The sequence below is a fragment of the Rana temporaria genome, chromosome 1 (genome assembly GCF_905171775.1).
Source record: "Rana temporaria chromosome 1, aRanTem1.1, whole genome shotgun sequence".
Taxonomy (NCBI): Eukaryota; Metazoa; Chordata; class Amphibia; order Anura; family Ranidae; genus Rana; species Rana temporaria.
This window is the reverse complement of record NC_053489.1, coordinates 539,594,546-539,666,634: the sequence shown is the minus strand read 5'-3', so window position 1 is coordinate 539,666,634 and position 72,089 is coordinate 539,594,546. Positions and strand designations below refer to the sequence as shown.

The following is a 72,089-nucleotide window of genomic DNA, read 5'->3' as shown; positions in this document are numbered from 1 at the left end:
AGCCGCGCCTTCACTTCAGAGTGTTCTGTGATAGGCGGCACACAAATCTTCCCAGCAGCGCCTCTGTTCTGTTTCCACCTATCACGGACGTCTTCTCATCTCGTCCGAGGATGAGAAGGCATCTGTGATAGGAGGAACACAGAACAGAGGCGCTGCTGGGAAGATTTTTGTTCCTCCTATCACAGAACACTCTGAAGAGAAGGCGCGGCTTTGAAATCATTCACGCTCGCGCTCGCCGTATGGAGACTGTCACCGCTGGGGAAAAAAAAGTGAGTACTGAGACCGTACCCGGCGTATAAGACGACCCCCGACTTTGGATGCATTTTTTTGCATCCAGAAAGTCGTCTTATACGCCGGAAAATACGGGTAGTAAAAACTCCAAATTCAGTATCTCAAAAAATGTGAATATTACATAGACCAATAAAACAGAGGATTTAAAAAAAAGCAACGTTGGTTTACTGAAAAGTATGTCCATGTATAGTATGCACACAATACTTGGTTGGGCTCCTTTTGCATAAATTACTGCATCAATGTGGCGTGATATGGAGGCGATCAGCCTGCGGCACTGCTGAGGTGTTTTGTAAGCCCAGGTTGCTTTGATAGCGGCCTTCAGCTCGTATGCATTGTTGGGTCTGGTGTCTCTCATCTTCCTCTTGACACTACCCCACAGATTCTTTATGGGGTTTAGGTAAGGCAAGTTTTCTGGCAAATCAAGCACAGTGATAACATTATTATTAAACAAGGTATTGGTACTTTTGGCAGTGTGAGCAGGTGCCAAGTACTGTTGGAAAATGAAATCAGCATCTCCATAAAGCTGGTCAGCAGAGGGGAGCATGGGGTGCTCTAGAATTTCCTTGTAAAGAGCTATGATGACTTTGGACTTGATTAAACACTATGGACCAACACCAGCAGATGACATGACTCCCCAAATCATCACTGACTGTGGAAACTTCACACTGGATCTCATGTAACTTGGATTATGTGCCTCTCCACTCTTCCTCCAGACTCTGGGACCTTGATTTTCAAATGAAATGCAAAATTTACCTTCATCTGAAAAGAGGAATTTGGACCACTGAGCAACAGTCCAGTCCTTTTTCTCCATAACCCAAAATAAGATGCTTCTGACATTGTCTCTGGTTCAGGAGGGGCTTGACACAAGGAATGTGACAGTTGTACATCATATCCTGGATACCTCTGTGGTGGCTCTTGATAGACTGACACCAGTCGTAGTCCACTCCTTGTGAATCTCCCCCAAATTCTTAAATGGCCCTTGCTTCACAGTCCTCTCAAGGCTGTGATTATCCCTGTTGCTTGTGCACCCTTTTATACCACACTTTTTCCTTCCACTCAACCTTCCATTAATATGCTTGGATACAGCACTCTGTGAACAGCCAGCTTCTTTAGCCATGACCTTTTGTGACTTACCCTCCGTGTGGAGGGTGTCAATGACTGTCATTCTGCTTTAGGGTGGGACGGAAGTTGTTAAAGTCAAAGGGGCTGATTTATTAAAGGCCAATAGATTTATCATTTTGCAAAGGAAGTTCCAATTTGCAGGGGCGTTATCCCCAAAACTTAGTGAATGTGGTGACATTTTACTTTGCAACGAATACCCAATTATGTGCAAGAAAAATAAAAAACAGCATTGGTGGAAGTAAGAGAAGCTTCAGATCATTCACTAGGCTCTGGGGAAGAGTCTATTTGCCTTTAGTAAATCCACCCCAAAAAATGAAAGTGTATGCAAAGCCAAAACCTTTTGTTTTCGTTTTGGATAGAGATTGGAAGGATTAGAACCCATATCAAATTTTTTGGGCTGTCTGGGTCCCTGATTGGTAGATTCACCCTCTCTGTTTGTCTTAAATTTTAGCATTTTCATGAGAGCAAGAGGTAAGAGCTAATTTTCCAATGGGCACACCCTGTACAGTGACATATGTACAGGAGGGGAGTTCCCTTTACGTTGTAAAAACTGTGTCTTGCTCAATTTCTGTCACATCCGAAGGACAGGAAGTGAAGAAAAATCTGCCCAAAGGGACTCAGACAGCAAAATATAAAGTGTTCAAAATTCTTAGGGGCATAGTTACAAAGAAGTGACTTTTGCCAGACATTGGCTGGTGGTGATTTAATCAATGTAATTTAAAACACATGCACCAGAAAGATTCACCTTCGCCTGTGAATGTTTGGTAAATATGCCCTTAAAGTGGAAGTCCATACAAAAACTTAAATTCCTGAATCTATAGACACCACGGATCTAACACTAACCTCTCTATCCATCCATTTTGGAAGTCGATCTGACCCACTCCGACTGGATCCCACGCTGAGCTGTCAGTTGTGGCTTCACTGTAGACCTGGATGCAGAGGAGATGGACGACAAAGGACGCCCCATAGTAACTCTATGGGTGACATCACTTCCCATTAATTTCACAGCGGATGTCAGCCGTGTCCTCTGCAAAGCTTCCGCCACTGGAGATCCTGTCAGTGCAGGTCAGAGTGGCTACCAAAAAGGTATGCATATTCATTTATTCTTTACAGGGATAGAGAGAGAAGTTAGTGTTAGATCCATGGTGTCTATAGATGCAGGGATTTTAGTTTTTGCGTGTGCTTCCACTTTAATATGTGCATCTATAGGCTCCTATATATGACAGTCTTAGCCAGGCATATGCAATTAGCGGACCTCCAGCTGTTGCAGAACTACAAGTCCAATGAGGCATAGCAAGACTCTGACAGCCACAAGCATGACACCCAGAGGCAGGGGCATGATGGGACTTGTAGTTTTGCAACAGCTGGAGGTCCGCTAATTGCATATCCCTGGTCTAAGCAAATCCCATATGCAATTATTCCCATCTTGACTAAGTAATGCATAAATGCTGCAGCAAGAAGGGTGGACTTTAATCCCAAGCTTTCACACATAGGCAGTCATGGCGGTATGAGGTTGTGCTTCCAGCACACTGACAGATCGGTCACTGATGACTCTTAGTCAAGGCATTTACCTGGGAGCCTGTGGGATGCACTCCTAATCATGTGACTGCTGTAAAAGTCAGTCACAATGGTCGCAATAAAATCTGAAGCTGCACTGCCTCCCGGGCATTAGACCACACTGGGAATTGGTGTTAACAGGTTAATATGTGATGCACAAGTAAATACAAAAACATCACAGGGAGAAACAGCAGCAATGACTGGTCTTTATTAAAGGAAGCTCTGGCGCGGAGGCAAAGTTTCACACTGGATCACTGCATAGATCTAGAAGAAATACACAAAGTACGCCCAGATTAAAGAAAGAATACACTAGTCCTTGTCAAAATATTTTATTGATTGGATCAACAAGTAAATACAAGCAGTTGTAAAAAAATAATACAACAGTAAGCAAACCATGTTTAACATAAATGGTAGAATTTTAAGGTCCACTAAGTAGCTACTGTTAGGTAGGTTATTTGACCATTACAGAAAAGAAAAGTAAATTTATCGGTGTATAACACGCACAGGCGCATAACACGCACAGGCGCATAACACGCACCCTAACTTTAAGAGGGAAGTTTCAGGAAAAAAACTTTCCACAGCCCCCTGCGTATAATATGCAGGCACAGTTTACCCTCTATTTTCAGGGTAAAAAAGTGAGTGTTATTTATATGCCAATAAATACAGTAGTTTATATTACTAAGAATAATTACCTACGATTGAAATAATACTACCATATATAATAGCCCTCAAAATTTCCACTCGCCTACTAGCATTTGGCGAGTGGATTTAAGCTGGGGGCGAGTGATGACAGGGCTGCACGACCAATGTCCCTTCAATCTGTGCCTACACTTAGAGCCCTGATGCGATTGGCGGCCGAAGAGGAAAGGTGCATGCTCGGGAAAAGTAGTCTGGTGAGCCACGCACAGGCAGAGCAGTACACAGGTGCTCTACTTACAATTCTCATTAAGCCATGGGACCTAACAGTATGACCTCTCTGAGCCTGCCCCCCTCCCCCTGACCAATGTAGCTGGAGAGCAGAGAGCAGGGAGCAGGAAGTAATGAGTCAGGTGGAGGATTGCGAAAATTACCACTCCGGGTGTCTCATGTAGGCAGTGCAGCGCTCACTGAAAGTTGCCCTGACATGAGAGTGGCAGCCTTCCAGTTTGTGCAGTTTTCTTCTCCTTGTGCTCTATGTAAGTGTCCAGCAGTTTAGCCTGAGCACTGTGAGCAGACTGGTGTCAATGTGTGCTGTGCGGTGTCAATGTGTGCGCTGTGCTATGGTGTCAATGGCTGTGCAGTTGTGTGGATCTCGGCGCTGGATTGTACTCCCTCCCACTGTGCTGCAGCTCCTCTCCTCACTGCCAGCCTGAATAAAAGTGGGAAGTGGGGACATGCAAGCGTGGAGTCGCACACACAGGCTCCTGATGATGAGATGAATAGGAGAGGGAGAGAGAGGATGGATGGATGGGAGTTGCAGAGGAGACAGCAAGAGAATGGGGAAGAGATCCAGTTCTAGTGCCCTGTCCCTCTGGTCTGCCCCCAGTGCCCTGTCCCTCTGGTCTGCACCCAGTGCCCTGTCCCTCTGGTCTGTCCCCAGTGCCCTGTCCCATTTTGTTAAAGTTGTTTTTGGTAATATTTAATTGTGTAACTTGATTCTGCATAAAACATTTAACAGTGTCATTCCATGAGATAATCTACGAGGGCGTTTTTAGGGGCGCAATTAGGCGTGGAGCAGTGTATGAATTAGGTGGGGCAACTGGTGGCGAGTAACTCTTGAGGCCTGGCTAGTAGCTCGGGGCTTGACATTTTGAGCCCTGATATAGAGTATTAACTTGGACAAGAGCTGTTAAAATTTGTTAAATAGAATAATACTTCATTACTGTTCAGTAAAAGAATAAAAAATAGAGCTGAAGAGAAAAAAAAAGAAAAAGAAAAGAACACACAGAAAAGGGAGATACAAGAAAAGGAAGAATAGAATAGTGAGGAGAATAGAGAAGAAAGTGCAGGAGACCACTGGATTAGCTCAGATCATATGGCTTCCTGTCTGAGGGTGTAAAAAGCATTATAGTATTCACAACAGAAAGTAGGGTAGCACCAAGGCTCTGAAAGTTTGGGTTTGGGATTGCAAATCACTTTTATCTGAGTAGGGTTGTCAGCTACCATGGCATGAGAATTGTGTTATCACCTAGTGGTGATAAGTGGTATTTGATCCAAGGATTCCAGGTTTTTTCGAAAGCTGGAATTTGATCTATTTCTATTGCTAGCATTAGACATGAAAACGTTTAGTCTGGATTCAGTCTCGGGTACCTCTAGGTCGGGGGACCTCCATGCCTTTGCGATTGTTTGCTTAGCCGCCGTGAGGTGTCGGGTAAGGAGTTTAAATTGTCTATAAGTAATACAGTCCGGTTTTAGATTGAGCAAGGCTGTGGCTGGGTCACGTTGCACATTGAGATTAAACATTCTGGAGGCAACTCCAAATATTGTCTTTCAATATATCTGTGCCAATAGGCAGGACCACCATATGTGCAAGTTGGTGCCCGGGTCAAGGCTGCCTCGAAAACATTGCACCATTTGGTTTGGTGTAAATTTGGCCAACCTGGAAGGGACGGGGTACCAAGGAGTTAAAACCTTATAGTTGGTTTCTACCGCCAGGATATTTGGAGAGGAAGATTTCGCTGCGGACCAAATTTTAGACCAGTCAGCCATATCAAATGTTCTATCCTGGTCTTCCTCCCATTTACGGGCATATGGGGGTTTATCAAGACCAGGGTAAGTTGAAATATGGGAGTATAAAGAAGATATCATACCTCTTGAGTGGGGATCCTTCAGACAGGCTGATTCAAAGTGTGTGGTATGTGATGGGGAGGTAGTAGTACTTAGTAATGGTGCGTAGAAATTTTTGATCTGGAGATATCTAAAGAGTTTGGAATTTGGTAAATTATAGGTGTCGCGAAGGGTAGGAAATGTGAGGAAGAATGTAGAAGATGTTAGGTTACTAAGCCGTGTAATGTTCAGAGAGGTCCAAACCTTGAATGATTTGGGAAAGACCCATGCTGGGTAGATCGAGTTTTTTTTGGAGAATGATAATAAAGGGTTGTGGGGAGATTGTAGTTGATGTTTGAATTTGAGTTTGTCCCATAAAGATAGAAAATATTTGGTGATGGGGTTACGCAAGGTTTTGCGTTCCTTGGGGAGAAGCCTTAACAAATTGGAGATGGAGAGTTGGTCACATTCTGCGGCTTCTATTATAACCCATAAGGGTATTTCATGAGTAGCATGATGTTTAGAAAGACTGGCAATGTGTGCAGCTCTATAATAATTTGCAAAGTTCAGAAAACCAAGACCTCCTCTAAGTTTTGGTAAATGTAACGTTTGAAGTGAAATACAGGGTTTAGTGGAGCCCCACACAAAGGTTGTTGTCCTTTTTTGAAGTAATCTAAGGTAATAAGACAGGATTACAATTGGCAAAACTCTAAATAAGTAAAGTAGTTTTGATAGAATTGTCATTCTGATTGTATTCATTTTGCCAATCCATGAGATTGGTAGATGTGTCCATTGCTGTATACGTTTTGTAATTTGTTTTAGAATTGGGGGGTTATTTACTGCAAAAAGGTCGGAATAGGAGGCTGTTAGGTAAATTCCTAAGTAGGGAATTGACCTCTCAACCCAAATGAATGGGATTGAATGTTTAACCGAATCTTAAGCCACGTACACACGACCGTTTTTCATGATGAGAAAAATGCAATTTTTTTTTTTTGGTCATTAAAAACGATCGTGTGTAGGCTCCAGAGCATTTTCCTCTGCGAAAAAAATGGGCATTAAAAATTTAGAACCTGATCTATTTTTTCTCGTCATTTTTCACGTTGTCGTTTTTCTCGATCCAGGTCAAAAAGTGGGGACCAAAGCCCCATTTTTGCAATGTATATCGTAGGTAAGGCCATGATACAGAATCAAAAGCCTTTTTTAAATCAAGAGATAGAAAACAGGAGGGTATATGCTGAGCTTTAGCTATTTGTGCTAGTAATTATCGCCCGCTTGGAGTGTTGGCATGAAACCCACTTGATCTTTGTGGGTGAGTTTCCTTATTATAGTTTTTAATCTTTTGTCTAAGATTTTAGCTAGAATTTTGATATCTAAATTTAAAAGCGAGATTGGGCGGTAATTTGTACATAAAGTGTCATCAGAGGGAAGTTTGGGGATCATGCAAACAATGGCTGTTAATGTTTTTTGACTACGGACTTTCCTTCCAGCAGTACGTTAAAGGCTTCTGCGAAGGTTCTATAATATAAAGCGGAGTATCCATCCGGACCCGGTCTTTTATTTATTTAGCTTTGGGTTTTTGATGACATTGGTGACATCCTCTGGTGTCATTTTTCCCTCTAAGACATTCTTTCGGTTAAGGGAGAGTTCTGGTAGATTAATGTCAGAGAAGAAAGCGTCTGCTAATTTTGGATCGAAGTTAGTGGGTGAAGTATATAGCGAGGTTAAGTGGGAATGAAATCTCTGGACTATTTTGATAGGGTTACTCGTAAAAAAATCTTTTGACAATTTTAAACTAATAGGTTTAAATGGTTTGCTTAAAGAGTTAAGTGTGCGTGCTAGGTAGGATGCCGATTTATTGGAATTCATGAAATAATTATGTTATGAACGTTTATAAGATTTTTCAACTGCTTCGGTCAGAAATAAGTCATATGCGACACAAGATTTGTCTAAGCGAGATTTTGTTAGTGGTGATGGATTGTCTTGATGGGATAAAAAGGCGGCATTAAACTCAGGGTATTAATATCGGGGCTGGTATTGAGTAATTGATAATCTTTTATGGCTTGTTCAATGGTTTGACGGTAAGATGGGTGCTTGAGTAAAATGTCTGGGAGATTCCAAGTAGTGTCATGGCCTTTGGGTAGTGCTGATTTAATACAAAAATATATAAAAAAAAAATACGCCGATACGTATTCTTCTATGTATTTTTTGTAAAAAAAAATCGCAATAAGCGTTTATTGATTGGTTTGCGCAAAAGTTATAGCATTTACAAAATAGGGGATAGTTTTATGGCATTTTTATTAATATTTTTTTTACAAGAAATGGCGGTGATTTTTATCGGTACTGCGACATTATGGCGGACGCTTAGGACACTTTTGACACATTTTTGGAACCATTGGCATTTTTATAGCGATCAGTGCTATAAAAATGTATTTATTACTATAAAAATGCCACTGGCAGGGAAGGGGTTAACACTAGGGGGCAAGCAAGGGGTTAAGTATGTTCCCTGGGTGTGTTCTAACTGAAGGGGGGTGGACTGACTTGGGGAAATGACTGATCGCTGTTCATACATTGTATGAACAGACGGTCAGGCATTTCTCCACCTGACAGGACCGGGAGCTGTGTGTTTACACACACAGCTCCCGGTTCTCGCTCTGTAATGAGCGATCGCGAGTGGCCGGTGGTGACCGCGCCCGGCGGCTGGTCGGCAAACGGTTAATGTGCTTATCCTAGAGTTTAGCTTTAATGTGAATTGCATTAAGGAGGCCTATTTATTTTAATGGCCTGCCTAACACACCACAACAGACCAAAAATCCTCCGGCAGCAATTTGGAAGCCTGTTAAAGCCTATGGCTCTAATCGAAATGCCTATTAGAGCCTATGGCTCTAATCAGGCGCTTCCAAAAACACCCGCGCCACTGTAATTCAGATGCCCGGTGCCCAACAAGGAGCCGGACACCTAAATAGGGGGCGGCAGCGGCAACAATAGATAGATTCATGCAATGCATCTATTGATGATAGACAGTTGCAGGAAAGAGGGGGTGGCGTTCCTGTGCCCTTTATGGACACACCGCCACTGGAATAATGTATGGTGGGGTTGACTTTCTAAAGCTGGAGAGTGCGAAATCTGGAAAAGATGTGCGTGGTAGCCAATCAGCTTTTAACTTCAGCTTGTTCAGTTACGTTTTGACTAGGGATGAGCTTCCAGTTCGAGTCAAACTCATGTTCGACTCGAACATTGCCTGTTCGCCTGTTCGGCGAATAACAAACAATTTGGGGTGTTCGCGGCAAATTTCGAAAAGCCATGGAACAACCTGTTAAAGTCTACAGGAGAAATCTAAAGTGCTAATTTTAAAGGCTAATATGCAAGTTATTGTCCTAAAAAGTGTTTGGGGACCTAAGTCCTGCCCCAGGGGACATGTATCAATGCAAAAAAAGTTTTAAAAACTGCCATTTTTCCGGGAGCAGTGAATTTAATAATGCTTAAAGTGAAACAATAAAAGTGAAATATTCCTTTAAATTTCGTACCTAAGGGGGGGGGGGGTGTAAAGTAAGCATGTGAAATAGCGCACTTTTCCTGTACTTAGAACTGTCTCTGCACAAAGTGTAATTTCTGAAAGAAAAAAAGTCATTTAAAACTGACTTGCGGCTATAATGAATTGTTGGCTCCCGGCAATTCAGAGAGAATTCATTCATAAGAAAAAAAAAAAAAAAGCGTGGGGTCCCCCCAAATTCAATTACCAGGCCCTTCAGGTCTGGTATGGATATTAAGGGGACCCCCGCCGTCAATTTTAAAAAAAATTGACGTGGGGTTCTCCCCAAATATCCATTCCAGACCCTTCAGGTCTGGTGTGGATTTTAAGGGGAACTCCACCCCAAATTTAAAAAAAAAAAGGCATATAGTTCTCCCAAAAATCCACACCAGACCCCTTTATCCGAGCACGTAACCTGGCCGGCCGCAGAAAATAGGGGGGGACAGAGAGCCCCTCCCTGAACCGTACCAGGCCACATACCCTCAACATGGGGAGGATGTCCCCATGTTGATGGGGACAAGGTCCTCATCCCCACAGCCCTTGCCCGGTGGTTGTGGGGGTCTGCGGGCGGGGGGGCTTATCAGAATCTGGAAGAACCCTTTAACAAAGGGGACCCCCAGATCCTGGCCCCCCCTATGTGAATTGGTAATGGGGAACATTGTACCCCTACCATTTCAACAAAGGAAGTGTAAATAGTTGTAATAAAACACACATACACACACCGTGGAAAAAAGTCCTTTATTAAAAAGAAAATAAATAAATTCAGCGGTGGTAATCCACTCTCGATCCCGGATCCCCGCTCCAACGTTGTCGGTATCCAGTGACGGGTGATCTCCTCTCCGGTCCAGCGATGAGAAGATCATCCGGGATCCAGAGCGCAGTGACATTTCTTATATAGGTGACGCACCCTCTGCTACGTCACTGGGGAAGCCCAGGCTTCCCCCTTGCGTCAGAGGGGGCGGGGTCACATAACGTGTGGCCCCGCCTCAACAATATAAGAAATGTCACTAGCTTCAGCAGCGTCATTCGCCAGGCTGTCTCCAGTGGAGACAGGTGGCCGGCCATGCTGCGCTCTGGATCCCGGACGATCTTCTCATTGCTGGACCGGAGAGGAGATCACCCGTCGCTGATTACCAACAACTTTGGAGCGGGGAGCCGGGACCGAGAGTGGATTACCACTGCTGGATTATTATTTTTTTTTAATAAAGGACTTTTTTCCACGGTGTGTGTGTTTTTTTACAACTATTTACACTTCCTTCGTGAAATGGTAGGGGTACAATGTACCCCATTTCCAACTCACATAGGGGGGGGCATGATCTGGGGGTCCCCTTTGTTAAAGGAGCCTTCCCGATTCTGATAAGCCCCCCGCCCGCAGACCACTACAACCACCAGGCAAGGGTTGTGGGGATGAGGCCCTTGTCCCCATCAACATGGGGACATCCTCCCCATGTTGAGGGCATGTGGCCTGGTATGGTTCAGGAGGGGGGGCGCTCTCTGTCCCCCCTCTTTTCTGCGGCCGGCTAGGTTATGTGCTCGGATAAGGGGTCTGGTGTGGATTTTTGGGGGAACTCCACGCCATTTTTTTAAAATTTGGGGTGGAGTTCCCCTTAAAATCCATAACAGACCTGAAGGGCCTGGCAATTGAATTTGGGGGGACCTCGCGCTTTTTTTTTTGTTATGAATGAATTCTCTCTGAATTGCCGGGAGCTGATAATACATTATAGCCGCAAGTCAGTTTTAAATGACTTTTTTTCTTTCAGTAATGACACTTTGTGCAGAGACAGTTCTAAGTACGGGAAACATGCGATATTTCACATGCTGACTTTACACCCCCCCCAGGTATGAAATTTAAAGGAATATTTCACTTTTATTGTTTCACTTTAAGCATTATTAAAATCACTGCTCCCGAAAAAACGGACGTTTCTAAAACTTTTTTTTGCATTGATACATGTCCCCTGGGACAGGACCCAGGTCCCCAAACACTTTTTATGACAATAACTTACATATTAGCCTTTAAAATTAGCACTTTAGATTTCAAATGTTCGAGTCCCATAGACTTTAACGGGGGTTCTAAAGTTCAAACAAACGTTTGGTGTGTTCGGCTCATCCCTAGTTTTGACAAACAAACTGGATGCTGATTGGTTTCTATTCAGAGCTGCGCCAGATTTTGCACTCTCCAGTTGTCATATTTTCTACAGACCACATAGAAAAAATTGTTTGGTGAGCTTGTCTGCTGGTAATACAGAAAGTGCAGAAAATAGCAAGTTTATTAATAAGATTTAGTACAAACAGGGGGACAGAAACAGACAATGCTATTAAAAATAATAAGCATTTAATAAGCAACAATTCAGATGTCAAGTTACATTTATTATAGACGAGAGGGAATAACAGACAAAGCTATTAAAAATGATAAGCACTTCATAGGCAACAAATCAGATGTCAAATTACATTTTAATGTTGTTTCAATTTGAAGATGCAAACTGTTGGAAAGCATGTAAATCAGCCTACAGGTAGAATTGTATGTGGTTGTGCTGTTTTTTCTATGGTGCTTCACTTTCATTTGTGATACTTACACATGCCCCTATTAAAAAACTGCCAGTCAACCTCAGTATGATAATTAAAAAATTACACATTTTAGTTTTTTGCAGACTATAGATTATTTGATAAACAACTTTTTTTTTTTCTTACTTCTAAACAAGCAATTGCTTCCATAGAAGATGTCTTTCCTTCTACTTGTTAAGAATGTCATATTTAGAACAATGGGTCTGTAGTCTGCTGTACAAAGTGCTGCCATCCCAGCAAAAATGACTAGCTGACAAAAGCAATCTCACACATTCGATAAAGGATGACTGTGTGTAAAATGAATCATATCCTAGATTATAGAGAATATAGTCTCAGAAAGAAACACCTCTATCTGGAACATCTTTGTAAATAACTCAGAAATGCAACTCTAAAGTTATTTATATTGATTTTTCATGGGCAGGCTCCTGATAACATCCATGTGTTTTGCAGGTTCATAATGTTCTGCTTCAAAGGCTAGACAAGACCTTTTAACAAATAAGAATATTTATTTTTCTGGTAGACCTGCTGATTTAATGGTCATTGACTGAAAAATGCACATTTGTCTAGCCAAGTCATATAAAATTAATAAGTCTACATAATTTTAACATGTGTTTTGCCTTATAATTTATTTAATTTCCTTGTTGAATTTTTTCTCACCATTAGTGCTGGGCTGCTTTGGCCAATGTAGTCAGGGTGCAAGGGCAAGGCAAATAGCCTTATGTCCTTGGCTTAAGTTCACACCAACATCTGGTGTTGTTGGGCATTGAGAAAAAAATAGGACTTAAAGGTGGCTTACCAAATTTCACAAAATACTACCAGGCAGCACATTTAGCCCACCTGCCTAAATACCATGCATCTGTTAAAATCCCCCTTTGGATAGCATTGGAATCTGTAGACTGTTATCCACTTTCAGTTGCTCTAGCTTTCCCCCTCTGACCACTGGAACTTCTCTAACCCTGTAACACTTTTCATTTCGTGACCCTATGGGATGGATTGAAGTCCAGATATGGTCTTCAATCACTTCACAATCCGCTGTTATCCTTTTTGCACAACCCTGCCTTCTACCCAGCTTGGACCTCTCCCACTTTCTTCCAGGCCTGGTCCTCTGCCAGTCTTATCGGGGCCCACAACCTCATGACCCCCACTTCCCCAGTACTGAGCTCTTCAGATACCTTTAGATTAAACATTTCTTCACACCCTTCTACAATTGAATTCATCCCTCTCCCCCTCAACCAGCTTTGAACATACCTGTAGATGTGTCCCCCGTGCACTTTTGACACTCAACTATTAAGACCTCTGTCTGATACCACTCCCTCATATATTGCCAAATGGGAGAGAGATCTCAGACTTCGTTTGGAGCATGATGATCTGCCTGCAATTTGGTCACCCACTAGGTCCTTATCTCAAAATGTGGTCACTATGGAAGCTAACTAACCTTTTGAGAGGTTACCTGGTCCCTGCCAGGATTGCAAAATACCTTCTTGTGTACTCCCTCCCCTGTTTTTGTGGCTGTATTAGACCAGGTACTCATTACAATATCTGGTGTGACTACCCAGTAGTTTGTACTTTTTGGGCTGAAATCTATCACATAATATCTACATATTGTCATATTTTGATACTCAGCTGACAGATGATCCAACAATAGCCTTGCTCAATACTGACAATTCCAGCTTATCCAGCAGGTTACAATCACAGCATAGCAGATGATTGCTAAGTCTTGAAAGTCCCCTCACCTTCGCACTCTAGAAACCAAAAACAGGTTAAACAGGGCCATGATCCACGCTAAAATAGAGGCGGTATACCTAGACAGAGTTTATAAATGTGAATGGCCTCCCCTCCAATTTTGATAAATCCCTTTTACTCCCATGATGTCCTACCTTTATACATTGGTCTGGAATGCCACTGTGGCACAATACGGTTCCCTTCCCTCCCTGGGACTTCCTAGTCCTCTCCTCTTTCTCACTTCTCTTCTTCTTCCCTCTTCTTTCTTACCTTTTTTCCCTTGCTTCTATCTACTTAACCCACTGTCACTGCTATATTGATGCAGTCAGTTGATATTAGATGCCTTTTTTTCTCTAGTCCTCTGTTACATGGACAAATCCTTCAGATGTCCTATTGTGCTATTAGTTCTTCTTCTCTTTCTTTACTCTCTACTGAGGTCTTGACATTGTGCCCTTAACTTAAATACCTACTCTAAAACCAACAGGGCCTATGTATGTAGGTTTGACATCCTACTTCTTTTTATATAACATCTCTACACTGCTAACTATTGACATTTCAGTATACTGTATATTGTTGCCACATACATCTATTGCAGTAACTTGTCCCATGTGCCCCTGAGTTGGCTCTTAGTTAAAGGGTCACTAAAGGAATTATTTTTTTTGCTGAAATTACTGTTTATTGGGTATAGAGACATAAAAGTTAACTGATTCCTTTTAAAAATGATTAAAAATTGAATTTAATCTATCATATAATGTGCCTCTAGTTTCACTTTCGTTTTAAAGGTACATACATGAAGTTCCGTGTGAGAGGTGAGTCGGGAAGACACACAGAACAAAAACAAACAAATCCAGGGCAGTGTTTTGTTTTTAAAATGAATCTGATTGGTTCTGAGGAGTTTTAGACACACAGTAATGACAGCTTAGACCACCGTGAAAATCTCCCAGTACCATGGTTATAAGGAAACAGGCAACCAGGAAGTGTGAAGATCACAGCAGAATTACAGCAACTTCAAAGCAAAAACGAACAATAAGGACATGAAACCAGTACTGCAGTAAGGTAAGGGAAGCTATTTAGCTAAAAAAAAAAATTCCTTTAGTGACCCTTTAAGCCTTCTCTGTTAGGCAATGCCTATTCCTTACTTTTCTTTTTAGGTTCTGATACCTTTGTATGCATTACTTGTTTTCTAAACTTCTGTCAATAAAAGGTTTGAAAAAGAGAAAAAAAAGGACATATAGCATTTTTGATGCACTGCAGTGCACTTCAGCACATGGTAAAAACATTAGTAATAAATAAAAAAAAACACAGTGAAAGAAAAAAGATGCATACTAACACTTTTATGGTTCGTGACACTTAAATTAGTGGAGGGGACGATTTCGTCAATATCTGCAGATGAGGTTGGTGATGTAGATGGGGGCGATGTTGTGAATGGCATTGTATGTTTTGGTTAGCATTTTGAATTTTACACAGTGGGGTAGGGAAAGCCAGTGAAGGGCTTGGCAGAGAGGAGCAGCAGTCATGGACCGGTTAGTGAGATGTATTAGTCTAGCAGCAGAATTCATAATAGACTGAAGAGGGGATAGCCTGCGTAAGGGTAGGCCAATGTATATATTACTAAAAAAATTATAATCTGGTAAGAGGTTGATATGATAAGAGGGTCCCCTTTACAACTCTGGTACAAACACCCTTGGAGTGGAGTACAGGTAATGAGAGAACCCAGAGTGGCATGACTGCAAGGTACTTGCATAGGTAGATGAAAAGAAGACCATCGTAAATCAGCGGAGACATCTGAAATTAGGAACTAGCCGAGGTCAATAACAGAAAAACAGAGCAGAGAAAAGTCCAAGGGCAAGCTGGGTCAGCAAAGGTAAATAGATCCAAGGAACAGGCTTGGGTAAAAGTTGCAGGGTAACAGCTGGAGACCATTCAGCAACTTTCTAATTCAGCTCTGTCCCTTAAATAGGATGTCTGGAAATAGGTGTGCATGCCTGTGCACCTGCACACCCAGATATGGATAAGCATCTGCATGTGAATAAGCCTGCTTGCATAAACATCCATGCTCGTGCAATACAATTTGCAGTAGAAGATTGAAAGAGTAGTACTAATCTCTCCACAGGCTTCCAATGTTGTTATCCTATCCTGGCGACAGGCCGGTACTTGGGGGTTGCTGACTGGGGTTTTTTCGGCTAGGAATTCTGGGAGGACCCAGATGGCTTACAGGTTTAACAATAATAAAAAAAATACTGACATAATCAGACCGCCAGTTAGGTTAAGATGTATGTAATGGCAAAAAAAAAAAAAAAAAAATGCCAATACATGAACATTCCCCCATGTTGTATCCTTATAAAACCCCTTAAAGTACACAGATCCCCTGTTGCCTGAAATGCACTGAGCGTTTGTTAAAGGGGATGACAACTTACATCATTTTGTGGACTGAGTGGCGTCAGACCTGCCCAGTGTCTTCTGCTAAACTACTCAACCACTCACATGCTCAGATCTCTCAGATAAAAACTAGGAGGGATCTTTGAGATCACACAAGAGTTGTGCAGAGAAAACAGGACAGCTCTGAGTTTTTCCTTCTTGGTTACCAAATTCCCTATATTTTATGAATAAAGAGGGGAATGTGGTGTGGGGATCCCTGGTGGCTGTTATGACTGCCATCCAGCACAAGCCTTATGGGTGACCTTTCTTGGTTATTTGGTTTCATTGAGCTAGACCTATGCTCCTTCACCTTACTGAGATGCATGCCTGCATTCACAAATCTAAAATACATTGTTTTTGATAGTTCTACATGTAGCGCCCTGCTCCTGATGACCAGGCGCTATGTTAAATTTAATGGGTGTCTGAGCTGATAATTGGCTCAGACTTTGATGATTGATACAAAATCAGCCTCTGTTCTGGCTGTGCTTGGAGGGGTTTTCCCACTGTTGCATGTAGGTGGCGATACCACCACCGGCCAATGTTGGAATTCAGGCAGGCTACGGTGCATTGGGTGTTTTTTCCCGGGAGCAGTCCAGTGGGAGTGGTCTCTCCGCTGGGCATGCTGGGGAAGGATACTTAAGGGATAGATGCCATGTTGTGAGAGGCTCTGCCTCCAGGCCCTCCTGGCTCGAGGTCCGTGATGGTCGTTTAGCCTCGGGGCCTTGTTGGCCCGAGGCTGTACTTCTACCAAGTAGGCCTAGCCATTCTGACTGGGGCCTATGATTTCAAGTGATCCTGAGCTGTCCGTCTCACAAGAGGAAGCTACTTAGTGGAGAAAACCAGGGGAGGACCTGCCCAGGATGGGACCAAGCGGAAGGCTGATGTCTCGGGATAGGCCTGGTGACTCTATTAAGGGATGATCTACAATCCATGTTACCCTACAGTTTCGCCGGGTCGGCTTAAAGGCTCTTAAACTGTATGGCTGGAAGTTTGGGTACCAAATCCTGTGGCAGAGGATTCCGGACTGTTCTCTTTTGCTTGCAACCAGTCTATGGCAGAGACTGTTACTGATCATTGTTCGTGCATCATTCCGGCTGCTAGGCCAGGTGAGAGGGGCCTATCCGGGTGAGCAATACCCATTTGAGAGGAAGTGGTGAGTGACCTTTTTGGGACTTAAAAGTTTTTCCCAGTGATCTGTACTATGCTCCTGAACCTTCCCCTGCTCCTCCATATTTCTACTTTCTTGCAAGTTATGAGAACAGCTAATGGTTACAACTTGTGTGGACATTGGAGTTCTTTACAGACTTTCTTCCCCTAGACAACGAATGTTGAGGTAACGTGCAAGGCCCAAATCTAATCCAGCAGCTCCTACGGGGGTAGTGCTACATATAGATTCCTGATGAAGCACCCTAAAGCCAATTCTCATTATCTCTTACTATCTTAGCTGATCCTTTGTGCAGCTAGGCACCATTTTCCTGCAGTCCATACTGATAAAGAAGGTGTAAACCTATGAAACATGTTGAAGATTCACATACTCTTACCCCAGGGTTGGAACAGTCAATCATACAATGTAAAATAATTTATCTTTAGATCACTAACAAGCCTGTATATCGGAACTCTGGGGTATCTGGGTACAATGTGGTAATTATGTAAAAAAATTAGATGTTATCCCAGGGCTGATACATTCGTTATGTTGTTCACATCACATCTTTTTAAACATTTTTTTATTATGTATAACAGAATTCTATAAGAAAAAGGGGGGGGGGGGGACCACCCGAAGGTGTTTGGGACTTTAAATGAGAATACCTCTGTGATGTATCTCCATCCTTGTGTCTTGGACTTTATATGAGATTACATCCATACTATATCTCCATCCCGTATGCGGAAAATTGCAACGAAGGGAATTTGGGACTTTAAATGAAACAGTGGGCTAAATGGGGACAAAGTAATGAAACAAGCCATAGATGAAATGTTGATGCTACACACACCCACTTGATCAGCTGTGATGGATACTAGCCATACAACAGGGCGATGCCCAATAAGGACATCACTCGGATGGCACGTAACGCCGATGCACTGACGGTAACCGCCCGTACCCCCAAAAGGGGGGAAAGGGAAGCACAGTGAGTGCATCGCAATCCCGGGATGCAGACAACAACAAAAAAAAAAAGGTCTAAACAGTGCGTGATGTTTGCAAGCAGCTAAGTGGTGTGTTCAGCAACTGAATGGCAAATTAAACCATAATTAAAGTATGCCGTTTGTGTGGACAGATTATGCACACTTTGCACGGACAGCCCCATATAGGGCTGGCAGGGGAGCACTGCCAGCTGCCGATCACTGTTTCCATCCCTGGTACTATAAGAAAAAAGAGGGGGGGGACCACCCGAAGGTGTTTGGGACTTTAAATGAGAATACCTCTGTGATGTATCTCCATCCTTGTGTCTTGGACTTTATATGAGATTACATCCATACTATATCTCCATCCCGTATGCGGAAAATTGCAACGAAGGGAATTTGGGACTTTAAATGAAACAGTGGGCTAAATGGGGACAAAGTAATGAAACAAGCCATAGATGAAATGTTCATGTATTGAGAAAATAGAATATTTGGTAAAAACAAATAACTTGTACAAAAGTACAGAACATACATTTCATACATAATACAATAATTGATATAAAAATACATTAAATAAATAACAGTCCGTGACAACATATATAGCCACATAGAGGTTGGGCATAACCACGCAATAGGTGAAGTATAAAATGTAAATAGATCATAGAAGTACTGGTTGATCAGAATGGGTCCCATAAACGCGTATAGCTACATTTTTGTAAGCCAGCCGCGGCGTTTTGTGTATATGAAAAACACTCATCAGGGGCGGATGTAGTGGGATATCTGGAATACAGATTTGATTAGTGATCAAGGTATTAAAATTGGATCCACCAAAAAAGAGGTAGTAAGTCAATTCTGGTTACTTACATAGTATGTCAAAGTGGTAATGTAAATACAGTTAAGACCAAACATATGCCCGTCCCGGGACAGAGGTGGCAGACCAGCAGGCAAACAGCAGAGCGCATAAAGCATCCCTCCCAGACAGCACAGCGACCATGGGTAAAGTAAAATTCTAGTGTATCCTCATAGTACAGGTAGGTATCTGTATGAATGAATGAATAGGTCCATCAAACAGTGACCCACATGGTAAGGGGATAAGGGCATAACAAATACATTAAAATTAACAAAGGATACCTGGAATGCGAGTAGGATGGCCACAGCTAGTGACAGCTGTAAGGCCTGCATAGAAAATGGCCACTGGCTGAAGAGCTGGGAAGGTGCTTAAATACGTCCAGCAATTGCACCAGACTGCCCCCAACGTCACGTCAGCTGGACAGTGTGGGGGCGGGGCCCTCAATCAGACAGCACAATTGCCTGTACTGAAGAGATGCTACACACACCCACTTGATCAGCTGTGATGGATACTAGCCATACAGCAGGGCGATGCCCAATAAGGACATCACTCGGATGGCACGTAACGCCGATGCACTGACGGTAACCGCCCGTACCCCCAAAAGGGGGGAAAGGGAAGCACAGTGAGTGCATCGCAATCCCGGAATGCAGACAAAAAAAAAAGGTCTAAACAGTGCGTGAGGTTTGCAAGCAGCTAAGTGGTTTCTTATAGTACCAGGGATGGAAACAGTGATCGGCAGCTGGCAGTGCTCCCCTGCCAGCCCTATATGGGGCTGTCCATGCAAAGTGTGCATAATCTGTCCACACAAACGGCATACTTTAATTATGGTTTAATTTGCCATTCAGTTGCTGAACACACCACTTAGCTGCTTGCAAACATCACGCACTGTTTAGACCTTTTTTTTTTTGTTGTCTGCATCCCGGGATTGCGATGCACTCACTGTGCTTCCCTTTCCCTCCTTTTGGGGGTACGGGCGGTTACCATCAGTGCATCGGCGTTACGTGCCATCCGAGTGATGTCTTTATTGGGCATCGCCCTGTTGTATGGCTAGTATCCATCACAGCTGATCAAGTGGGTGTGTGTAGCATCTCTTCAGTACAGGCAATTGTGCTGTCTGATTGAGGGCCCCGCCCCCACACTGTCCAGCTGACGTGACGTTGGGGGCAGTCTGGTGCAATTGCTGGACGTATTTAAGCACCTTCCCAGCTCTTCAGCCAGTGGCCATTTTCTATGCAGGCCTTACAGCTGTCACTAGCTGTGGCCATCCTACTCGCATTCCAGGTATCCTTTGTTAATTTTAATGTATTTGTTATGCCCTTATCCCCTTACCATGTGGGTCAATGTTTGATGGACCTATTCATTCATTCATTACAGATACCTACCTGTACTATGAGGATACACTAGAATTTTACTTTACCCATGGTCGCTGTGCTGTCTGGGAGGGATGCTTTATGCGCTCTGCTGTTTGCCTGCTGGTCTGCCACCTCTGTCCTGGGACGGGCATATGTTTGGTCTTAACTGTATTTACATTACCACTTTGACATACTATGTAAGTAACCAGAATTGACTTACTACCTCTTTTTTGGTGGATCCAATTTTAATACCTTGATCACTAATCAAATCTGTATTCCAGATATCCCACTACATCCGCCCCTGATGAGTGTTTTTCATATACACGAAACGCCGCGTCGGGCTTACAAAGATGTAGCTATACGCGTTTATGGGACCCATTCTGATCAACCAGTACTTCTATGATCTATTTACATTTTATACTTCACCTATTGCGTGGTTATGCCGAACCTCTATGTGGCTATATATGTTGTCACGGACTGTTATTTATTTAATGTATTTTTATATCAATTATTGTATTATGTATGAAATGTATGTTCTGTACTTTTGTACAAGTTATTTGTTTTTACTAAATATTCTACTTTCTCAATACATGAACATTTCATCTATGGCTTGTTTCATTACTTTGTCCCCATTTAGCCCACTGTTTCATTTAAAGTCCCAAATTCCCTTCGTTGCAATTAACAGAATTCTAGGTACAATAAAAATGTAAATAAATAAATAAATAAATAAACATGTCCTGGATCAGCAACATTTTTTTATGATTCTGCTGCCCAAAGTGTTTATTTTCTGTGCAGCCTAAGCTTTTCCTTTCATCCTCGCCTCCCTGGATTAAATCTCACCTCTTGCCATCATTTTCATCTCCTGCCCCACTGAGCCACTATTAACACCACCTTCTCTTTTCACTCTTTCTACTGCTTGCCTGACACTATTAACTGTCACCACTGCAGGCCTGCCAACATTGCCAACTTATACTGGGCCCATTACTGCTGATGTTCGATGGCACTTTTTATTTGCCAATGTTTTAGCACCGCTAACACCCCAATTCCACAGCTGTTTCATTGTCACAAATAATTTATTTTCTTTTAGGCAGGTAACATTCTGTCCTCTGCATTAATATTTAAGTAGTGCTGCAAAGAATTACATTTTTTGGCCAGAAAACATCCTGTGATCTGCATACATTTTTATGTGGGGTTATGATATTTTTACACCACTAACGCAGCAAACCTAATTTTTTTCAACTGTTTCAAATTTAGTTTTTTTACGGACAGGTCTCATCCTCTGTCCTGCACAAATATTTATTCAGGGATTTTTTAACACCACTAACATCCAAAACCCAATTTTGCTACAGCTGTTTCGCTGTCACAAAGAATTAAATTATTTGATCAGGAAAAATCTTGTGCTCTGTATGAATATATCTGTAGTGTTTTACCACCACTATCATCCCAAAGTCCAAATCCAGTTTTTACACAGCTGTGTCTGTCCTGTGTTTCAATGAGTGGGGTTAACACCACTAACACCCCAATTTTTCTGCCGCGATTTCACAATAGTAATAGATCCTTGCTTACTGCTGATGTTCAATGGCACTTTTAATTTGGCAATTTTCCACCCCTTTTTTCATCGTCACAAAGAATATATTTTCATTTGGGCAGGTATCCTGTGCTCTACATGAATATTTATGTAGTGTTGCAAAGAATTTAAACTTTTGGCCAGGTAACATCTTGGCCCGGATTCAGATACAATTGTGTATCTTTAGGCGGGCGTAGCGTATCTCCTATACGCTACGCCGCCGTAACTTTGAGAGGCGAGTAAATATTGGTACATAAATATAATATTGGACAGAGTACACGGGCATCGTACTACCCGACTAGCCTAGTTTCGCAAGACCGGAGCGGAGACAGGGAAGACATGTTCCCTTGCAGTAAATCTGGGCGACCTCCACAGCGTAGCTTCGGATATCAAAAGCACATTAACAGCAGTCATCTCAGACCTGAGATCTGACATCCAGGCCACTGACTTGAGCGTAGAAGAAGTGGAAATCATGCAAGCCTGCCATGATGTCTCCCTGAGCCATGTGATACAAATAGCTGAGTCCCACACCTTACATCTAAGGGAGATTATAACTGTATTGTCGCATGGACTCAGGACCTACCCACATTAGGAAGGCAAAAAAAAGCTGACCTTCCCCACTGCACCATACACTTATCCTCTCACCATGACAAAACACCTCCCAAATACTGTCGATTGAGACCAGCAGGGAAATTAATTTCCTGTCTGGCCCCCGACCAAGCTCACTATAAGCACTACTCACAGCCCTATTGACCTCATAGGGACACAGAACTCACCCCTCTAGTTGAACGTCACCTACCACCCCCACTCACAGCAGACTCTGGTAGACACCGCTGACCCAAACCGGACTCCCCTCTGTTCATTAGGTGGGTTTGCAGGCCAACTCCCACATCCGGTATAGTCAACCCAGATCCCCTTCTTCCGTGCCATTACATGACTGTTATCCAACCTTCAAAAAGGGATCTTGATCTTAGGGGGAGACTTTAATGTACCCTTAGACCCCCTTCTAGACACCTCCTCAGGTAAATCCCATCTATCATATAGGGAAATTAGACAAATCAGACTTACTACTCCATGACACCTGGTGTACCCTCGACCTGAAAGAGAAAGACTTCACCTTCTTTTCTGCTCCCCACAACAGATACTCATGCCTTGACTATTTCTTCCTCACACAAATGATCTCCCAACTCTGACAGCGGCAACTATAGAACCAATGACATTTTCTGACCACCACCGCATCTCAGTTACACTCACCTTCCCTGACAAACTTATTCAAACACACATATGGAGACTAGACCCAACCATCCTGACAGATAAAATAAAGGAACAAGAGATTTGCAAATGTCTAGTCAATGACTTCACCGAATCCACTTAGAACTTATCGAAATTCGTATACGCATAGAGGAAGAGCTAGGCCATAACCTCAGGAAAAATTCACCTTATCACAGAAACTCTTTTATAAGTTTGGGAAAAAGTGTGGCTACCTCCTTGCTCAAGCACTGTAAGAAAAAAGCCAGGAACACAATAAACCAACTACATTCCCCTACAGGTAAGGCACTCATAAAAAAATAGCAACATAGCACAGGAATTTGAAAAATACTACTCCTTCCTAAACGATCTCAGCATATCCGACCCCCCCACTACTCGGCCATCTAAAATAATTAACAAGATCAAATAGTTTCTGGACCAATTTGCCAAAGGGAAAATCTCAAAAGACACCACCACAGCTCTTGATTTCGAATCCCTGATCACCATAAAAATGGGAACAAGCAATAAAACAACTAAAACCCGGAAAGAGTCCAGGCCCAGATGGTCTCTCCGCGGTATACTACGAGACGTTCTCATAAACCCTCCAAACCCCCTTCTTAAACGCTTTCAACTCCCTCTCTCCCTCAAACCCTCTCACACGTGGGATGCTGGAAGCCCACATAGTAGTCATCCCCAAAGACGAAAAAGACCCCACACAAACAGGAAACTACAGACCAATCTCACTACTAAATGTAGACATCAAAATATTTTCCAAGATACTAGCAAACAGACTCGTACCACTCCTCACCTCTATCATCTCCCAGGACCAAGTAGGCTTCATCCCTGGTCGCGAGGCTAGGGACAATACCATTAAGGTAATTAACCTAGACCATCTGATGACACAAACAAGAAGGTTTTTTCCTGTCCCTAGATGCGGAGAAGGCATTCGATAGAGTGGCATGGGACTATATGAAAGTGGTCTTACAAGCTTTAACCTGATCCTCTCTTTATGCACGGGTCCATCAGCTAAAGTGTGGATCAACAATACTCTGTCGAATGCCTTCCCCATCCGTAACAGGACGAGACGGGGCTGCCTCCTTTTTTACTCACGCTTGAATTGTTCCTTTGTAAACTGAGATTCAACCCAGATATCCAAGGAATTCAAACACCCAACAGAGAATATAAATACGCTGCCTTTGCAGACGAAATACTGCTATTCCTAGTAAAACCACTGACTACCTTACCAGTATTACTAACAGAATTAAACACTTTCAACTTCTCTCCAACCTCAAAATACAAGTCCTTTGCCCTCAACATATCTTTACCACAACACTTAGTAGACCAATGCAAAGAGAATTTTCTATTTCAGTGGAAACACGAATCAATCACATACTTAGGTATACAACTCCCTTTCAAATTCCCGGACCTATATATGAAAAACCACATACCCCTCCTAAATAAACTAACCTCTGAACTCAAAAACTGGATCAAACCAATGTTTTCGTGGTTTGGCAGAGCGGCAATCCTAAAGAGGAATGCCCTGCGGGAGACTGTTATACTTCCTGCAGACAGTTCCCATACAAATTCCACTATCCTTCTTTAAAACATACAAAAATATCTGCTCCAGATTTCTCTGGAGGGAACGCAAACCCAGAATCAGCTTTAAGCAACTTACCTGACCAAAGCGACTTGGAGGTATAAGCCTTCCAGACCTTCTAGACTACTATACAGCTACCCACCTTACTAGGATAGTGGATTGGAATGTTCACTCCCCTCACAAAGACTGGGTCTCCCTGAAAGCATCCTTCACACCCTGCCCCTGGACTTTCTACCATGGACAACTCTGCATCACATTGCTTCGGAAATACATCTTCATCCATTAATAGGATCTACCTTACACTGCTTCCACAAGACATGTACCCAAACCACCATATCTTCCATCCCTGGACCACTGACTCCGGTAAAACTAAACCCTGACCTCCCTCTAGGAATGCACTGCCACTATCTTACTGACAACTGGCCACAAGATTAAACCAGGACCCACCAGTTCTTTCATCAGGAGAAACTCCTGACTGCCTTCCATCTCTCCACCCGACCAGAAAAGCCACCTATCCCCCCTGGGCATATCTACTGCTTGTCCACTACCTAAAAACTCTGGACAAAGATTTGCAATGTTTGTGACAGTTTACCCCCTTCGAAAGGCTATGCACTCAGAAGACATCCCAATCTCACCTAATATCTTCCAAGCACAACCTCATTTTGGCAGACTTACAGGCCAATGAGAGCTTAGCCTGCAAAAATTGGGAGAAAGACCCCTTCATCTCACTCTGGGAACAAATATTCTTCAATATCCATAAAGGGTCAACTAACGTCACTACACAGGAAAATGGATATAAAATCCAATCTATATGGTACCGCACACCAGCCCTTCTAAACAAATTAAACCCCACTACACCAGAAACCTGTTGGAGATGCCACTAAGACAGGGACACTCTACTCTACATCTATTAGTCCTGCACCCCTACAAACTTTTTGAAAATAAATATCCACATCACTTCCCAGGTTACCTCCTACGATCTAGAATTTTTTAAAAAGAATGTTAAAAATAGAGCGAAAAAGTAAAGTACTACTACTACTGGACTATTAGGCCCCAGCAACCTCTCAGTTACGAAGCCTCAGGCCCCATACACACGAGAGGATTTATCTGCAGATACGGTCCAGCGGACCGTATCCGCGGATAAATCCTCTCGAGGATTTCAGAAGATTTCTATGCGATGGCGTGTACACACCATCGCATTGAAATCCCCGCTGAAATCCTCTGCCGATGACGTGTCGCGCCGTCGCCGCTATTATGACGCGGCGACGGGCGCGACGCTGTCATATAAGGAATTCCACGCATGCGTCAAATCATTACGACGCGTGCGGGGAATCCCTTTGGACGGATGGATCCGGTAAGTCTGTACAGACGAGCGGATCCATCCGTTGGAATGGATTCCAGCAGATGGATTTGTTGAGCATGTCAGCAAATATCCATCTGCTGGAAATCCATCCCAGGGGAGATTTATCTGCGGATAAATATCCGACGGAGTGTACACACCATAGAATCTATCCGCAGAAACCCATTTGATGGGATTTATCTGCGGATAGATTCTATGGTGTGTATGGGGCCTCAGGCCAGCCAGCCCCCGAGACCATAAGACAGCTCACGCATCACCTGAGGCCAGGAAGGCCATCAGGTCAGGATCGGAAGACCCCGCCAAACCAGTGTCCGTTCTTAAAGTACCCTCATACGTGTCTCTGTCTCAAGATGTGCCTTGTGTCTGTTCTCTCTACAGTGGTCTGTGGACCATTTAATGCTTTCTTAGAATGGTGCAAATGCATTGTTGGGAGATGGGGAACTTTGATATATACTAATATATACGCTGAAGACCTCCTATAATTTAAAGGTTTTTGGTAATAAGCCTGTGCATTTGGCGGTGTGGGTGCAGTAAAGTATCATGTAATTGAAGTGGATTTTCTCGCATCACATAATTTGGCACAGACTATGGTTACACTGGACTTTTTTTTATAATTGAACATGGCTTATTTGTATTTTTTCAAAGAATCACTGTCATATATGGTTCATTATTCATCACAAATCTTTTGAAAGAATTAATATCAGTTTTATTTTTATAGGTTTAGTTCATCCCTAATTGTATGCATTATACATCACAGGGGAATAGGTAATTTTTCTTTGACTATTATATTTTAGCAGCAATCGGTCAAAAATCATTCTGTGGGTGGCATTGCCAGTACCCCCAGGCTCAATTTTTCATCTAAATTTTGTCAAAAATGCTTGGAAAACAAGTATCTAATCAGATGCAGGCAGTGTTCAGTTATTCTGACAGCTGTGGGTGCTATTTTTTTGAAATACAATAGACCGCACTGCAGATTCATTCATCCATACTGTTTAGCAAGGATGGGAGACTTTTTTTGCACAGGGGTTTAGAGTTGTGGGAGGTGGGAGCGAGACATTTGTGTAGGGTGTGGAACAGATGCTTGGTACACAACAATGTTCACAAGATCAAACCCTGACTCACATAGAGTTTGATTAAAAGGTTAGTCTATGGGGAGTCAAAGGATGTACATCATAAAATCAAAAGTACAGGTTAACTTATGTCTAAAACTGCCATTGTTACCGACACTTGAAAAGTAAAGACTTTTTTTTCCTTTTGTATGTGTGAGAATGCATCTGATAAACATAAAAACAAATCCTAACCATTACCCTGAAACTGAGCTGCAGCACAGTGGCCAAGACCATATAGCGGTTTAACAGGACAGGTTCCACTTAGAACAGGCCTCGCCATGTTAAGTTAAGTGCATGTGCTCATCGTCATATCCAGCAGTTGTCTTTGGGAAATAGACTTATGAGTGCTGCCAGTATTGCTGCAGAGGTTGAAGGGGTGGGGGTCAGCCTGTCAGTACTCAGACCATACGCCTCATACTGCATCAAATTGGTCTGCATGGCTGTCGTCCCAGAATGAAGCCTCTTCTAAAGATGATGCACAAAAAAGCCTGCAAACAGTTTGCTGAAGACAAGCAGACTACGGACATGGATTACTGGAACCATGTCCTGTGGTCTGATGAGACCAAGATAAAACTTTTTTGGTTCATATGGTGTCAAGTGTGTGTAGCAGCAACCAGGTGAGGAGTACAAAGACAAGCGTGTCCTGCCTACAGTCAAGCATGTTGGTAGGAGTGTCATGGTCTGGGGCTGCATGAGTGCTGCCCACACTGAGGAGCTACAGTTCATTGAGGGAACCATGAATGTCAACATGTACTGTGACATCCTGAAGCAGAGCATGATCCCCTCTGAGACTGGGCCACAGGACAGTATTCCAACATTATAACATACCCAAACACACCTCCAAGATGACCACTGCCTTGCTAAAGAAGCTGAGGGTAAAGGTGATGGACTGGCCAAGCGTGTCTCCAGACCTAAACCCTATTGAGCATCTGTGGGGTATCCTGAAATGGAATGTGGAGGAGTGTAAGGTCTCTAAAATCCACCAGCCCTGTGATGTCGTCATGGAGGAGTGGAAGAGGACTCCAGTGGCAACCTGTGAAGCTCTGGTGATCTCCCTGCCCAAGAGTGTTAAGGCAGTGCTGGAAAATAAAGTGACCACACAAAATATTGACACTTTGGCCCCAATTTGGAAATTTTCACTTAGGGGTGTACTCACATTTGTTGCCATCGGTTTAGACATTAATGGCTGTGTGTTGAGGTTTTTTGAGGGACAGCAAATTTACACTGTTATACAAGATGTACACTCACTACTTTACACTGTAGCAAAGTGCTGTGTTATTATTTTCATATTGTAATCCCTGTTCAGAATAATCTCTAGGGCCTGTCATTTTTAGTTTATATCCCTGCTGTTTCAGCTCTGTAACAACGTGGCTTTAAATTTGTAGCAGCCCATTCTACATTATAATTACTTACAAGACAATTTGAACAGGTTTGACCAAAGAAGAGAACAAGCTATCCTTTGAACCTGATTGGCTAATCAGTCTTGCATGCAGTTTACTGTATGTACGGGAAAAAGGATAATGTACATTATCTGTAATATTATTATTTTTTACTTTCAGGACAATAAAATGTGCAATATATGTTCTTTCAAGAATACATAAAACTGAGGAATTGTGAGTTGAATGGAGCAGATGTGTAGTTGGAGAGGACTCAATAGATAGGGGAAGGCTTGAGAAAGAGTCAGAAATGCTTTGAAACATATAGTCACGCCCACAGGTGTCACTTCCGGTTTCTCCACTTCCAGTTTCGGGTGCGCTCCACTGATCTCAGCATGCTGCTTACTGGTTCCTCCCCAAGGCTGCCTGGTCTCCTAGGACACCAAAGTGGCGGTGGACACCCAGTGGCGGTGTTAACCACTTGGTTTTGGAAATTACTACATATTGACCCTGGACAAAACCTTCATACATGAGATCTTTGCACTGATTAGTACAGGTGTCTCTCCTGGCAATTTTCCTACCCCACCTATTTACTGTTTGTTGACCCTTTTTGGACAAGATGGAAAACATTTTATTTTTTATTTTCATCCTTATGTAAGCTGCTAATTGCTGTTTTTTTTAAGAAAAGTTTGTAACATCTACACTTATGCACCGTACACACCATCAGTTTTCCCGTCGGAAAAAGTCAGATAAGAGCTTTTGGTCGGGAATCCCGACCATGTGTATGCTCTGTCTGCCATTTTCCAATGGAAAAACTTCAGGAAAAATATAGAGAGCAGGTTCTCTATTTTCCAACGCGCTAAATTCTGACACATGTTTGGAAACAAATTGACGCATGCTCGGAAGCAAAGAACTTAATTTTCTCGGCTCATCGTAGTCTTTTACGTCATTGCGCTCACCAAACTTTAGTGTGACCGTGTGTATGCAAGGCAGGCTTGAGCAGAATTCCGTCAGAAAAAAACATCCAAGTTTTTTCCGACGGGAATTCTGCGCGTGTGTACCGGGCATTATGCCGCGTACACATGATAATTTTTCGGCATGAAAAAAAACAATGTTTTTCGGCATGTAGAAAAAACAAAGTTTTTCCAACTTCATCATTAAAACGACGTTGCCCACACCATTGTTTTAAAAAAATGCTCTAGCAAAGCACGGTGACGTACAACACATACAACGGCACTATGAAGGGGAAGTTCCAATGCGGATGATGCCACCCTTTGGAGGTGCTTTAGCTGATTCCGTGTTAGTAAAAGACGATTCACGCTTTTCTGTCTGTTACAGCGTGATGAATGTGCTTACTCCATTATGAACGGTAGTTTTATCAGAACGAGCGCTCCCGTCTCATAACTTGCTTCTGAGCATGCGCGGGTTTTTAACGTCGTTTCAGACCACACACGATCATTTTTTACAACCCTAAAAACGACATTGTTTAAAACGACGTTAAAAAATGCAGCATGCTCGAAAAAAAATGTTGTCGTTTTTCAGAAGCCGAAAAATGATGTGAAGCCCACACACGATCATTTTAAATGACATTTTTTAAAAATAACGTTTTTTTCATGCCGAAAAATGATCGTGTGTACGCGGCATTAGTCTGTACACTCTACTGTGTTTTCATAAAACAGAGGAATACAGGTGTTCTAACAAAATAATATTTATTCTGCTTTTACATAAAGTGCATGTGTTTCAGCATGCATTAACATGCGTGTTTTACATTCAGTTTGGGTATGTTTTGTACATGTTGTAAAGGACCTCATTCAGTTGGCTTAAATAGGAAAATGCTTGGAATACATGAGAAAAGCAGCTGTCAGGAATGTTTCCCAAAACACCTTAATGCCGTAGATTGCTGTGAATATGTACATATTATCTAACCTGGGAAATGTAACAAAATTCAGGAAAATTACGACAGGCAGAAGCACTCCATGTACTGAGAAGAATAAAAAAGTTACTCTTTTAGTGTGATCAGAATAATAAATATAACCTTAAAATCAATAAAGAAAATAGAAAATATATGATTATCCATGTCTAGGGTTTCAGTGTTAGTGAGACGACGATAAAGCAATTCTTCATTTGCTGGACATGAGATTGAAGGATTAAATGGTGCCACAGCCACTTGACCCGAATGCAGTCTGTCATCCTTTATTATGACCATTTCTGGCTGGGGTCTTGTACCATCAGTGGTCAGTTCAACTCATCCTTCTTCCTCTTGACTGTTTCCCATATCCTTCCTGATTAACAGGATTCTGTAAATCCTTTCTCTATACTTCTTCCACCAAACCAATACTGTGTGAGGCTTTTCTTTTCTTATTCTTTTTCTTCTTGTTCCTTTTTTCTTTAATCTCCTTTATTGATGTTTGTAGGTTTTCTTCTACAAATATGAATTAAAAAAAATATATATATATTGAATTTTTTAAATGTATATTTTATTTTTCTATTCTTGATCCTAATATTATTGCCACATTTAACATTTAAAGCCAGGTAGATAGAAAATAAACAGTGAAGTTATGTTTGTGTAAAAATAAGTAAAACAATTAATAAATTACATCTAACATTTTACTGCTAAAAAATGAATGACAGATCTCTCCTACAGTCATGGAATTCTGTCTGGTTCGTCAACCTGAAATTATTTAGTAAAGTAAGGCAGGCTCTATTTTATGATGGGGCAATAACATGCAGGCCCTAGTGTGGAGTATCCTGGCAATGTATAGTGGCAAGTTTTTAATGTCATTAATGTAACTACTTGAATTTGTTTTTGAATCAACTCTCTCTCTGAGCAGCAGGACCCAGTCTGGGAGCTAGGGGTGGATAATCATAAGCAAACCATGCCCTGCTGCAGTGCACAACACTGTAAATCTAACACAGGGAACATGCTTATTGAATGAAAGAGCACTAGAATGACTTATAAATGCTCATAACCTTACTGCTTACCTTTAGTGGATGTCCAGCATCTGGACCAAAAGCAGGCTGACGGAAGAAGACCTACTGCAGATGTGCACATCAATGGGCCGAGATCAGGCTCAGAATTTAGTGGGGACTGTGGGTGGGGGGCTGCACTTGTCTGCGCTAAGGTAAAAAAACTTTTATCTTTACAACCAATTTAAGGGGTAACTAAAGTCTGCAGAATACTCATCTCCATTCTAGCGATGCGACCTTTGCATAGCTCCCAACTGTCCCTGATTTCGAGGGACTGTCCCTGATTTGGAACAAAGTCCCTCTTTCCTCCTCATTTTGGTCTGATCCATATAGTTGTATATAAAATGCACTTTTTTCTTTCAAAAAGTGTTTCACAGTGCTAAACCTTTCATCCAATTTCTAAATTGCTGCATTTGTCAATTTCAAAGGCCAGTATAAAGGAATAGTAGTGGTAAAAAAAGCACTTATGGGTTTAACTAATCATTTTTTTTGGTATAATTCCCCTTTAAGGGGGTGTGGCAGAGGGTGTGTCCTATGCCGACATACTTTTGCTAATAGCTGTCCCTCGTTCCCATCTCAAAAAGTTGGGAGGTGTGCCTTTGGATCTCTCTATCGCCACTGACATTTTCTAACTGGGCTTCCTATGGATGCTAGGTTTTTGACCTCTTGATTGGCCAGCAGAGATGATGTGACACATTGGCACTGGAATGTACCGACAATGTATGCTAAGCTGCACATGCGCAGCTCAGTGTACATTCAATAGAATAGAATAGAAGACTGAGAACAGGCAAGTGAATCTGTTTCTTTGCAGAGCAGAGAGAGCATGTCTTTTCTACAATAAGAAGCAGCTTGCTCGCAATTATTTTTACTGAAGACTTATGCCGCGTACACACGATCATTTTTCGGCATGAAAAAAACATTGTTTTTCAAAAACGTCATTTAAAATGATCGTGTGTGGGCTTCACATCATTTTTCAGCTTCTGAAAAACGACCAAAAAAATTTCGAACATGCTGCATTTTTTAACGTAGTTTTAAACTATGTCGTTTTTCGGGTTGTAAAAAATGATCGTGTGTGTTCTAAAAAGGTGTAAAAAACCCGCGCATGCTCAGAAGCAAGTTATGAGATGGGAGCGCTCGTTCTGGTAAAACTACCAATCATAATGGGGTAAGCACATTCATCACGCTGTAACAGACAAAAAAGCGTGAATCGTCTTTTACTAACACGGAATCAGCTAAAGCAGCCCAAAGGCGAATGGAACTTCCCCTTTATAGTTCCGTTGTACATGTTGTACGTCACCGCGCATTGCTAGATCATTTTTTAAAAACGATGGTGTGTAGGCAACATCGTTTTAATGATGAAGTTGGGAAAACGTATTTTTTTCGACATTCTGAAAACGTGTACGCAGCATTAGTTCCACGTTTCAAACATATGTGTTTTAACTATGTATTTAGATTTTTGCTTTGAGTTAAGCTTTAAAAACCTGAGCACAAGCAAGCATTCATTTAGCCAATAATTGTGAAAATGTGCCCTCTACTGGCTGTTAGGTATTTTGCAATCAATTTTTTTTTTATCAGTTTTGAAGGACAAGTGGGAGAGTCTGAGGCCTCGTACACACGACCAAGAATCTTGTCGTAAATGAAACGTCGTTTTCCTCTATGAGGTTCTTGTCGGGCTTGTCGAGAATCTTGTCAAGCTTTCTTTGCATACACACAGTCACAGACAAAATCTCGTCGTTCTCAAACGCGGTGACGTACAACACGTACGACGGCACTATAAAGGGTAAGTTCGATTCCACTGACACAACCCTTGGGGCTGCTTTTGCTAATCTCATGTTACTGCGTGGTAAGTAAAAGTTTGGTTAGTGACGATTCACGCTTTTCAGTCTGTTACAGCGTGACGAATGTGCTATCTCCATTACAAACGCTACTTTTACCGAAGGTGCGCTCCCGTCACATACTTTATTCTGAGCATGCGCGGGTTTCTAAGCATACACACGAACGTGTTTCTCGTCGTAAACCAGCCCAACGGGAAACACGACGAGGAAATTGAGACTCCCGACGAGAAAAAAGAGAACATGTTCTCTTTTTTTCTCGTCGAGATCCACAACAGTTTTCTCGACGAAAAACATACACATGACCGTTTTTCTTGGCAAAAATGCTGTGCCAGCATTTTTCTTGATGGATTTTGAAGAGGAAAACGGTCGTGTGTACGAGGCCTGAGAGTTGGTTAATTGAGGTTAATGGGAATTATAACGTTCAAAATCATATTTAAAAAATCATATTTCAATTTGGATAAAGAAATAAAACAAAATTACAGTTACAATAGTCTAGCACAGGATAGTTACTGGTGTGCAACTGTAATAAACCCAGACATCTTAGATAATATTGTGGGTCTCAACCTTTGTATTGTATCACTTCTTTGGAGATCTTACTTAAAGGGGGTTTCCACCCATTTTGTAAGTTTATTAAAAGTCAGCAGCTACAAAAAGTGTAGCTGCTGGCTTTTAATAAACCGACACTTACCTGCTCCACGGCTCCAGCGACGCGCCGGACGGGGCTCCGCTCCTCGCCCCCCTCTTCATGCTCAGTGTGGGCACCCGGCCGTGACAGCTTTCGGCTTCACGGCCGGGCACCCACTGCGCATGCGGCCCAGCGAGGCGCTGTCTGATTGGACAGGCGATCGCCAAGGACCTGTCACGTGTCCTGGGCGATCGCCTACAGCAGCCCCTTCCTGTAGGTGATTAAGCTTAATCGCCTAGGCAATTAGGCTTAATCGTCTACCCGGAAGGAGGAAGTGGGACAGGAAGTCCCACTCCTCCTGAAGCCCCCACTCCCCCCCCAAAAAAATTACATGCCAAATGTGGCATGTAAGGGGGAGAGGAGTGGGTTAAGAGGAAGTTCCAAATTTGGGTGGAACTCCTCTTTAAGGAATTAACTAAAAATAGCCATGGAATATGCATAGACAAAATATGGTGGTTGGGTATGTGGCAAATAATCCAAATGCAGAAAATTTGTTTCCCAAAATTAGAGATGCCTACACATGGATATGAACCCACATCCAAAAAACATGCTTATCTATGTGCACACACACTATGTGCATTCATTTTTTTTCATTAGGAGCACCATGCTAATAATTTTCTTAAACTTGGTTCTGTTTGTTCGCAGCAATTTGGCACCAACAGATGGCCAAATTAGTTACATATCAGCTTAGTCTGCATGAGCCTATTTCCTGCGTGAACAGCTTCATGATTGTTGACTCCAATTCTTCAAGATTCCAAAATTTCCCAAATACAGAGATATGATTTGTTAATCATGGGCATTTTAAATCTGCTGTAATGTCACTTAAAGAAATTAATATGGTATGGTGAATATATAGTACCTTTTTACTTTCCTGTGTAAATCAGCAACAGTAAGATACATAAAGATATTTTATTTCTGGAAAGACCATTGTTAAATAAATCATTTTAGGAAGGGGTCTTTTGAGGTTTTGAGGGATTACGGTATGGGAAAAATAATCCTTAATGACATGGTTGAATCAATTCATTCTAACCAGGTCAACAGGCAACAAAGTCATCCATATTGTTCAGTTCAAGGCTCTATAATCCCTTTTTCCCTGGCTAGTGAAATAAATAGGACTTTCAAAATGATTTCTTCCTAAAATAGCAATACATGTTTTTTTAACAGAACTGGTTGTGTCCAACCAGCCTGTGAAAATAATAAAATAAATTAGGTAATTTTACTATCATTTACCCTTACCATTACTTTTGCCCCCAGGCTGGCTATGTCTACTTAGTTGTGTATATTGTTCATTTATAAGTTATACTCAGCCATTGCTTTTCTCCAGCAATGTTTCCTCTCCATCATCTTAAAGAAATGTCAGCATCCATTTTAAATTTGTATTCCCTTATTATATTTCTTGCATAAATTATTGACTTATATATGTAGGGATAAGGTTTGGGTTCTCTACTACCATGGGATCATGAGAAAAAAGATGGCAGAAAGGGCACTCTATAGACCACCCCCACTGCGCTCAACTGGAGATAAATAAATGAATGAGTGAATACTAAACTATAGCAGCTGCTATTAAAGAAAATATAAATGTGACAAAAATTACCTATAATGACCACTCTATGTATTACAATGTGTCAATAAATGTAAAAAAGCAGCGCTTACAACAAAAGCTAAATCACATATGCAATTTAAATAAATAAACAAATAAAGTGAAACCACCTTATATGTGAATATAAAAGTGCAAACAAACCCAACTATAATGAGATGCACATAAATAAAAGTCTATAAAGTCCGTGAATTTGATGAATCAAAAATGAAGCTGTGATTAGTGAGTGATATATTATCACAAAAATAAATCTTCTAATATTCTTCCACCGCACCCAAGTGTTGAAAGTGAATCCACCACCCTTTTAGACTGCGCACTCACCGCAACTATTTTCCTCACACTCTCGTGTTATGGCAAATACGTTTAAAGGTAGGATCCCTAAGATCAAACGGGTAGGTATCCGTTTCAAAGCAGTACAGTCCAGGGAGGTTTTCACATAAATAAAGGAAAAAAAGTGCACAATAGTGTGATATTGTAAAAACAACTTTAATGCAATATCTATTGCAAATCCTCCAAAATATCCACTCACAAACAAACTTGAAAATCAGGCAGTGAATAAATCCAAACGTAAGTCAAGGTGATGAACAGAAAACTTCTCCAGGTATGACAGTGGTCACGGCGGACCATCGAACAGCCCAAAAACGTACTCACAGCCCTTATGGAATAATGGAGTGAAATGCTGAATTTGAGGTGCCTGTCCTGGCTAAAAACGTCCCACATCCAAACAATTCAGGGTAGACTTGTAGTAGTGACCTAGTGACCAATCTCCGACATGTTTTGTCGTATAGACTTAATCATGATTAAGTCTATACGACGAAACATGTCGGAGATTTGCCATAACACGAGAGTGTGAGGCAAATAGTTGCAGTGAGTGCGCAGTCTAAAAGGGTGGTGGATTCACTTTCAACACTTGGGTGCGGTGGAAGAATATTAGAAGATTTCTTTTTGTGATAATATATCACTCATTAATCACAGCTTCATTTTTGATTCATCAAATTCATGGACTTTATAGACTTTTATTTATGTGCATCTCATTATAGTTGGGTTTGTTTGCACTTTTATATTCACATATAAGGTGGTTTCACTTTATTTGTTTATTTATTTAAATTGCATATGTGATTTAGCTTTTGTTGTAAGCGCTGCTTTTTTACATTTATTGACACATTGTAATACATAGAGTGGTCATTATAGGTAATTTTTGTCACATACCATGGGATCATGGTGAACCCCACATATTTGAGGTTCAGGGACCTGGCAAAGTAATTTGCAAATTTGCTATAGTAACCACAATTCACTGTCTGACCTTTGAAATGACGTCATCTAGCTTAGGGTGGCCGATAAAGGGGTATTTGGATAAGCCATAAAAGTGTGTGTAACAGCAAACACATTGATAATACGCTATATGCACTAACTTTTGTGAGATAATTTGTGTATATATATATATATATATATATATATATATATATATATATATATTCCCCCCCCCCTTTTTTATCAGTGATCACATATCCTGTGTTCTAAGCTTCACAAGGGTCTCAGAGAGCTAGAGGAGGAGAAACAGCAGCTCACTTGTTTTCCCAGTGAATGGCTGTGAAGGGGGGGGGGGGGTGCGTGTCAGCACAGGTCATGATTGGAGGAGAGCAGACTGAGTTCCCAGCACAGCTAGAGAACTGACCACGGTGCATTCTCATGCCTAATGTGGTCAGTTTTTAATAGGAAAATAGAGGTACTGGCAGGAAAATCAGGGATTTCACACAAATGAAGCAATACAAGGGGAACAGGAGGATTTTTTTCATACAAGTACATGGTATAGCAGGCACATAATAGAAATATGAAATGTTGAGTTTACATATTCTTTAACTAGAGGGCAGGGGAGACATAACAAATCTAATGGACCCCTAATGTATCAGTAAAGAGACCCTTCCACAGCAAAAATATATCACATAGAGATACCAACACTTTAGCCTTTATTCGGTTTTACTAGTTAACCCAACTCCCTTCCATTAGAATATTTCCCAAATGCCTACAGGGATAATCATGTAGCTGGATGTGTTAAACATGCAACTATTTTCCAAACAGCATTTCTCAGTTCTATGTAGTTCTATGTAGTTTTGATAAAAAAAAAAGAAAGAAAATAAAGACCAAGCATTTTAATTATCTGGGAAGAAAGGGGGGAATTTCACTTAACTGCTCCCAATGTATAATATGAATGAATGTCAAATATTTAAATAAGCAACTTTTTGGTAACTGCAGTGAACAAAGTCGTTTTTTCCTAATACTTTCTATCTATATTGATTTATTTCCCCTTAGTAGTAAGTGTATTCTATTAAATTCAGAAATGTTAATTATGCACAAACCTAGCACAGCAGGAAAACTACAATTATCCAGACTGTTCAGAGAAATCAAAACAGAAAAATAAATTAAAGCTAAATAAAAGTGGAATGTTCTATGGCGCCCTGGTGTTAATTGCAGAGAGAGTGTTATTTCTGCTACAAAGTCATTAAAGAGTTACTGGCTGAATGTAAAAAATCAGCTAAGTTTTGGCATGTCAGATATGTAGCATGCAATAACAATGTCATAATTTATTAATTTACAAATTATTCCTGTGTACTTTCTGGCTGAATTTTTTTTTAACTAAAATAAACAATGCCTTCTGTTGTTTCTAAAGAAAATACATTTTTGGGACTTTGTTCCAGAAAATTGTACAACCTTATACTGGTGCTGACAAGCTAAAAACAGTGGTCAATCTGAGTTCAATTTTATTTTAAAAAATGTAAGCTGATTGTACACATACAATCGTAATTTATTCATGTATACCATTATCTCTGAGTTAAACATAGAAATTATAGTGGAAAAAGGAAACAATAAATTTTAAGTGAAAGATGTAGGCCAATAATACAATGCTGGAGGTGTTAGGGTTTTCCTTACATTTGCAGGTAGGTAGAGAACAGGGCAAAGCATTGTACAGTAACTAAATCAGGTTTTCTTTAGCACTGAAGAAGCTAACCTCTGGTATCGCTAAGGCCTCGTACACACGATAGGTTAAACAGAGGACAACGGTCTGATGGACCGTTTTCATCGGTCAAAAACGATCGTGTGTGGGCCCCATAGGTTATTTAACCATCGGTTAAAAAAAAAGCCAACTTGCTTTAAATTTAACCGATGGATTCCTAACCGATGGGAAAAAAATGATCGTTAGTAGGCACAACCATCGGTTAAAAATCAACGCATGCTCAGAATCAAGTCGACGCATGCTTGGAAGCATTGAACTTTGTTTTTTTTCAGCACGTCGTTGTGTTTTACATCACCGCATTCTGACACAATATTTTTTTTAACCGATGGTGTGTAGGCGCGACGGACCATCAGTCAGCTTCATCGGTTAACGGATGAAAACGGTCCATCAGTACGTTCTCATCGGATGGACTGATCATGTGTACGCGGCATAGGTGAACCATGGTGTAGAAATGACCAAAGACCATTGCATTTTTTTCCACTAGTGAACATTTAGGTATAGCACTGACCATAGGCTTGTACAGTGACTAAAGCAGGTTCTCTCTAGTAGGCGAACACCCCCCAGTTCGGTTCGCACCAAAACATGCGAACAGGCAAAAAATGTGTTCAAACACGCAAACACCATTAAAGTCTATGGTACACGAACATGGAAAATCAAAAGTGCTAATTTTAAAGGTTAATATGCAAGTTATTGTCATAAAAAATGTTTGGGGACCCGGGTCCTGCCCCAGGGGACATGTATCAATGCAAAAAAGTTTTAAAAACTTTCGTTTTTAAAATCAGTGATTTAACCAATGCTTTAATGCTTAAAGTGAAACAATAAAAGTGAAATATTACTTAAGCCCCGGACCATTTTGTTGCAAAAAGGGACCAGGCCCCTTTTTGCGATTCGGCACTGCGCCGCTTTAACTGACAATTGTGTGCGGTCGTGTGACGTGGCTCCCAAACAAAATTGACATCCTTTTTTTCACACAAATAGAGCTTTCTTTTTGTGGTATTTGATCACCTCTGCGGTTTTTATTTTTTGCGCTATAAACAAAAATAGAGCGACAGTTTAGAAAAAAAATGCAATATTTTATACTTTTTGCTATAATAAATATCCCCAAAAAAATATATAAAAAATATATAAAAAAAATGTTTCCCTCAGTTTAGGCCGATACGTATTCTTCTACATATTTTTGGTTAAAAAAATTCGCAATACGCTTTTATTGATTGGTTTGTGCAAAAGTTATAGCGTCTACAAAATAGGGGATAGTATGGCATTTTTATTAATTTTTACCATTAATGGCGGTGATCAGCGATTTTTATCATGACTGCGACATTATGACGGACACATCGGACACTTTTGACACTATTTTGGGACCATTGTAATTTTTACAGCGATCAGTGCTATAAAAATGCACTGATTACTGTGAAAATGACATTGACAGTGAAGGGGTTAAGTGAAGGGGGTTCTGAAGGGGTTAAGTGTGCCCTAAGGGAGTGATTCTTACTGTGTGTGGGCATGGCTTGGCGTGTGACGTCACTGATCGTCGTTCCCTATGACAGGGAACAGACGATCAGTGAGAGTCTGACTAGGAAGCACAGGGAGAGGTTTGTTTACACTTATCGGCGATCAGGTCCATTTTGTACCGCGGGCGCAGTCACAGAGTACCCCACCGTGTCGCAAGCGACCCACGGCTGTACATATTAAAGAGACATACCTATACGCCAGTATGCGCAGCCGTGCCATTCTGCCAATGTACATCGGCGTGCGGCGGTCGGCAAACGGTTACATATCGTACCTGGGGGTGTCTAAAGTATGCATGTAAAGTAGCGCATGTTTCCCGTGTTTAGAATTGTCCCTGCACAAAGTGTCATTTCTGAAGGGGTTTCCCGTCACGTGCCAGAGGGGGCGGGGTCACCTGTGACACCACGGGAAAGCCACCAGAAACCCCCGTATGTCAGAACAGGGCAGAGTCACTCGTCCACGTCACGGATGGCCCCACCCTCATCTTTAAAACAAATGTCACATGGCTCACGCGTCATTTGGCCGGGAGCCTTCTATGGAGCAGGCTGTATGATTCGTAGCAGCGGGTAGCGCGGGTCCGGATCATGGAAGAGCCTGGTAATGGACTGGGGGGGGGGGAACCCTGTCATTTTTTTCAATTACTTTTCTCTGTATTGCTTGGACCGACAATTTATGAATAACCGGGAATAATTTTAAACCTTTTTTTCTTCAGAAATGACACTTTGTGCAGGCACAATTTTAAACACGAGAAACATGTGCTACTTTACATGCATACTTTAGACACCCCCAGCTACGAAATTTAAAGGAATATTTCACTTTTATTGTTTCACTTTAAGCATTATTAAAATCACTGCTCCCGAAAAATGCCAGTTTTTAAAACTTTTTTTTGCATTGATACATGTCCCCTGGGACAGGACCAGGGTCCCCAAATACTTTTTATGACAATAACTTGCATATTAACCTTTACATTTAACACTTTTGATTTCTTCCATAGACTTTTAAAGAGTGTTCCGCGGCTTTTTAAATTTCCCGCGAACACCCCAAATTGTTCGCTGTTCACAGAATGGGCCAACAGCCAATGTTCGAGTCAAACTCATGTTCGACTCGAACATAAAGCTCACCCCTACTCTCTAGCACTGCACCCTGGCATCACTAAGGATGCTATAATGCGGATATGAGCTAAAGTCCAGTCAAAACCTTCTTCTGGTGTGCATTTAGGTATTGCACAGGGCAGAGCATGGCACAGTGGCTAAAGGAGGTTCTCCCTGACATTGAAGAGGTTTGCATCCTAGCATCTCTAAGGCCGCGTACACACGACCGGTCCATCCAATGAGAATGGTCCGACGGACCGTTTTCATCGGTTCACCGCTGAAGCAGACTGATGGTCTGATGTGTGTACACACCATCAGTTCAAAAACCGATAGGGTCAGAACGCGATGACGTAAAACACACGACGTGCTGAAAAAAACGAAGTTCAATGCTTCCAAGCATGCGTCGACTTGATTCTGAGCATGCGCGGGTTTTGAACTGATGCTTTTGTGTACTAACCATCGATTTTGACCGATAATCAGCCGTCCATCGGTTCGATTTTAAAGCAAGTTCTCTAATTTTTGTCCGAAGGACAACAGACCGATGGGCCGTACACACGGTCGGTTTGGACCGATGAAACTGAACTTCAGTCCGTTTTCATCGGTTTGGACCGGTCGTGTATGCGGTCTAAGAGTGCCTTGGTGTGGCAAAGATCTAAGGTCCAGCCAAACCCTTTCCTCTAGTATACATTTAGACATGACATAGCATGGTACAGTGGCTAAAGCTGTTTCTCCATCTGTTATCACTAAGGAGGGAATGGTGTGGAAATTATTTAAGGTCCATCCAAAACCTCTAGAATACATTTAGGTATAGCACAGGGCATAGCATGGTACCCTGACTAAAGCAAGCTTTCCCTAGCATTGAAGAGGCCTGCACCCTCCCTTATATCACTAAGGGAACCATTATGTGCAGGCCCGGATTTACTTCCCTTGCCGCCCCAAGGCCAGGTCCTTCAATGCCCCCCTCCCCACCATCACATGGGGGGGGGGGCGACGCGCGGGGGATAAGTGACTGGTGTTAGTGCTTCAATCATTCCGGCACCATGGTTGTTATGGTGTCAGGATGATTGAAATGCATTATTTCTATCATTACATTGTAATGTAAAATTAAATAGTTCAACTCACAAAGCAGAATGAGTGGGAGCCCTGAGTGTGTCACCTGTCACTGTCGCTTGTCACCAGATGGGAATGTCACTTGCCACACTGCCTGCCACCAGATGGGAATGTCACTTGCCATGCTGCCTGCCACAGGATGGGAATGTCACTTGCCACGCTGCCTGCCACCAGATGGGGATGCCACTTGCCACACTGCCTGCCACCGGATGGGGATGTCACTTGTCACGCTGCCTGCCACAAGATGGGGATGTCACTTGCCATGCTGCCTGCCACCAGATGGGAATGTCACTTGCCACACTGCCTGCCACCAGATGGGGTTGTCACTTGCCACACTGCCTGCTAGCAGAATGGGGTTTGCCACAGTTACCTGGCTGCCACCCAAAAAGTACCAGTTTGTCACTAATTGCATGTAAAATCAAGCCCCCCCAGAATTTCAGAGTACTTGCAGCCAGGTGCAACACTGTCTGCCTCTCCTCTCCCGCACTGGGAAACTAGCTGTAGGTGAACCATGAAACAGAGGCACATGAGACTCGTGTGAGAGATGAGATTGAGGGCGGGCGGTGAGAGATGACGTCATTCTCTCTCTTCTGTGTCGCGCAGCCTTCACGGCCCTGTAAGGGCGGAAGTTGGAACAGCAGTGCGGGCAATGAGAGAAGATTTAATCTCTCTTCACCGCCGCATGGCCCGCACCACTGAAAAAATACTTGTCTCCTCCACCGCCCCTGCACACAGTGCCGCCCCGAGGCCTGGCCTTGTTGGCCTTGTGGGAAATCCGGCCCTGATTATGTGGACATGATCTAAAGTTCAGCCAGACCCTTTTCTATAGTATACATTTTGGTATAGCTCAGGGCAGAGCATGGTACAGTCAGTGCTAAAGCAGGTTCTCTTTATCAGTGAAGAGGCCTGTAGCCTAAAATCACAGAGGGACCATCATATAGAAGTGACCTAAAATCTATTCAAAACTTTTCCTCTAGTATACATTTTAGTATAGCACCGGGCATAGTCTAGTACAGTGACGTAAGCTGGTCCTCTCTAACATTGGCAAGTCCCCTGTACCCTGGCATCACTAAGGGTGCCAAAGTGTGGAAATGATCTAAAGTACAGCCAAATCCTTTCCTCTAGTATATATTTAGGTAAGCTTAGTATAGAGACCAAAGCAGGTTCTCTCTGGCAATGAAGAGACCTGCACCCTGGTACCACTAAGGGTGCCATGGTGTGGACAAGCTCTTTTAATTTACAGTACTGTATGAACGGGATAAACCCACTGTCAGGTTTTTATTGCTGTTTCTGTCTCTGTTGGCAAATTTACTCTCACAATCTGTCCTTGTTACCAATGTCAGAAAGTGATTAGAAATCTACAAAGTTGCGGAAAATGGTCAGACTTCCCAATTCCACGATACTGGCAGTCTTCCTTTCACATTGGAATCGTGCGCCCCCTTTGTTACAGGAGAGAGACTGCCATAAAGATTTGCAGCTTAATTGTATTTGATTGTATACAGAATCCTTTTCATCTGGACCACAAGAGAGAGAGGAGGAGCCTGCTTTGGGATTGCATATGACATTCAGTTCTTCACATTTGCCTTAGTAAAGTGGGCTACTCCTGTCTTACAACATCATGGCTGCTATGTATATTGTAGACTTAACTGACTTACAGTGTGATTTCTTTTCCCCAGCAAACAATATTAAATATATATTTAATATTGTTTGCTGGGGAAAAGAAATCACACTGTAAGTCAGTGGCTGCCACTTCCTCAGTACATATATGTACAACATCAACGCTGAAGAGATTACCAAAATGATGAATTTCCCATGAAAGCATGGGACACACTAAATGTAAAGTCCCCCCAATCTTGTTCTGGAGCGCACTATAATACCTCTGAGGTCTCTCTTAGCACACATGTAAGAACTGTATTCACTATGTTGACATATGGTCAAAATATGCATTAAAAGATGGATTTTGGATGAGTATTTGCAATAAAAATATGGAGCTCATATGTTAATGTTAAGAATAAATGAGATTAAAATATAGGTTGAATGCTTGTCTTTATAAAGATGCTGTGTCTTTCTAACAGAAAGATATGTGTGAGATTGAAGTATGGTTTACTAATGTTTTTCGTTGTTGATTAATATCGGCCTGTACTAGTTACCTATAGGAGTGTTTGTGTCTTTTTGAAGTATACACTTGTAGAAGGAGTGTGTGCCCTGGTTGGCATGCAAAATAAAGCAGCGAGCAGCCAGGCTGTCATTAGTTGAAGTGTACACCAGTAATAGCACCGAGCCGCCAGGCTGTCATTAGTTGAAGTGTACACCAGTAATAGCACCGAGCCGCCAGGCTGTCATTAGCTGAAGTGTATTGCACTTAGCCTAACGCTTGTAACCCATCTCACTTGTGTGGTGGTAATAATTGCAGTAATACCTATTTATTGTCACTTTCCTTATATGTTATGTTTTTCCAAGTAAGATGGCTGCTGTGAACTTACTTTCTGTTAGTGGGTGGCTGCATTCGTTTTCCATGATCCCACTGTATATAGTAACATAGCCACTCTCTCTTACTCACTCCTGAGATAGACTATAGACTATGAACTATGGCAGTGGTTCTCAACCCTGTCCTTAAGTACCCCAACGGGCCATGTTTTGGGAATTTATCTCACCGTAGATAAATTAGCTGTACAAAATGCCAAGCCATTGACTCTGATTTAAAGCACCTGTGCAAGATAAAGGAGAACCTGCAAACATGGCCTGTTGGGGGTACTTGAAGACAGGGCTGAGAACCACTGGACTATCGGATCTGTAGTGTGCATAGAACAGTGCTTTGAGGTTTTATATTGCAGCTGTCGGGTGAATATTTTGTTTATTTCTTTAGCGCTGAGTAGGGGCGCACTTAAGTTTAAAGTTTTTTGCGATAACTTTAATTCAACCAGGTAGGTCAGAGGGGCTGAGGTTGTACTTGCAGTCGAGGCACAGAACAGAGAACCCAAAATACCACTAAAAATCTCTAGTTAATTTTTTTAAAAGCACAATAGACAGTAAACACAGATATATCCCTGATATAGTCACATCTTCTATGCTAAGTGTAATGCCCTGTACACACGATCGGAATTTCCAGTAGGATAAAATCCAATGGAATTTTCCATCGGAATTCCATTCAAGCTGTCTTGCATACACACTGTCAGACCAAATTCCGACCGTCCAAAACGCAGTGACGTAAAACACTACAATGAGCCAAGAAAAATTAAGTTCAATGCTTCCGAGCATGCGTTGACTTGATTCTGAGCATGCGTATTTTTTTTCTCCGTCTGAGTTTCACACAGACGATCGCTCTATTTCTAAACTCCGACGGAAAAAAGTCAGATGGGGCCCACACACGGTCAAGATATCCTTTTTTCATCGCAAATTCCGATCGTGTGTATAAGGCATTAATTATTAGACATGTGCATTCGTTTTCATCCGAATGCATTTACGTCCGAATTTCAGGTATTTTTGTTATCGTTTTAACAAACGAAAACGAAAGCGCAGAATAAGAAAAATGAAACATCCAACATAAATAAATGCTTTGGCAGCGATTCAGATACATTGTCGTATCTTTGAGCGGGCGTAACGCATCTCCTATGCGCTACGCTGACGTAACATTGAGAGGCAAGTACTGTATTCAGAAAGCACTTGCTCCCAAATTTACGTCGGCGTATCGTAAATGGGCCAGCGTAAACCCGCGTAATTCAAAGTAGCAAGGCAGTGGGCATGTTGTATTGTAATGAAGCGTGACCCCATGTAAATTCATGTCCAACCAAACGGCGCATGCTCAGAATCACGTCGCAAATACTCCCTAAGATACGTTGGCTCAATGCTTTGTCGACGTGAACGTAACCTACGCCCAGCCCCATTCACGTACGACTTACGCAAACGATGTAAAATACGACGCTGTTCCGACGTTTCCGACGTCCATACCTTAACATGACTTACCCCTGCTTTATGAGGGGTAAACTTACGCCGGACATACGCCTTACGTAAACGGTGTAGCTAAATCCGAAGGGCGCAAGTACGTTTCTGAATCGACGTATCTAGGTCATTTGCATATTCGACGCGTAAATCTACGGAAGCGCCCCTAGCGGCCAGCGTAAATATGCACCCAAGAAATGCTCGGTCAAATGCTCGGCCTATAGGCTATAGAAAAATTTGAATGTTGGTTGACTAGTAATAATAATTAATAAATATAATTATTACTAGTCATACAACATTAGAATTCTACTATAGCCAGCTTGTAGGTGGAACATTAGATGGGAAATGTGTTGTACAGTTTAGCTGCTCCGTCAAATCTACTTTGAACATTCGACAGACACCATGGGCCAGATTCACAGAAGAAGTACGCCGGAGTATCTACTGATACTCTGGCGTACTTTCAAATTTGCCGCGTCGTATCTTTAGTTTGAATCCTCAAACCAAGATACGACGGCTTCTAGCTTCGTACGCCTTCGGATCGTAGGTGCAATACTTCGGCGCCCGCTGGGTGGAGTTTGCGTTGTTTTCCTTGTCGGGTATGCTAATTAGCTTTTTCCGGCGATCCACGAAGGTACGCGCGGCCGTCGCATTCTCTTACGTCGTCGCTAGTCGGCTTTTCCCGGCGTATAATTAAAGCTGCTATTTCGTGGTGCATGGATAGACCTGCCATGTTAAAGTATGGCCGTCGTTACCGCGTCGAATTTTGAATTTTTTTTTGCGTAAGTCGTCTGTGAATAGGAAAGGACGTAACTCACGTCTACGATCAAAAAATGACGTTGGTGCAACGTCATTTCGCGCAAAGCATGGCGGGAAATTTCAAAATGGAGCATGCGCAGTAGGTTCGGCGCGGGAACGCGCCTAATTGAAATGATCCACGCCCCCTACCTGGATCATTTGAATTAGGCGGGCTTGCGCCGGAGGGATTTACGCTACGCCGCCGCAACTTTACAGGCAAGTGCTTTGTGAATCAAGCACTTGCCCGTAAATTTTGCGGCGGTGTAACGTAAATGCGATACGTTACGCCGCCGCATATGTACCTGAATCTGGCCCCATAAACCTTCCATGACAGATTCAACCTTAATTAATTCAGATTTTCGGACGAATACAATTTCTAACGAAAAACAATTAAGTAAAAACGAATTTCGGGAGTAACTAAATAAATGTATTTTTCGGACGAAAACGAAATTCCGAAACTAAATATTTCACTGTGCGCATGTCTATTAATTATGTGAACACGTGGGGCAAGAACCCCTTTTAGAAGTTGTAATAGTTAAAGTGGAACTACACTGCATCTGAGCACCACAAATCAAAAACTCTATTTAATTCAAGTTTATGATTCAATGCAAACTCACCAATCCATCCAGTTTTATTTTGCTTAGAAATCATAAAAAAAAACCCCTCTATCTATGCTAAGTACTAATGTTAGCAGCATAAGGTTTCAAAAATGTTCAATGTTGATTAAGGCCCAGTTCACTCAGGAATGGACAGATGCCAGAAGGCCTGTTCCCGACTACGGTAGCGTGCAGTGTGGTGCACAAGTCAGCGCATCACATGGCTCCATTTTATTTTTTGCTTTGTACAAACTTTATTTGAAGTGTATAAAACGTACACTTCATTCATAGAGCTATACAGCAGCCTGATGTTTTGCACTGCTGTATAGTACCATGCGATCCTGTACAGTGCGCTGTGATAAAATGCTTCGGCAGTGTGAATGACAATTGTTTTCTGTGGGTCCTTGCTCTGACAAGTGTTTTACAATGCTGTAAAACATCTGTCGCTGCACAATATGTGAATTGGCCCTCAGAGAGAGAAGTTCTGCTTTAAATGACCTGCATATTAATACCTTACCAGTAGCATACATTTGTTCTCTACCGAAAGAGTACATATGTGAAATATATAGTTGCTCATACTCACCATCATGGCTATGGTCAGGTTCACTATAGATTGATGCCAAGGAAAACAGTGAGAAGATAATGAAAGCCAGTAATATAAATGCTATTTCTAGATTGGTGAATGGCAGCTCCATGAATTAGTTGCAGGTCTTTATCTGAAATGGAAGGGAAGTTATGTGCTAATGAACCAGAGGAAAGTCAGTATACTATTCCCAAGAGGACATTTACCGTAATTAATGTGTATTGTTAGACATTTACCGACTCATTTGATAAGACAATGAAAAGAACAATGATAATGGGTAAAGTGCAATAAATTATAGCAACCAATCAAGTTTCATCATTCTATTCACCGGACTAAAGTAAGCACAAGATGCACACATGGGAAAAAAAATCCCTGGGTTAAACTCTGAAGAAGGTAACACATATTATTATATATACAGTATCTCACAAAAGTGAGTACACCCCTTACAATTTTGTAAATATTTTATTATACAGTAATACCTCGGTTCACGAACGCTTCTGTTCACGAACAGAAGAGTTCACAGAAATTTGCTCCGGTTCTTGAACTCCGCTTCGGTTCATGAACACGAGTCGTATTGAGAAGAGCAGTGAACCTGTCTACTCAGATAGGGTTTTCTGCCCCTGACTACCATGAGGATGGGCTCACTTGATTGGGAATCATGAAAAATCAGTTTGTATGAATTCTACAATTTTATCATGCCCCCAGGTGATCTTTTCCTGGATGCACAGTGCTGTTTTCTGGCCCCTAGATGAGTCATTTAAATTGGGGTTTGGGATTGTTTCAAACAAGGATTAACTACTTGCTGACCAGCCGACGCAGTTATATGCCTGTGTGCATTTGTCTGTATGTGTGTGTGTGTGCGCGCGCATGTGTCTGTGTGTATGTATGTGTATATGTTACTTTTAATAAGGAACCCCCCATTCCTGTACCATCAGAACTGCTTTTGTAGGGCTTGTTTGTGATAACAGCCAGGACTGCTGCTCCTCTGAAAAGAAATCCACGCACAGATCGCTTTTCAGAGGCATTTAACAGGCGGTAAAGAGGCATTATGTTGCCTCCTCACCACCTGTTTTAAGCCCATAAATGCAGCATCACTATACCGCAACCATGCAATGCACAGAGTTGCAGGGTAGTTGCAGTGCAGCCCTATTCAGCCTCTGTATACCTCCAGCTGCAGCCACAGCATGTGTACACCCCAGCTGCTGCCTTTGCAGTTAAAGGGGGAGAAGTTGGGGGTGGTAAAATCAGCTCAATCATTTGGTTTTACTGCCCCACAGTGGACAGAAAGAAGTCCCCGACCTTTTTTTTTTTTTTTTAATTGCACTGCATCAAAAGCACCCCATGTTTTCCAATGTGTGGGGTACCATTAAGAATTAACGGTACCCCTAAAGAGCAGAGCATTTGTCTGTGTGTCGGGAACGAGTGCGACAAAGGCAAGAGAATTCTTGTTGGGCAGTGTATTGGTGCTCGAACGAACAAACTTAGACCGAATTTTAATGGTTCAAAGAATGTCGGGCAAAATGGTCGGCCCTCACGCATGTTCACTTCATCAAATCTGTCCCTCTTTGAAAAAAGTTTGGACACCCCTGGCCTAGGCCATCTTTGTGTAGAGCAACAATTCTTTTTTTTTTTCAGATCCTTAAGCTGTGAACACACGATCAGATATCTGATGGAATCGAATCCGATGGACTTTTTCGTAGGATATCCGATGAAGCTGACTTTCATCAGTTTTGCCTATACACCATCAGTCAAAAATCCGACCGTGCCAAAACGCGGTGACGTAAAACACTACGACGAGCCAAAAAAAAAGAAGTTCAATGCTTCCGAGCAAATGTGTCGACTTGATTTTGAGCATGCGTGGATTTTTGTCCGATGGAGTTCCACATGATCGGATTTTTCTATCGTTTTTTTTATCCAAATTAAAAATTTAAAACATGTTCTATTTTTTAACACCGATGGAAAAAAAGACCGGCTTTAGAGAGTTCTTAGCCATGAGATGCCATGTTGAACTTCCAGTGACCAGTATGAGAGAGTGAGAGCAATAACAGCAAATGTAACACACCTGCTCCCCATTCACACCTGAGACCTTGTAACACCAGGGAGGAAAAATGGGCCCAATTTGGACATTTTCACTTAGGGGTGAACTCACCTTTGTTGCTAGCGGTTTAGACAATAATGTGTTGAGTTATTTTGAGAAGACAGCACATTTACAGTGTTACACAAGCTGTACACTCACTGCTTTGTAATTTCTTCAGTGTTGTCACATAAAAAGATATAATAAAATATTTACAAATACGTGAGGGGTGTACTAACTTTTGTGAGATACTGTATATTTATCCAAGATTGTAAGTTCTAACAAGCAGGGCCCTCTGATTTCTCCTGTGTTGAATTGTATTGTAACTGTACTGTCTGCACTGTGCAAACTATAAATCCTATATAATAATAATAATATAATATATGTATATACAGTAAATTTAAAAAAGTATTGATACCCCTTGAAAGTTTTCACATTTTGTCATGTTACAACCAAAAACTTTAATGTATTTTATTGGGATTTTATGTGATAGACCAACACACAAAGTGGCACATAATTGTGAAGTGGAAGGAAAATGATAAATGGTTTTCCACATTTCTTACAAATAAATATCTGAAAAGTGTGGCGGGCATTTATAATTCAGCCCCCTTTACTCTGATACCCCTAACTAAAATCTAGTGGAACCAATTGCCATCAGAAGTCACCTAATTAGTAAATAGAGTCCAACTGTGTGTAATTTAATCTCAGTATAAATACAGCTGTTCTGTGAAGCGCTCAGAGGTTTGTTAAAGAACCTAAGTGAACAAACAGCATCATGAAGGCCAAGGAATACACCAAACAGGTCAGGGATAAAGTTGTGGAGAAGTTTAAAGCAGGGTTAGGTTATAAAAAAATATCCCAAGCTTTGAATATCTCACAGAGCACTGTTCAATCAATCATCCGGAAATGGAAAGAGTATGGCACAACTGCAAACCTACCAAGACATGGCCGTCCACCTAAACTGACAGGGGGAGCATTAATCAGAGAAGCCGCCAAGAGGTAACTCTGGAGGAGCTGCAGAGATCCACAGTTGAGGTGGGAGAATCTGTGCACAGGACAACTATTAGTTGTGCACGCCACAAATCTGACCTTTATGGAAGAGTGGCAAGAAGAAAGCCATTGTTGAAAGAAAGTCATAAGAAGTCTTGCTTGAAGTTTGCATAAAAGCCATGTGGGGGGGACACAGCAAACATGTGGAAGAAGGTGCTCTGGTCAGATGAGACCAAAGTTTTTCTTTTTGGCCTAAAAGCAAAATGCTGTGTGGCAGTAAACGTACATTGCACATCACCCTGAACACACCATCGCCACTGTGAAACATGGTGGTGGTAGCATCATGTTGTGGGATGCTTTTCTTCAGCAGGGACAGGGAAGCTGGTCAGAGTTGATGGGAAGATGGATGCAGCCAAATACAGGGCAATCTTAGAAGAAAACCTGTAAGGCCTCGTACACACCAGCGGACAGTCCGATGAAAACGGTCTGCCGGACCGTTTTCATCGGACATGTCCGCTGGGAGATTTCGGTCTGATGGTTGTACACACCATCAAACCGAAATCCGCGTGGACAGACAGTGCGATGACGTGTCCGCGCCGTCGCCGTGACGATAACGCGCCGAGGTGCGTGACGCTGGAAGGTCAATGCTTCCACGCATGCGTCGAATCACTTCGACGCATGCGAGGGATGGTGGCCGCTTGGACATGTACGGTGAGTCTGTACAGACGACCGAACATATCCGACGGACAGGATTCCAGCGGACATGTTTCTTAGCATGCTAAGAAACATTTGTCCGCTGCAAAACGGTCGGCTGGACAAATGTCCGCTGGAAACCTGTCCGGTCGGCCGTACACACGACCGAACATGTCTGCTGAAACTGGTCTGCGGACCAGTTTCAGCAGATATGTTCGGTCGTGTGTACAAGGCCTTAAGAGTCTGCAAAAGTCTTGAGACTGAGGCGGAGGTTCACCTTCCAGCAGGACACCGACCCTAAACATGCAGCCACAGCTACAATGGAAGGGTTTAATTTAAAGCATATCCATGTGTTAGAATGGCCCACTCAAAGTCCAGACCTAAATCCAATTGAGAATCAGTGGCAAGACTTGAAAATTGCTGTTCACAGATGCTCTCTATCCAATCTGACAGAGCTTGAGCTTTTTTGCAAAGAAGAATGGGCAAAAATATCATTCTCTAGATGTACAAACCCGTTAGAGACATCCCCAAAAAGACTAATTGCAGCAAAAGGTGTTTCTACAAAGTTTTGACTCGGGGGCTGAATACAAATGCATGCCACACTTTTTATACATGTATTTGTGAAACATTTTAAAAACCATTTATCATTTTCTTTACACTTCACAATTATGTGTCACTTTGCGTTTGTCTATCACATAAAATCCCAATAAAATACATTTACGTTTTTGGTTGTAACATGGCAAAATGTGGAAAATATCAAGGGGTATGAATACTTTTCCAGGGCACTGTATTTTAGTATGTACTGCAATTCAACTTTAACTAGAGGCAAAACATTTCCAAAGTGGTTTCTGTGACGGAGTCGCAGCCTTTACTCATAGGTTAACCCCTGCCTTACTAGATTACTGTCAGTGACGCTTAGAGCAGTCATAGCACAAAGTCAGGTACATTGTGACCAGCATGGTGCTTGTAATATGACTGCTGAAATATACTAGGATTCACAAACATTCCGGGAAGGACAATTCTGTGGCTTCTAGATCAGCAACTAAACCGATATATATTTTGCATGTGAATCTGTACCTATATGGTTAGTGGAATACAATATCTGCATTCTTGTATGGAGATAAACAGAAAACCAGGTTTTTACCTTTGTATATAAGGTATTTCTAAGTTGGTATAATCGGTATACATGGCAGTCTTAGGCAGCATTGTCTTCTGTGTAGCAGAGCAGATTTCATGTAAGTCCTGGTTATTGTAGTAGCTGGTAACACCCATGTTGTTGGAATGCTGTAAAACCAGCATGTAATCTACATTCTGTCTAATGTAAGATCACACTATGGGCGGGACAGTGATCCAGGATACACACATCCGGTTATACAGGATATCAAATAAATAAATCCACAATTACAATGTCGTACAACACAAGAGACACAATCTTATAATTTCCTGGTAAATAGGTTATTTTTATTTTAACACGTGACTCGTTTTAAAAACTTTTAAAGGATAACACATGGCAAAGGTCTGGAGTAAATTTTTACAGTCATTAACCACTTGCTTACTTTCCCCACAAGTAGAGCTTTCCTTTGGTGGTATTTGATCACCTCTGTGTTTTTATTTTTTGCGCTACAAAAACAAAAATAGAGCGACAATTTTGAAAAAAAAATCTATTTTTTTTACTTGTTGCTATAATAAGTAGCCCAATTTTTTTTTTAAAAAAAAATTTTTTTCTCAGTCTAAGCCGATACGTATTCTTCTACATATTTTTGGTAAAAAGAAAAAAAAATTGCGACTGGTTTGCGCAAAAGTTATAGCGCCTACAAAATAGGGGACAGAATTATTATTATTTTTTATTATTTTTTTTTACTAGTAATGGTGGCGATCTGCGATTTTTATTGGGACTGCGACATTATGGCAGACACATCGGACACTTTTGACACATTTTTGGCACCATTCACATTTATACTGCGATCAGTGCTATAAATATGCACAAATTACTGTATAAATGTGACTGGCAGAGAAGGGGTTAACACTAGGGGGTGAGGAAGGGGTTAAATGTGTACCCTGCATAGTGTTTCTAACTGTGGGGAAGGGGACTGACTGGGGGAGGTGACCAATCTGTGTCCCTGTGTACAAGGGACACAGATCGGTCTCCTCTCTCCCTGACAGGATGTGGATCTGTGTGTTTACACACACAGATCCACATCCTTGTCTGTGTAACCGCCGATCGCGGGTGCCCGGCGGACATTGCGGCCGCCAGGCACGCGCATCGGCATCTCAGTAATGCGGCAGGTATGCGTGCGCCGCCGTCAGCGGCTCTCGCACGCCCCCCAGTGACTGGAGGCCGGAGGCCATATATAGACAGCCTCCCGGCAATTGGCATCCACACTGCGGCCGTACAAAGTCGTACAGCCGGCAGGAAGTGGTTAAAGAAAATGTTTCCAATGTAAGGATAGTGGCTGTTGTCTGTCCAATGTGTCTGTTTTTTTTACACTGGTCTGCTCTGTTGCAAAAACACAGCAAAAGCGTTATGCATATACTTTTTTTGCTGAGTTTTTGCCACGATATTGCGGTGCGTTGTGTTTTTGATGCATTTTTTACTTGCTTGTGTTGCGTTTTTGCTATGTTATTGATTCAGCTTACATTCATTTCAATTGGGAAGTGCGTTTTTGGTGCGTTAAATTTTTTTTACGGAAAAAATATGCACCAAAAATGCAGCAAGCAGGACTTTTAAAAATGCAACTGACCAGTGAAGAGTCCCACAGGATTTATCCACTTCCCGCCTGCCATATAGTAAAATGACTAAATCTCCCCCAGTGTATAGGAAGATTAGTGCTTGCTTAGTCTTACCAGAGAAGCCGGCCAAACACAAGCAGTTGAGGCCGGGTGATGACGTCAGCGCGCCGCTCTACGCTCGCCTAGGCCTCCACCGGGTGGACCAAGATGGCCACCGCTCCAGGAGCTAGGCTGAAGCCATGGCCTTTCCTACGGCCGAGGCAGCAGCGGTGCTCCCCGGATCAAGTGGTGTGCTGATCCGCATATGGTGACCCATTTGGATCACGGATCATTTACATTTCGTTGCACCACCAGTACCGATAAAAAAAAATAACGATTAATCGAGGAATTGATCTTTAATTTCCACAGCCCTAGTTAAAATGATGCATTTTTCCGCTTTTTTAAACGAAACAAAAACTGATCGGTTTGAAAGCATCCTAATGCCGCGTACACACGATCAGATTTTCCGATGAAAAAAGTTTGATGGACTTGTTTCATTGGAAATTCCGATCGTGTGTGGGCCCCATCTGACTTTTTTCCATAGGAGTAAAAAAAAAAAAATAGAATCAAGTCGACGCATGCTCAGAAGCATAATTCGTTTTTTTTTGCTGCTGTGATCCCACCTTCTTGTTAGAGGGTGGCTATATTCATTCTCCATGTTCCCACTGTGTGTAGGAACGTAGTAGCAACCCTCTCTTGCTCACTCCTGAGATAGACTAGGTACCATGGACTATGGATGCTCAACCTGTGACCCTCCAGCTGTTGTGGAACCACAAGTCCCATGAGCCATTGCAAGCTGCTGACAGTTACAAACATGACTCCCATCTGGAGGGCCACAGGTTGGGCACCCTTCCTCTGAATCAACTGTGGCTACAGGATTGTATGGATTTTTTCCCCTTTTATTGGTTGAACCAGATGGACTTGTGTCTTTTTTCAACCTGACTAACTATGTAACTATGTAAGAAACCAGTGCTGGGGGGTTATTATCGCAGCCACTGACACCATAGTAGAAGATCATTATTAATTCCACTCATCCCAATGCTGAGGTAGGGTTGCCACCTGTCCGGGATTCACCCGGACAGTTCAGGTTTTGAATTGTGTGCCCGGGTTTCAGGCAGACTGAAACCTGGACACATTATGCAGACTGGGCTGTGGCTCCCCTTGTAACCAAAATAGTTACACACACCTTTTGCTGTCCAGGGGCTGCAGGTGGCTGTCTAGGGGCAAGTTCAGCATCTAGGGGGGGGGGCAGGGCAATGATGTCAGCAAGAAAAAAACTGGCTGCACCCACTGTTTGCTGAGTCAGGCTATGCGCACCGCATTAATACTTTCCTTGGGGCACCAAAGTGTTCGGTTTTTGCTTGAAGAAAAAGTGACAACCCTATGCTGAGGGTTATTATGGCAGCCACTGACACTATAGTTACATAGTTACATAGTTAATCTGGTTGAAAAAGACAAAAGTCCATCTAGTTCAACCAATGCTGGGAGTTATTATTGCAGCCACAGAAACCATGTGCTGGGGGTTGTTATCGCAGCCACTGACACCCCAGTTGGGGGTTAATATTGCTGGCATTGACCTCAATGCTAAGGGTTTTTATGGTGGCTACTGACACCAGAGTTGGGGGTTATTATTGTGGCCACTGACACTGATACTGGGAGTTATTAATGTGGCCAAGGAAAGCAGAATAAAAAAATAATCAAGAAAAAAAGTTTTGATTAATGCTATATATCATATAATAACATAAATACTACCAATTACAGTGTGTAAAAAAAAAAAAATGCTTCCTCCTTAGCGTATAAGTTGCTCCAATGGAACAGCCATGCTAAATAAGCAAAAAAGTGCTTTTTCTGATATTTTGGATGACAGTAATACAATTTCTTTGTATTTTTTTTCCAGGAGAAAACTATAAACCCAAATATATTTATATAGAACAATAATAGAGAGAAATATAAAAACAACACTACAATAATGGTAGCAATCCTAAAAGAAATTTAAAAAAATATTAATGCATTTTCATTGCATTGTCCAGTCTGATGCCGCGTACACATCATCACTTTATGTGATGAAAAAAAACGACATTTTCTGTGAAGTAAAAAACAACGTTTTTGAAACTTCAATTTTCAAAAACGACGTTGCCTACACACCATTGTTTTTTCACAATGCTCTAGCAAAGCGCGGTTACGTTCACCACTTTTTTCCATTGAAGCTCGCTTCATAACTAGCTTCTGGGCATGCGCGGGTTTAAAAACGTTGTTTTAAACGTAGTTTTTTGCTACACACGGTCAATTTCTGTGAAACAAAAAACTACGTTTTGAAAAACGACACATAAAATTTAAGCATGCTTCAATTTTTTTTTGTCGTTTTTCACAAGACATAAAACAACGTTTTCCCCCACACACGGTCATTTAAATTGACGTTTTTAAAAATGACGTTTTTTTTCATCACATAAAGTGATGGTGTGTACGTGGCATTAGTTATCTTGCCTTTCTATTAAGACAATGACACTTTTTACTTAATATTTCATTATTTTTTTTTAGATACAACTATTTTTTTTTTTTAGGTAACAGGCTGCACTCACCATACTCAGTAGCTGTAATACAGATTTACTGGCTTTCTAACTTTTGTCATTAAGGTATATCCCTGCCACTTTAAATCAATTAAATTCAATTAAATTAAAATGTGTATCAGACAACTCATATGCTTTCAATGCTGCAGCTAAGTAGACCTCTTTCAGCTTTATTTATTCTAGCAGTACAATGTGCAGTAACCCATAGCAAACCACACTAACACTACTCTAGTTATACAAAATCTGAATGGGTGCTATGGGTTATTGCAGTTTGCACATCTTCTTTGCTCTTTGCATTATCCTATTAAATAAGCCTGTTGTAGTGCGAAAACAGAAGAACTCATACTTACAGTTTTTCTATAATTCAGCAGTCTGTTTACGACATCCATTTGCATCCACTTAATTTATGATTACAGGCAGGCTACCTCAAAGGAATGCCAACTATATACTTTTCTAGTGCTAGCAACTATTTTTTCTTTTCCGTGAAGGTGCCTGTCACCTTTTAGCAATGAGATGGAATAGAGGAAGCTATAAAAAAAACTTTGTCCTAAGTAAAGAAAGCTCAAGGTTCAGCCACTCTGGCATTTGTGACGTGTCAGAACTTTTTATTGTCCTAAATAATGATAATGTACCATGTGATTACTTGGCAAACAAGCTTTCTCTGTGATACATGACAGAAGACATCGATCAATGTAGATTACATGCCATATTGTTTTTATTTTCACCTTCTGCTTGAAATATCAGTATAAAAAAACAGTAACATTTTATCTATTCTATTTTTAATCAAATAAACAGTTCTGCCACTGATAAAGTATTCTATTTCTATCCGGTTGTAATCTGGTTGTTTGGGCTGTATGGTGCTGGAACAAGAAGATCCCTGGGGAATGGCTATAGAGCAAAAGAGTGCTGCCCTATGTATTGGTCATTTATTATAATTTGTGATATCCCATGAGCCAATGCAGGGGATGCATAGGGAAGCATCCAAGTGGCAATCATCAGTAATTGCTCTGTGCAGCCATGCTATGGGGGTCTTCTTATGCCTTTGGGCGTCTTCCTAAAGTATACCTCTGTTTGGAATGCCTTGTTGTGAATGCTAGGAGGGAAAGTAAGAAAGGAGGTTACAAAGAGAGAGGATTTTTAGCAAGGTGAGGGACAGTGTAGGATTGCATCAGGGCTCCTCCAACCAGAGCTACACCATTGAAGTCTGGAAACCATTGGTGGTTCCTACCAGGGTCTACACACCCCTGTTAAAATGTTAGATTTCTTCAATGTAAAAAAATCAGATGACAGAATCTGAGGACCCCCCCACCTGTGCTTCCTGGCAGCGCTCAGTGAATTCAGTCTTGCCCTTGTACAGGTTGACTTATGAGAATAGACAGTGCCCGGGAAAGATCAACAAAATCTGGTCTACCTGCATGGAGACCCGCACGGCCCTTGACCCCCCTCCAGACTAAGTGTGCCGGACATTTGACCCCTGCCACCTCTGACGGTTGCTGTTTTTGCCTCCCCCTTTAGAGCCGGTGTCAGGGCACTAACCTTTAATGGTCACATTCCCCAGTTGGCTCTGGGTGGAATCGAACCCAGGACCTCTCCATTGCTGGTCCAGGTATTTGCCTCTGAGCCACTGCTCAGTGTTATTCTTCTTGCTGTCCGTCGGAGCCTGGTTCTGAACTCGTGCTACTTTGGACCAATCAGTGGCCTGAGCGGCCTATTTAAGCCAGCCCCTTCCTCTTTGCAAATTGCTGGTTCGTAAACAGCTTTTTGGATTACCTTGCTGCTGAATACTCTTTGGATATCTCGTTACCTGACCCCTGGCTTGTTTCCTGGATTATCGCCTTCTGTTTACCTTGACCCCGGCTTGAACTTGGACTCTCTGATCTCTGTAATCCCTGACCCTCGGCTTTGGACTTTTGGATACACCGCTTGCTTCAGCCCCTGACTCCGGCTTGTTCCTGGTTTTTCCTTCAGTCTTGTTCCCTGTGTGCACCTGCTATTTTGGACTGTTTCCTGTGTCATCCGCTACAGTCTCCAGTGTGCTTCTGCGATCCAGTTTCCGGTTTACCTTGGATCTCCTCCTGCCACTGGTCCCGGTGCCTCCTGTTGCGTCCTACCCTCTGTCCCAAAATCCAGAGGGCGGATCGCATCAGGTCGCAAAGGTAAGCCGCCCTTGGCATCTTGGCTTCGGTAAGTTATATCCTGACAGCCGGTTCATACAGGGGCAGCACGACTTTGGGGGTGACTCGGCAAGGCGATCTCAAGACGACTTGAGAGGCGACTTGAAAAATGACTTCTGTATTGAAGTCAATGCAAGTCACCCTGAGTCGCCCCCAAAGTCGTACAAGAACCTTTTTCTAAGTTGGAGTGACTTGCGTCGCTCCTATTAGAACGGTTCTAATGAATAGAGCGGAGCGCGACTTGTCAGGAGGCTGAATCGCTTGACGAGTCGCCCCTGTGTGAATCGGCTCTTACTCCTACGTTTATGCTATTGTGAAGCCCTGTACACACGATTGGATATCTGATGGAATCTAATCCGACTGTGTCAAAACGCGGTTACGTACAGTACCTGTCTGCGAGAATGTGTTTCCAGCACGACGGCATCGCGCTGATTCTCGGCGACAGGGTGCCGACATCTCGCACTCGCTGGAATAGGAAAAGCACATTCCACATAGCGCGACATAGAAGCGACGGGGATCCGACTTGGATTCCCGCCAACTCTAGACGCAGCGTTTGGTATGAATCATGAGGGGGAACTCCACGCCAAATTTTAAATAAAAACCCAGCATGGGTTCCGCCCCAGGAGCATAGGAGGCCCTTAGGTCTGGTATGGATTGTAAGGAGAACCCCTACGCCGAAAAAACGGCATGGGGGTTCCCGCACAATCCATACCAGACCCGTATCCGAGCACGCCGCCCGGCCGGTTAGGAAAGGAGTGGGGACGAGCGAGCTCCCCCCTCCTACTGAGCCATACCAGGCCGCATGCCCTCAACATGGGGGGGTGGGTGCTTTGGGGAAGGGGGGCGCCCTGCGGCCCCTCCACCCTAAAGCACCCTGTCCCCATGTTAAGGACAGGGCCTCTTCCCGACAACCCTGGCCGTTTGTTGTCGGGGTCTGCCGGCGGGGGGCTTATCAGAATCTGGGAGCCCCCTTTATTAATGGGCCTCCAGATACCGGCCCCCACCCTAGGTTAATGAGTATGGGGTACATAGTACCCCTACCCATTCACCTGGAGGAAAAGTGTCAATAAAATAAACACACAACACAGGTTTTTAAAATAATTTATTAGTCAGCTCCGGGGGGTCTTCTCTGCTCTCCGGTCTGATGTTGACTCGATGCTCCCTCCTGCTGTAATGCCGGGTGTGCGGTGCGCAACGATTTATATAGGTCTCTTATGATGTCACAGTCCTAGCACTGTGGGACTGTGACGTCATAAGAGGCCTATATAAATCGTTGCACACTGCACACCCGGCATTACAGCGGGAGGGAGCGTCGAGTCAACATCGGAAGAAAAGAAGAAGGCAGAAGTCGACAAAGAAGGCTGGCTGCCCCACAGCGGTCAGGGTTGTGGGGAAGAGACCCTGTCCTTATCAACATGGGGACAGGGTGCTTGGGGTGGGGGGCCGCAGGGCGCTCCCCTGCCCCAAAGCACCCACCCCCTCATGTTGAGGGCATGCGGCCTGGTACGGCTCAGGAGGAGGGGGGGCGCTCGCTCGTCCCCACTCCTTTATTTAAAATTTGGCGTGGAGTACCCCCTTCATACAAAACGCTGCATCTAGAATTGGCGGGAATCCAAGTCGGATCCCCGTTGCTTCTATGTCGGCTTTTTCCCTTCGCGGCGAGCCGGCTCGGCGCTGGCTCCCGCGATGGGGTGGTCAATCTCGCCAAGAAAAGGAGCGAGATTGACACAATACCGTGGTCACCTACTGTAAAACACTACGACGTGCTGAGAAAATGTAATTCCACACAGACGATCGTTTTTTTTCCATCGGTTTTTTATCCATAGGAAGATTTTAAAACATGTTCTATTTTTTTTCACCGATGGGGCCCACACACGATCGGTTTGTTTGATGAAAACGGTGCATCGTTCCGTTTTCATCAGACAAACTGATCGTGTGTACAGGGCTTTAAGGGTTGTTTGTAGTAGTCGTGGTGTAACTGACAGGAAATACTCGTTATGTATACTTGTTATTTACCCAATCCTCACTTGCTACCGATTACTTCGGTTCTGCCCCTGGAAGTGATGTATGCTCCTGACACTCTGATTTCTGCATTGATGTAATTTCTGTGATGTATCTGTAATGTAATGCTGATTTGTCTAATAAAATTTCTTTCTGTTAAAAAAAATAAATAAATTAGACAACGATAAATAATTTCAGAACTTTTTCCATCTTTAATGTGACCTATAAACGCAATGGAAAAACAAACTGAAATCTTTTAGGGGAGGGAAGTAAAAATATAAAAATAAAATAATGTGGTTGCATAAGCAGGGCCGCCATCAGGGGGTACAGGCAGTACACCTGTAAGGGGCTTGGAGATGTCAACCCCCCCCTTTTTTTTTTATAAAATAAAATATATATTTTTTATTTTTTTATCTTATTTTTTATTAAAGGGCCAATTTTTTTTAGGGGTCCAGAGGCCCCCAGGGCCCCGGATGACAACCCCTCCTTTTTATTTTTATTTTTTTTATAAAATAAAATATATGTTTTTAAATAAATATATATATATATATATATATATATATATATATATATATATATATATATATATATATATATATATTTTTATTAAAGGGCCAATTTAAAAAAAAAAAAATTATAGGGGTCCGGAGGTCCCCAGGGGCCCGGAGATCCCCAGGGCCCCGGATGACAATCCCCCTTTTTTTATTAAAAAAAAACTTTTTTTTTATATATTTTTTTATTTCTTTTATTTTTTATTTATATATATATATATATATATATATATATTATTATTATTATTATTATTAAAGGGCCCAGAGGTCCACAGGGCACCGGATGGCAACCCCCCTTTTTTTATATATATATATATTTTTTTATATATTTTCTTTCTTTTTTTTTTCTTTTTATTTCTTTTTTGTTATATATATATATATATATATATATAAAGGACTCAGAGGTCCCCAGGACCCCATGTGGCAAACCCCCCCCTTTTTTTTTTTAAACCTCAGAGGCGTCTGAAACTTCTGAAATGCCTCCTCGGCTTCGGGGTTCCACTTGACCATGACCGACCCCCTACCCTTCGTCAGATCGGTCAAGGGGGCGGCAACGGTGGCAAAATTGGGTATGAAATGCCTGTAATACCCCGTAATGCCCAGGAAGGCCCTCACTTGTTTTTTATTGACCGGTTGGGGCCATTTTTGAATTGCCTCAATCTTATTGGTCTGCGGCTTGACCACTCCCACGCCAATAATGTACCCAAGATATTTGGCCTCCTCCAGGCCTATGGCACATTTTTTTGGATTGGCCGTGAGACGTGCTTCCCTAAGGGAATCTACCACCGCTTGTACACGGAGCAGGTGCGATTCCCAATCTGGGCTGTGGATGACCACATCGTCCAAATACGCCGCTGCATACGAGCGATGTGGTCTCAAAATTTTGTCCATCATTCACTGGAATGATGCAGGGGCTCCGTGCAGACCAAACGGCATCCGCTTATACTGAAACGAGCCCTTAGGAGTGGAAAAGGCAGTCTTCTCCTTGGCCGATTCAGTAAGCGGTATCTGCCAATATCCTTTCGTTAGGTCTAGGGTCGTTATGTAGCGAGCCTGTCCCAATCTGTCCACAAGTTCATCGACCCGGGGCATCAATACAATCCATCAACACCAAACAGCCTCAGATACACTGGATGCCATAAATGCAGCCCTACTACAGTCAGCCGACTTAGTAGCACCGAAACGCAAAGCCCGCATCCGCAAAAACAAGTCCGGCCGGTTCAACAACCAGCTGTCGCTACGGAGCGCAGAAGGGCGGAAGCCGCCTGGAAAAGAAGCGCTTCAGAGGAAAACCTCTTCATCTACAAGGCAATAACGAGAAAATACCATAAAGAAATCTTCAAAGCCAAGAAACAACATTTTTCTATGGCTATCAACAGCGCCTCAAACCGCCCCCGCAAACTTTTCAAGATGGTCACCCAGACCATGAGTCCAGGATGTCTTGAAGCCCCCAATTCAGATTCCCAAGAATTCTGCGATGAATTGTCGGATTTCTTCATTAACAAAATTGAGGGAATCCGGGAAAGCATTCGACAGAACAATACCCACTTCAATCAACCATATAACACTAACGAAAACTTCCCACAGTTGACAATGTTCACTCTGGAACCCACTTCCATCGAGGCCACAAAAACCATCATTGGTGCTTTGCGAAACAGCACAGCACCTAATGATATTATCCCTACTAAACTGCTGAAGGAATGTGCCGACATCCTGGCACCACCTATCACGCAGCTGATAAATCAGTGATTTAAGGAAGGCACAGTGCCCTCCCTGCAGAAAGAGGGCACAATCCAGCCCATCTTAAAAAAAACTACCCTAGACCCTAAGAACCCAACTCATCGCCGTCCCATAACAGGCCTAAACGTTCTGTCCAAGGTAATGGAGAAAGTAGTGGTAAAACAGCTGCAACAGCATCTGGATACCCACAATCTACTGGATCCATTACAATCAGGTTTCCGTCCCGGACACGGAACGGAAACAGCATTACTGAAAATATGGGACGACGTACTTGAAGCAGCAGACGAAGGAGAATCCTGTCTCCTGGTTTTACTGGACCTAAGTGCCGCCTTTGACACGGTAGACCATAAACTGTTACTGACGCGACTGGCTGAAGTAGCCAGAGTCGCAGAAGGTGATCTACCATGGTTTTCCTCTTTTCTTGAAAACCGATCACAAACAGTGAAACTGGGATCTTTCACGTCAGAGAAGCGAACGGTGTCTTGTGGAGTCCCCCAAGGATCCCCCCTGTCACCGGTGCTTTTCAACATCTATCTTCGGCCTCTCTTTAAAATCATCAGTAGCCAAGAACTACTTTATCACTCATACGCAGATGATACGCAATTGTATTTTCGCATCTGCAACAAAAAGGATCATCATCTCAGGTTAGAGAAATGTCTCTCTTTAATAGAAAACTGGATGACTAAGAGCTATCTTAAATTTAATAGCTCTAAAACAGAACTTCTCATGTTTCATGCCAGCCGCAAGTGTCAACCGGCACCAACCTGGACACCCCCGCCCATTCTGGGCCAAATCATCACCCCTAGTTCCAAAGTCAAAAGTCTCGGGGTCATCTTCGACACCTACATGACAATGGACGCACAAATAGGGTCAGTAGTCAGCGGATCTCACCATCTGTTGCGTCTACTACGCAGACTTATTCCATTTATCCCCAAAGAAGACGTAGCAGTCGTGGTGGGAACAATTATAAACTCCAGACTGGACTATGCAAACGCCCTTTACCTCGGACTCCCAAAGTACCAAATCTCTCGTCTGCAAGTCGTGCAAAATACGGCTGCCAGACTTGTGACTGGGAAAAAACCATGGGAATCAATCTCACCTTCGTTGAGAAACCTTCATTGGTTGCCAGTAAAGGACAGAATTGCATTTAAAGCACTCTGTCTAACACATAAGTGCATCCATGGGAAGGCTCCGCAATATCTTTGCGACAAGATAGAACCCCATAATTCCAACTGCGTTCTGCGATCTACCGACCCAAAATCTGGTCAAGATACCCAAAGCAAAATACAAGTCCAAAGGAGAAAGAAGGTTTGCTTTCCAGGGTCCGAGACTATGGAATGCTTTACCAGCCAGCATTCGGCTGGAGGAAAACCACTTGGCCTTCAGAAGGCAGATCAAAACTCTGCTCTTCTGATGTCAAGAGACAGACAACAAGCGCCCAGAGGCGATTCAGTTCGCATGTGCCGCGCTATATAAATCTTTCATTCATTCATCGGGTAGGCGTCAAACTTGGACACACTGTTAAGTTTTCTAAAGTCATTACAAAACCGGATACTGCCATCAGGTTTTGGGACCAGCACTATGGGACTTGACCACTCACTGTGAGACTCTTCGATCACATGCAACTCTAACATATTTTTTATTTTCTCCGCCGGGCCATTTCTTCCATTTTCAGAAAAGTGCCCGCTGAATCCACCACGTGTGGGAGATTAGCTCGTGGGGATCGCCTTTTCTGAATGATAGTCCGCAAGCAGGCACTTTCTTTTTAAGTCTGGCGCATGCCAGGTTTTATTTAAAAGGTTTGCAGGTTAAAAATAAAGAAAACAATAAATTAAATCCTTGCCGTCCGGCGCTAACTAAACAAATAGTCTCCTCTCTATACAGTGCAGGGCTGGTCCCCGTCACCCACAAAACATGCAGTAAAGCAAACCTTTCTTTAGTCCAACATTCAGCGCTCCCTTCACTCAGGTCCCTTCCTGAGTCTCAGGCCCCATACACACGAGAGGATTTATCCGCAGATACGGTCCAGCGGACCGTTTCCACGGATAAATCCTCTCAAAGATTTCTGCAGATTTCTATGCGATGGAGTGTACACACCATCGCATTGAAATCCGCGCGGAAATCCTCTGGCGATGACGTGTCGCGCCGTCGCCGCGATTATGACGCGGCGACGGGCGCGACGCTGTCATATAAGGAATTCCACGCATGCGTCAAATCATTACGACGCGTGCGGGGAATCCCTTTGGACGAATGGATCCGGTAAGTCTGTACAGACGAGCGGATCCATCCGTTGGAATGGATTCCAGCAGATGGATTTGTTGTGCATCACAGCAAATATCCGATCTGCTGGAATCCATCCCAGAGGAGATTTCTCCGCGGAAACAGATCCGCTGGCGTGTACACACCATAGGATCTATCCGCAGAAACCCATTTGCTGGGATTTATCTGCGGATGGATTCTATCGTGTGTACGGGGCCTTAAAGTCAGAGCCCTGTTGTGCTCTCTTCCTGGTCTTTTAAAGTCCAGCTGATTGTGGACTCCAGTGGACCCAAACATCCGGACCGGAACCCTAGCCAGGCCCAGAGGCTGTAAAACCCGGGCCAGATTCCGGTTCAGTCTCTCATAATAGACCGTATGTGAGGTGAAATGTACCTATGATCATGTATCGCACCTCGCATACCATCACAATATATATATATATATATATATATATATATATATACATATATTATTATTATTTTTTTATTAAAGGGCCCAGAGGTCCCCAGGGCCCCAGATGTCGACCCCCCTTTTAAAAAAAAATAAACATATATTTTTATATATTTTTTTCATTTCTTTTTATTAAAGGGCCCAGAGGTCCCCAGGGACCCGGGTGGCTACCCCCCTTCCCCTTTTTTTTATATATATTTTTCTTTATTTCTTCTTTTTTTTGTAAAGGGCCCCGCTTCTCAATTCGCGGCAGCCCCCCCCCCCCCCGCTTCCCAATTTCAGGTGGCAGCTCTCTGCTCCAGGGGGCCCATGCCTGAAGTTGTGTAAGGAGACCCATAATTCCTGATGGCGGCCCTGTGCATAAGTGTGCACACCCTCTTATAACTGGGGTTGTAGCTGTGTTCAGTATTAAGCAATCACATTCAGACTCATGTAAAATATAAGTCAGTACACAAATGCCATCATTTACCCACTTGCCGCCCGCAGGCCGTCAAACGATGGCTGGGCGGTGTGGCTCTTGTTCTGGGCGGGCGTCATATGACGTCCTCACCTTCCCAGGCCACAAGGGGCGTGTGCGTCACTGGGAACCCGATGCGTGTCGCCGCGCACCCGCAATTGCCCAGTAACAGAGCAGGACAGTGGATCTGTGTATGTAAACACACAGATCCACTGTCAGGGCTGGGCTCAGCCCTTCCTTCTCTGTGCTGGCAGCTCAGCTGTCAGCTAACTGCCAGCTCCCATCTCTCCACAGTGATCCAACTGTTGATGATCCTGCTAGTCAGCTCTGCCTACTTAAAGCCTTTCAGTTCATTTGCTCTCTGCCTTCACCTTTGTCAAGATCACAGAGACTGTCCCCTGCGTTCCTGTTAAAGACTTGCTTGGCTTACAGATCCTGCTTGCTGTACTACTACGTTTACTGGCTCTCTGACATTGGCTTGGCTGACTACCCGATCCGGTTATGGAACTCTGGCTATGTTTTGACTACGCTTACTCTGTTTACCTTTTTATTTTTATTATTAAACAAGTGTGATTTAACTGTACTTCTGTCTCGGTCTGATTCATGGTTTCTGACATCCACGTCCTCTCAGAGGAGAGGAGACCGATGGTGTGTTCCTTGTATAGAGGAAAACTGACCGGACCCCTCCCTTTGTAAGTCCCCTCCTCCTACAGTTAGAATCACTCCCTAGGTAACATATTTAACCCCTTGATCGCCCCCTAGTGTTAACCCCTTCCCTGCAAGTCACATTTATACATTAACCAGTGCCTTTTTTTATACCACGGATCACTGTATAAATGTGAATGGTCCCAAAAATGTGTCAAAAAGTGTCCGATATGTATATATTACTAGTAAAACAAAAATGTAATGTTATAAATCTATCCCCTATTTTGTAGACTCCATGGGCCAGATCCACATAGAAATGGATCGGCGCAGCGTATCAGAGATACGCTACGCTGCCGTAACTTTTCCGGCTTTGGTTCGAATCCTGAAAGATTGCGCGCCGAAAGTTACGGCGGCGTAGTGTGTTTCTGGCGGCGGAATTAAAATCGGCGATTGGGGGTGTGATTCATTTAAATGAAGCGCGTCCCCGCGCCGATTGAACTGTGCATGCTCCGTTTCGAAATTTCCCGCCGTGCTTTGCGCGAAATGACGTTGCAACGACGTAATTTTTTTAACTTAGACGTGACTTACGTCCATCCCTATTCACGGACGACTTACGCAAAAAATAAAAAAAATAAACATTTTGAAGCGGGAACGACGGCCATACTTAACATGGCAAGTCTATCTATACGCCGCAAAATAGCAGCTTTAACTATACGCCGGAAAAAGCCGACTAGAGACGACGTAAGAGAATGCGACGTTTGTGGATCGTCGGAAAAAGCTCATTTGCATACCCGACGCGGAAAACGACGCAAACTCCACCCAGCGGACGCCGAAGTATTGCATCTACGATCCGAAGGCGTACAAAGCCGTACGCTTGTCGGATCGAACCCAGATGCCGTTGTATCTTGGTTTGAGGATTCAAACTAAAGATACGACGCGGGTAATTTGAAAGTACTCCGGTGTATCAGTAGATACGCCGGCGTACTCTCTCTCTGGATCTGGCCCTATAACTTTTTGCAAACCAATCAATATATGCTTATTGAGATTTTCTTTACCAAAAATATGTAGAAGAATACATATCGGTCTAAAATGAGGAAAAAATGTGATTTAAAAAAAATATATTGGATATTCATTATAGGAAAAAGTAAAACATATTGGCCCGGATTCAAGAAGAAATTGCGCCTGTGTAACCATAGGTTACACAGCGCAATTGCTTACTTGCCCCGGCGTTACGAATGCTCCTGATTCAGGAACATCGTAACGCCGACTGCAGCCTAAAATCTGCGTGGCATAAGGCTCTTATGCCACGCATATCTTAGGCTGCATTCTTGCGATGGCCGCTAGGGGGCGCTCCCATTGTGCTCAGTGTATAGTATGCAAATTGCATACTAACACCGATTCACAATGTTGCGCGAGCCTTGCGTACGCAATTTACGTTGTTTCAGTATGGCGTGTTTAGCGTAAGGCTGCCCCTTCTAATAGCAGGGGCAGCCAATGCTAAAGTATACCCGTCTTTCCTGCGTCGCGACGTTCGAATTTTACGTAATTTGCGTAAGTGATTCGTGAATGGCGCTGGACGCCATTCACGTTCACTTTGAAGCAAATGACGTCCTTGCGACGTCATTTGCCGCAATGCACGTCGGGAAAGTTTCCCGACGGAGCATGCGCTCTACGCTCGGCGCGGGAGCGCGCCTAATTTAAATGATTCCCGCCCCCTACGGGATCATTTACATTAGGCGCCCTTATGCAGGGCAAGTTTACACAGCGCACACGCAATTTACAGAGCTACTGCTCCGTGAATCGCGGGTAGCGCAGGAAATTTGCGGGGGCGCAGGGCAAAAACGCTGTCCTGCGCCTCCGTAACTAAGGGGCAAATCTACCTGAATCCGGGCCATTGTGTTTTTTTCAAACTTGTCCCTCTTCTTTTGTTTATAGCGCAATAAATAAAAAATGCAGAGTTGTATCCATTTAATAATTGGTTACAGGCATTCTGCATATTTTCAGGAGTATTATGTGAAAATTTTCCAGATAAGAGTACGGGTTTGTTCCAACATTTGGATATCATACTAGAAGCATTTAAGAATTTTGGGGGCACTGCCTGGTTCTCTTATAATGAGGCATTTCGCCAAAAACTGTCCATGCATCCATCGTTAAAATAGGGAGTAAAGGATGTGGGCTTGTGGCTAAATCTTTTTCTCCCCCAAAGATCAAATTATACCAGACATGGTACCCAAACCTCTCAGCCCACTACACCATCAGTATATAAAAAAGGTATTTGTTTCAACTTCAATGATGGGCAATGCAAATGGCCAAATTCATGCAGATACCGGCATGAATGTGCCTTTTGCGCAGGGACACATTATGTATCCAAATGCTTCAAGAAGATGGCAGCATCCAATCAGTCATCAGGGCCTGTTTCAAAAGCCACTAACTCCGGGGGAAATGGCAAGGTATGCTCCCTTGGCTCCAAATGTACACAGACAAGGGGATGGCACAGTTGTTAACTGAAGGTTTCCGGGATGGTTTCTTATTACCTTCTTTTTCAGGGTCAGGATGTACTATAGTTAATAATTTAAAATCAGTAGAGCAATACTCTAAAATTGTCTCAGAAAAGATTGAGAAAGAAATTGTAGAAGGAAGGGTTGGGGACCCTTTTTACGTCTCCTCCTTTTCAGAATTTTAGAATTTCGCCGTTGGGAATTATTCCAAAAAAAGAGAAATTCCTTCCGTTTAATTCATCACTTGTCCTTCCCAAAAGATAATTCTTTAAATGACCAAATAGATGATAGACTCGCCTCTGTCAAGTATGCCTCATTTGATGCTTTAGTACAGCTCAGGAGTTTAGGTAAAATGGCTTTTTTTGGCAAAAGCTTATATTAAGTCAGCTTTTCGCCTTCTACCAATTAATCCCGCTAGCTTTAATTCTTTAGGTTTTTTCTTTCAAGATTATTTTAATTTGACAAATGTCTACCCATGGGGTGGTCATTATCCTGTTTTTATTTTGAATCTTTTTCTACTTTTTTAGAATAGGTGGTCTGTACAGAAGCAGGTTCTCAATCTATAATACATTATTTAGATGATTTTTTATTCTTGGGGAAGGCTGATTCTGATGATTGTTATATGTTACTAGAACATTTTTTCAAAATTTGTAATTTTTTCGGGATCCCTTTGGCCTTAGAAAAAACAACTTTGCCATCTACTTGTCTGGAGTTTCTAGGTATTACCATCGATTCAGAGTTAATGGAATTTAGGTTGCCAGAAGCTAAATTAGAAAAACTTTGATATTTGCTTGTTAATATTCTCAGAAAAAATAATGTATGTCTGAAGGATATGCAATCTTTATTAGGATCTTTAGATTTTGCTACCAGGATAATGCCGATGGGAAAAGTATTCTCATGGAGATTATACCTTGCTATTTCAGGATTGAAGTCAACATTCTCTCATATAAGAGTTACGCATGACATAAAGGAGGATATATTGGTGTGGTTGCAATTTCTCACACATTTTAATGGGAAAATGGTTTGGCAAGATGACTTTATTTTAGATAGGGAGTTATTTCTTTTTACTGATGCTGCGGGTTCTTGCGGTTTTGGTGCCATCTGGCAATCTCAGTGGTGTGCAGAACGCTGGCACCCCAGCTGGAGTCAGAAAGGTCTTTTAAAAAATATAGTTTTCTTGGAGCTGTTCCCCATAGTTGTAGCTCTAGAACTGTGGGGTTCAGTTTTTAAGAACAGAAGAATAATAATTAGAACTGATAACAAAGGGGTCATGTTTGCAATTAATTGCTTAACCTCAAAATCTCCACCAGTCATTATATTACTACGCCATATTATTTTCAAATGTTTGAGTTTGAATATATGGTGTATATAAGGCGGTGCATGTGGCCGGTAAAGATAATGACGTGGCGGATTCTTTATCTCGCCTACAGATGGAACGTTTTTTTCAGCTATTTCCGGACGCGGAACCGACGGGATTGCATTGTCCTCCAAAGTTATGGGATCTGGTGTGAGACCTATAGCCGATTATATTGTGAATTCGGTTGCTTCCTCAACCTGGGCTGGATATCGATCGGCTTGGTTGATGTGGCTATCCTTTTTTAATTCAATCCGAGAGCCGGCTGGTGCATTCTCAGAATGTTTAGTACTGATGTTTTTGAAATCCTTATTTGATAAAAATTATTCTTGGTCCTATGTTAACAAAACGTTAGCTGGAATGTCATTCTTTTTTAAACGTAATAATTTGACATCTTGTTTAAGTTTCTTTTCAGTGCGTCAATCCTTAAAAGGATATAAAAGACATAATTTTACAAAAGACTGTCGGTTACCTATTACTCCAGCACTTTTGGGTAAATTGTGTTCCATCACGGAGCAGGTTTGTTTCTCCAGGTTTGAGGCAGTACTTTTCCAAGCAGTTTTTTCTTTAATGTTTTTTGCAGCACTTCGGGTGTCGGAATTAGATATCATTCAGGTGTCGGATGTC

The 72,089-nt window shown here is 42.5% G+C and overlaps 1 long non-coding RNA gene across 1 annotated transcript; it reads right to left on the bottom strand.

Moving 5' to 3' along the window:
- Positions 1-30,907: 30,907 nt before the first annotated feature.
- Positions 30,908-53,504, bottom strand: LOC120920602. Its single transcript, XR_005744746.1, has 2 exons — positions 53,142-53,504; positions 30,908-30,942 (listed from the first exon to the last, which is right to left on the bottom strand). It is a non-coding gene; the product is annotated as an uncharacterized LOC120920602 (long non-coding RNA).
- Between the last annotated feature and the right edge of the window lie 18,585 nt (positions 53,505-72,089).